At 44.8% G+C, this 71,189-nt stretch overlaps 3 protein-coding genes across 4 annotated transcripts in view; 1 reads left to right on the plus strand and 2 right to left on the minus strand.

Moving 5' to 3' along the window:
• The first annotated feature begins 24,035 nt into the window (after positions 1 to 24,035).
• On the plus strand, positions 24,036 to 26,905 carry LOC136158012 (antileukoproteinase-like). Of its 2 annotated transcripts, none has more exons than XR_010661301.1 (4): positions 24,036 to 24,197; positions 25,304 to 25,465; positions 25,881 to 26,030; positions 26,787 to 26,905. XR_010661301.1 is itself a non-coding variant. In XM_065919797.1 (4 exons), the coding sequence occupies exons 1-4, from the start codon at positions 24,273 to 24,275 to the stop codon at positions 26,813 to 26,815; spliced, it is 426 nt and encodes a 141-aa protein (XP_065775869.1). In that variant the 5' UTR covers positions 24,036 to 24,272; the 3' UTR covers positions 26,816 to 26,905. The 2 variants fall into 2 exon arrangements, 1 of the variants encoding a protein (XP_065775869.1); XM_065919797.1 differs by having other exon boundaries at positions 24,036 to 24,357.
• Positions 26,906 to 43,705: 16,800 nt separating this feature from the next.
• LOC136158013 (antileukoproteinase) lies at positions 43,706 to 45,927 on the minus strand. The gene is made up of 4 exons (XM_065919798.1): positions 45,845 to 45,927; positions 45,044 to 45,202; positions 44,416 to 44,565; positions 43,706 to 43,838 (listed from the first exon to the last, which is right to left on the minus strand). Exons 1-4 carry the CDS (start codon positions 45,924 to 45,926, stop codon positions 43,834 to 43,836), a joined length of 396 nt encoding a protein of 131 aa, XP_065775870.1. The 5' UTR covers position 45,927; the 3' UTR covers positions 43,706 to 43,833.
• Positions 45,928 to 65,918: 19,991 nt separating this feature from the next.
• Positions 65,919 to 71,189, minus strand: part of MATN4 (matrilin 4) — a 14,607-nt gene continuing 9,336 nt past the window's right edge. The window contains exons 7-10 of the mRNA XM_065919799.1: positions 69,870 to 70,283; positions 69,616 to 69,768; positions 66,255 to 66,362; positions 65,919 to 66,172 (exon numbers count right to left, since the gene is read on the minus strand). Of these exons, the coding sequence (XP_065775871.1) occupies positions 66,114 to 66,172; positions 66,255 to 66,362; positions 69,616 to 69,768; positions 69,870 to 70,283 (734 nt within the window). The 3' untranslated portion in view covers positions 65,919 to 66,113. The remainder of the gene's footprint in view (positions 66,173 to 66,254; positions 66,363 to 69,615; positions 69,769 to 69,869; positions 70,284 to 71,189) is intronic.

Consider the following 71,189-nt stretch of genomic DNA (forward strand, 5'->3'; position numbering starts at 1 on the left):
TCATCAAGAGGCTCTTTAGTTCTTCTTCACTTTCTGCCATAGGGTGGTGTCATCTGTATATATGAGGTTATTGATATTTCTCCCAGCAATCTTGATTCCAGCTTGTGATTCATCCAGTCCAGCATTTCTCATGATGTACTCTGCATATAAGTTAAATAAGCAGGGTGACAATATACAGCCTTGACGTACTCCTTTTCCTATTTGGAACCAGTCTGTTGTTCCATGTCCAGTTCTAACTGTTGCTTCCTGACCTGCATACAGGTTTCTCAAGAGGCAGGCCAGGTGTTCTGCTATTTCCACCTCTTTCAGAGTTTTCTACGGTTTATTGTGATTCACACAGTCAAAGGCTTTGGCATAGTTAATAAAACAAAAATAGATGGTTTTCTGGAACTCTCTTGCTTTTTTGATGATTCAGTGGATGTTGGCAATTTGATCTCTGGTTCCTCTGCCTTTTCTAAAACCAGCTTGAACATCTGGAATTTCACGGTTCACATATTGCTGAAGCCTGGCTTGGAGAATTTTGAGCATTGTTTTACTAGCGTGTGAGATGAGTGCAATTGTGAAGTAGACATGAAGAGATACCCCATGTTCAAGGTAAGAGAAACCCCAGTAAGACAGTAGACACTGAGAGAGGGCATCAGAGGGCAGACAGACTGAAACCACAATCACAGAAAACTAACAAAGCTAATCACATGAACCACAGCCTTGTCTAACTCAATGACACTAAGCCATGCCATGTAGGGCCACCCAAGACAGACGGGTCTTGGTGGAGAGGTCTGACAAAATGTTGTCTACTAGAGAAGGGAATGGCAAACCACTTCAGTATTCTTGCCTTGAGAACCCCATGAACAGTATGAAAAGGCAGAAAGATAGGACACTGAAAGATGAACTCCCCAGGTTGGTAGGTGCCCAATATGCTACTGGAGATCAGCGGAGAAATAACTCCAGAAAGAATGAAGAGATGGAGCCAAGGCAAAAACGACACCCAGTTGTGAATGGGACTGGTGATGGAAGCAGGGCTCGGTGCTGTAAACAGCAATATTGCACAGGAACCTGGAATGTTAGGTCCATGAATCAAGGCAAATTGGAAGTTGTCAGACAGGAGATGGCAAGAGTGAATGTCAACATTTTAGGAATCAGAGAACTCAAATGGACTGGAATGCGGGAATTTAACTCAGATGACCATTATATCTACTACTGTGGGCAAGAATCCCTTAGAAGAAATGGAGTAGCCATCATAGTCAACAAAAGAGTCTGAAATGCAGTACATGGATGCAATTTCAAAAATGACAGAATGATCTCTGTTCGTTTCCAAGGCAAACCATTAAATATCACAGTAATCCAAGTCTATGCCCCGAACAGTAATGCTAAAGAAATTGAAGAAAGTAGGGAAAACCATTAGACTGTTCAGGTATGACCTAAATCAAATCCCTTATGATGATACAGTGGAAGTGAGAAATAGATTTAAGGGACTAGATCTGATAGACAGAGTGCCTGATCAACTATGGACGGAGGTTCGTGACATTGCACAGGAGACAGGAATCATGACTATCCCCAAGGAAAAGAAATGCAAAAAGTAAAATGACTGTCTGAGGAGGCCTTACAAATAGCTGTAAAAAGAAGAGAAGTGAAAAGAAAAGGAGAAAAGGAAAGATATACCCATTTGAATGCAGAGCTTCCAAGAATAGCAAGGAGAGGTAAGAAAGCCTTCCTCAGTGATCAGTGCAAAGAAATAGAGGAAAACAATAGAATGGGAAAGACTAGAGATCTCTTCAAGAAAATCAGAGATACCAAGGGAACATTTCATGCAAAGATGGGCTCAATAAAGGACAGGAATGGTATAGACCTAACAGAAGCAGAAGATATTAAGAAGACGTGGCAAAAATACACAGAAGAACTGTACAAAAAAGATCTTCATGACCCAGATAACCATGATAGTGTGATCACTCACCTAGAGCCAGACATCCTGGAATGTGAAGTCAAGTGGGCCTTAGGAAGCATCACTACAGACAAAGCTAGTGGAGGTGATGGAATTCTAGTTGAGTTAATTCCAATCCTAAAAGATGATGCTGTGAAAGTGCTGCACTCAATATGCCAGCAAATTTGGAAAACTCAGCAGTGGCCACAGGACTGGAAAAGGTCAGTTTTTATTCCAATCCCCAAGAAAGGCAAAGCCAAAGAATGCTCAAGCTTCAAACTACCAATGCATGCAAATTTATCCATAAATCTCCATATTAAGGGACTTCCCTGTGGTCCAGTGGTTAAGAGTCTGCCTGCTGATGGAGGGATACTGATTCAGTCCTTGGTTTGGGAGGATTCCACATGCCACTGGGCACCTAAACCCATGGCCACAACTACTGAAGCCCGCACGTCTTAGAGCCCGTGAGCCACAGCAAGAAAAGCCATCACAATGAGAAGCTCAAACACCGCAACTAGAGAGTAGCCCCCATTTGCTGCAACTAGAGAAAGCCCAGGCACGGCCAAAACAAATAAATGAATAATTTTTTAAATGAGAGAGTTGGTTTGGTTTTTTTTTTTTAGGAAAAAAACCCATTTTATTTTGCCAATAGCTTATTATTGTGCCTTGTCTTTGTACCCGTGTGTGTTTCAAAGGTTAATTTGTTCAAAGGAAAGTCTTCGAATGTGCCCATTTCTGACACCTGTGGGGAGGGCTGGGGTTAGATTGTCCTGGGTACATAGTGAGAAGGGGAGAGAGTTTGTCAGACCAGACCAAGTACCCTGGGAAAGACCATTCCCTTCCATTTGCCTCCAAATTCACTGCATAAAGCAAGAAAGATTACGGGCCGGGCCGGCCCTGACACTCCCTGAAGAAGGGGGAGAACTTGTGGGCTCTCAGAGGTTATGCCTCAGAGCTTATTACAGTTCCTTTTTCAAGGATGGGAGACTTGATAACTTCCTGGTCAAATGCAGGCACTTTGACCTTGGACCTTGGGAACTACAGCTCCCCCTGCTGGCCGCTGCCTGCCAGCGTCGATATAAACAGGACACCCAGCCTCCACGTTCACCCACACTCTGCTTCCGTTATGAAGATGAGCAGCGTCTCTGCGCTCCCTGTGATCTTCCTCCTGCTCTTCTTCCACGCGGCACAGCCGGGACCCCACAAGGGTGCGTGGAGGGCGGCGGGCCTCGGGGTGGGGGCACGCTTTCTCCGAGAAGCCGATGGGACACGCTGGCGCAGATGCCCTTGGGGGCCCCACCTCACCCTGTGGCATTTCCCCCCAGGCATCCAGAAACCTGGACATTGCCCAGAATTTTTTCTTTCCTGCCCATTCGTCCTGTTACCTACGTGCCGGCGCGACAGAGGGTGCAAGGGGCCCAAGAAGTGCTGTTTCTATAACTGTCGGCGGCAGTGTATGGAGCCCTGGATGTCGTTGGAGTGAGGTGAGGAGCCCTACGCCTGCCCCCCGCCCCGCCCCCTCCACTTTGCCCCTGGAACTTTCCAGAAGGACCAGGTCTCCCAGAGGGAGTGGAGGACTGTCAGTGACCTTAGATTTCATGGAGATAAGAGCTTTTACATTGCGATCTGATCCGGGACTTCCCTGGCGGTTCCGTGGTTGAGACACAGCGTTTCCACTGTAGGGGTCCCTGGTTGGGTCCCTGACTGGGGATTAAGGTCCGGTCTGTCTGCCCCAAAACTCGCCTCAAAGACAGTGAAGAGAGAGGCCCTTCAAACCTTCTTCAGAAAATGCACCACTTGTGTTTTAGGCATCATTGTTTGGTGAAATGACAAGGAGGTTAGGATGAGATTATCTCTAAGCGTCTGAACTGTTACTGAATTTTTATCATAACTGTTTTCCAGGGCCGTTTTTTTTTTTTTAAAGTATTTGTTTATTTGGCTGCACTGGGCCTTAGTTGCAGCACTCAGGATCTCTGATCTTCGCTGAAGCTTGTGGGATCCAGTTCCCTGACCAGGGATGGAACCCCGGCCCCTCGCATTGGGAGTGTAGCGTCTTAGCCACTGGACCCCCAGGGAAGCCCCTGGCCGTTATTTTTTCTGATAGCTCATAATAAGGAAGCACTTTCCTCTTTACATTTAAACAGTAAGGTAAGGGGTTCTGAGATTATAATTCTTTAGAATGGCTCGCCTAGAATTCCTGAACCCTGATTTCTTGGAAGGGTATCTCGGCATCCTCGGGAGGAGTATGCAGGGTGCAGACCACGGTGGTCGTGGGATCCAGTCCGTGTTCTCCGCAGGGTTTGCATCATCCCATGTCTCTGCTTCTTTCTCTTCTCTCCCCAGGTAGAAACCTCTCTTTAGAGGTTTCTTGAGAAGGCGTAGGGGAGTCCAGGCTCAGACTTGGTTAACTCATCTCCAGTGCTTCCCTGCATGCCTCATTCCACAAGACTTCTTTTTATCAAGAGTTGAGTGCCTCTCGATGTGAAAATGCCACAGAGAAATAAAGTGTTATCTATTTAAAACTACAGGAGAATCTATGGCTACTGAGTCTCTCTCTCTCTCCCCTGCCCCCTTCTCTGTCTTCAACCTTCTGTGGGGGATCCTTCAGTGATTGTGTAAAAGGATGGGATTACTGTTTCACGTTTAGTCCTGGCAAGTGCCTGCACTTCTGTTTTTCTGATAAGTCTTTTTTTAATGCCTCCTGACACTCAGGCTCTCTGTTCGTTACATTCCCAGGGTATTTTTGGGTCAGAGTTCCTGTGTTTGGATGCTATGAAAGATGTACATTCTTATCCTGAGGTGGGGGGGCAAGTCTCTTCGCTGCATTGTCTCTGGTCCGGCTACTGGTGGCCTTTCCACTTGGGGGAGTTGTATGAGGGAGGACTAGACTTGGGACTTCAGGGTCGGAAATGGAGTGGAACGTGGCCTTGGTTCTAAGCTACTTTAGGGTCTAAAATCTAGGCCTTCATAAATTTAAAAAAGGAAATTCTGCTTAGCAACCTTGAATCTTAATTTAAGGGGTCTAAGACCCTAATCTACCTAATAATGAAGTGTTATTTAGCCATTCGTTTCCTCTCTTTCTGCTTTGTGATTCTGTCTTGATTTGGGATCACAGAGGGATTTCAGGTCTTAGAGAGTGTTCTTCAAAAAATGTGTTGTTCTTTTCTGTCTTCATGAACTGTAAAAATTCCCTTGATAAATAGACAATATCAATTTTCAAATTTATGAAAATTTGAAATATATATATAATATAGTCTTATACTATATATAGTATAGTCTTAATTATCCATCTAGTTATAACCTTTAATCACAACAATAACTTTCTGTTCTCTCACAGAAAGCTAGAAGGCAGGTGACTTAAGCGCTAATGTACGAAGTACTTCAGTAAACACTATTGTCACCAAGAGCATAGGAACATTCTACTAAACATGTTAATTGATGCTCAATCTACAATATATAAATATACTTAAAAGTATATTTTATTGGTGACTAATGTTTCGTATTCTCTGTCTTACTTAGAAATTGTCCAGGTGTCCAAGGATGATGTTCTAGTTAAAGAATAGGAGAGAGAAAAAGAAAAAATGCATGGTAAATTGCTGAAAATAAATGGTAAAAATGTTTTAAAAATATGTTTATCTTTGACATGTACATCTTAAATTTTAAGAACTGCTTATTTTCTAGAATGTTTTAAGTTGATATGTATTTTTTCATCATAATTTATATCATAGCAAGTGATACATTTTTTGGTACATGATGAATATTGTCATTTAAATAAAATGAGCACCTCACTCTTTTTCATGGTTTCTAAGAGGGTGGAATTTAACCACCCTCTTCATTTGAGAGTAATGTCTATGAGGGGAAAAAAAATTCTTTCTTTTTCTAATCTTCTTCTGCCTCCTCGCTTCCTTTCCCTTCATTGCTTGAACAATTCAAACCAAAAACAAACAGGTGAGTGACTGAGCTTAAGGTCCCCTGGACGGCAGATGTCAGGGTAAGATTAGATCACCAAGGGTTTCCTGGGGAAAAGGCTTGTCGGGGTAAATGGGTGACGAGGGATGAGGGCCGCCATCAGACTAGATGCAGGGTTGACTCCTGGCGAGGGAGGGAAAGATGGAAGGCTGAGGAGGAAGAGTCTTAGAATAGAGTGTAACAGTAAAGAAGTGTTGGCCTGGCTGAAGGGGAGGGTTTGAATCACAGTCACCTACTGGGGGTATCTCAGAATGGGCAGGGGTGGAGGGGTGCCTGGCTAGCTCGGGGTGGGGGGAGCTCCTCTTTCTTTCCTAGGGCAGGGGTTCAACCCAGTCCTTCCACTGGGCGTCCCCGGAAAGGGAAGCCTGACAAACAGAGGCCAAGTTCTCGCGAGGACTTCATCTGGGAGTGTGCCTGGACCACCGGAAATGATCCCTTGTGCAGACAGCGCTGTCGGCCACATCCTCTGTGTGTGTCTCTCAGCCGCTTCCTCCCTCCCTCCCTGTCCTCCTCTCATTCTCTGCATCTCCTTTGTTCTCTTGCTCTTCATCTTCTGTCTGTTCCGTATCCTTCTTTTCATTTCCGGTTCATCTTATTTCTGTCTTTCTCTCCTTCCCCGTCTTGCTCGTCCTTCCGTCTCAGTTTTCATCCAGCATGTTCATGTGTGTGCTTTATTTTCTCCTCTCTCTTTCTGTCCCGCTTTGTTCTGTGTGCCTGTTATCTTTCCCTGGGCCAGGGACACCTGTGTGGGAAGCCGGCGCATTCCCTCAGGAGTCAGCGACATGTCACGGTCCCTTGTCAGGCTGTCCTTAGCACCCTCCCCTTGCCCACCTCTGGGTCATGTCCACTCCCCCACTGCCTTCCTTCTGGTTTCTGGGGAATCCTTTCATCTTCCTGGGAAGATGGTCTCGGAGCCCTTAAATCCACCTTCCTTCTTTGTCTATGTTGTATCTCTTGAGGAAGAGAAAGTTGAAGACTCTCCCCTGCCCAAATCTCCCTATTGGGGTGGGGCTTCCAGCCAGCCCCTGCCCCTGCCACCGCTCCCGATGGGTGCTAGGACGGCCAGCCGTGTTCAGAGAAGAAGCAATGCTGGCCTCGTACTGGTTGCATGAAAGGCAGGGATCCTCCAGCTGCTCTGAACCCATGAGAGGGGCAAAGATTGAGACGGAGGGCAGAGCGTCTGGGGATGCTGGTGTTCAGTTCTTTTTATTTGCTCAGTCATGTCTGACGCTTTGCAACCCCATGGACTGCAGCACGCCAGGCCTCCCTGTCCATCACCAACTCCCGGAACCTACTCAAACTCATGTCCATCACGTTGGTGATGACATTCAACCATCTCATCCTCTGTCACCCCCTTCTCCTCCCGCCTTCCATCTTTCCCAGCATCAGGGTCTTTTACAATGAGTCGGTTTTTCACATCAGGTGGCCAAAGTATTGGAGTTTCAGTTTCAACATCGGTCCTTCCAATGAATATTCAGGACTGATCTCCTTTAGGACTGACTCGTTGGATCTCCTTGCAGTCCAAGGGTCTTCTCCAACACCACAGTTCAAAAGCATCAGTTCTTTGGTGCTCAGCTTTTTTATAGTCCAACTCTCACATCCATACATGACTACTGGAAAAACCATAGCTTTGACTGGATGGACCTTTTTTGGTAAAGTAATGTCTCTGCTTTTTATTATGCTGTCTAGGTTGGTCATGGCTTTTCTTCCAAGGAACTTTGTCTTAATTTCATGGCTGCAGTCACCATCTGCAGTGATTTTGGAGCCCACCAAAATAAAGTCTCTCACTGTTTCCATTGTGTCCCCATCCATCTGCTGAAGGTGGCTGGGGACAAGGGCTAGTCCAGTCTTTGCCATTGCCCACTTTGTGAATCTTCCTGATGGCTTGATCAGTTAGTGAAACCTACCTTCAGCCTGACTTGAGGTCAGCCACCAGTCAGTCCAGCAGGGGGCGCCCTGGGTTAAAGGAATCAGGTCTGCTGTCATGAGGCCTCAGTTTGGGGACTGGAGCAGTTAGCTTCCATGGAGGAGAGTAGGACTGGTCTGTAGTCTTGGGCAGTGGGAGGGTTTCAGGCTCTGGACCTGCTCTCTCCAATTCAGCTGAAGCCTGGGAAGTGTTCAGTGGAGAGAGACACTTGGAAGCTGCTCGGCGTTGACATGGGGGCAAGTGTAGAAAGTGGTGCATCGTCCCTGAGGAACTAAGAAGTCGGTCCAGGCTCAGATCTCTGACTCAGCTGCCATCAGTCTCCCTCAGCCTGACCTAAGTCCCCTGGAGGTCTGTGCTCTCTGACGGGGGGCTGCCTCAGCAGATTGGCCCTTCCACAACATCTCCTGCTGTCTTCTGGACACAAAACCGCAGAGGATCTCATTGCAGGGCCTCTCTGCCTGACCTCTCACCTGGGCCCCGGGTGGGAGATGGTCTGGAGAAGCTTGGAGAAGCAGCCCTGACTTAGGGTTCGTGAGACTGAGGTCTGAATGTCAGCTTTGCCTGACCGACTTATTGCCTTGGGCAGCTGACAGGGCCTCTCTGACACAGTTGAATGACAGCCCAGAAATGGACCTTAAACATGATATGGTCCCTAATGTTGGACCTGGGAGCCAGGTATGCCCAGTGGGAAGAGGAGAGTCTTTGCAATAAATGGTGCTGGGAAAACTGGATCCTCCTGCAAAAGAAAGGCACAGGACCCCATCTACACCAGTTACAGAAATTAGTTTGGAATAGAGTAAGGACTTACACATAAGACCTGAAATCATTAAATTACGAGGAGACGACAGAGGATGAAATGGCTGGATGGCATCACCGACTCGATGGACCTGAGTTTGAGTAGGCTCCGGGAGTCGGTGACGGACAGGGAAGCCTGATGTGCTGCAGTCCATGGGGTCACAAGGAGTTGGACAGGATGAGCAACTGAACTGACTGAACTGAACAAAGGGAAAACCCTCTTTGACATCAGTCTTGGCATGATTTTTTGGCTACAACATCAAAACCACAAGCAACAAAAGCAAAAATCAGAACTACATCAAGCTAAAAAGCTGCACAGCAATATCAACAATTGGCAAAATGAAAAAGTAACCTAAGGGATGGAAGAAAATATTTTCAAATCATATATCTGATAAGGAGGTTAATATCCAAAATCCAAAATAAATAATTCATATAATCAATAGCAGAAATAAAAACAGATCTCCCAGTGAAAAAAAAATGGTCAGAGGACTTGAATAGACTTTTTCCCAAAGAAGATGTACAAATGACTGACAAGTACATGAAGAGGAACTCAGCATTACTAATCATCATGGAAATAGCAAATCAAAACCACAATGAGATATTGCCCCACATCTATTAGAATGGCTATCATCAGAAAGAAAAGAAATAAAGTGTTGTTGAGGATGTGGAGAAAAGAGAACCTTCATGTACTGTTGGCTGGTACACAAATTGGTAGAAACAATTTGATATGAACAAATTGGTATGAAAAATAATATGAGTAAGAATGCAAGCTAGTACAGCCACTATGGAGAACAGTGTGGAGATTCCTTAAAAAACTGGAAATAGAACTGCCATATGACCCAGCAATCCCACTCCTGGGCATACACACCAAGGAAACCAGATCTGAAAGAGACACGTGTACCCCAATGTTCATCGCAGCACTGTTTATATTAGCCAGGACATGGAAGCAACCTAGATGCCCATGAGCAGACGAATGGATAAGGAAGCTGTAGTACATATACACAATGAAATATTACTCAGCCATTAAAAACAATACATTTGAATCAGTTCTAATGAGATGGATGAAACTGGAGCCCATTATACAGAGTGAAGTAAGCCAGAAAGATAAAGACCAATACAGTATACTAACGCATATATATGGAATTTAAAAAGATGGTAATGATAAGCCTATATGCAGGACAGAAAAAGAGACACAGATGTATAGAATAGACTTTTGGACTCTGTGGGAGAAGGCGAGGGTGGGATGAGCTGAAAGAATAGCATTGAAACATGTATATTATCAAATGTGAAACAGATCACCAGCCCAGGTTGGATGCATGAGACAAGTGCTCAGGGCTGGTGCACTGGGAAGACCCAGAAGGATGGGATGGGGAGGGAGGAGGGAGGGGGGATCGGGATGGGGAACACATGTAAATCCATGGCTCATTCATGTCAATGTATGGCAAAAACCACTACAGTATTGTAAAGTAAAGTAATTAACCTCCAACTAATAAAAATAAATGAAAAAAAAAAAACCCAATATGGTGGTTCTTCAAAAAATTAAAAATAGAGCTACCATATAATCCAGCAATCTCACTTCTGGGTATATATACAAAGGAGATAAAACCACTATCTAGAACATCTAAAAAATCACTATTTATTTGCATTTATTTCTAACATGAAGGATAGTTTACTTTTTACACTGTTTTTGTTAAACAATATAACTGACAACTCCCCATCTCAGCTCATAAAGACCTTCCTCATTCTATTTTTTAAAATACTGTCCAAATATTTTATTGTGTTGATATATCACAGTTTATTCATCCCATTTTTCTCGTCCTGCACAGATAAGCAGTCCTTTGCTATTAGAAATGACGTTACAAATTATGCTAACATGGTTGTTGACACATGTCTTCAGAGTAGATTCCTAGAAGTTAGACTGTTGACAGGCTAAAAACATGTCATTTTGTTAAACATTGCTCGATTCCTATCCCCAGGAACTGCATTATTTTGGATTCCTACCAGCTATGTCTGAGAAAGACTGGTTCTTCATAGTCTTATTAACGGAGTTTGCTGTCAAGCTTTTGAATTTCTGCCAGTTTGGCAGACAGGAAACAGTCTAGTTTCAATGTGTAGTTTTCTATTCACATACCTAAACCACAATGCTTTAACTATAGGGGCATTATAGTGTATTTTAACATACGGTAAGGCTAGCATTTTTTGATGCTTTTCTCTTTTAGGGGCTTCTTAGTGTTCTTGCCTGTTTACTTTTTATATGAAGTTTAGAATCAACTTCTTAAAATTTATTGGTACTTTATTGAAATTATACTAATGAAGAAATTTGACATTTTTATTATGTTGTAATCATTCCATCCAAGGACAAGGGATGTTCCTATTTAAGCATACTTTTGAATCTTTGACAAATGTTTTAAAATTTTTATAATTTCCTAAGGCATTTATTTCTGGTGTTTAAATGTTTTGTTGCATTAAATGCATAATCTTACATTAATCTTTATACTTTTTCAATGTAGCAATATCAATGATTTTTGATGCTAATATAAATATTATTGAATGCTTTCATCATTTATACACTTTAGATTTAACATGGGATTTTCTGGCTTCTACAGATACACAATCATGTTATCTACAATGGTATTTTTATTTCTAATTTTTGTGGATCTAATTTTTAAAATCCTGTGCAATACCTTAGCTATTTCTTCCAATACAATATGAAATAGTATTGAACTTAGTGTACATGCTCACCTTCTTAATCTTAATGGAAAAGTCTTTGTGTTTCTCTGTTAAAGAGGTATTAGTCCACTTTTTAGTTTATATGCATATAGCTTTTAAAAATAGTAAATGAGTGTTTATTTTTCTGAAGTTCTTTTCAACATTTATGAGAATCAGTTCAGTTCAGTCTCTCAGTCGTGTCTGACTCTTTGCGACCCCATGAACCGCAGCACGCCAGGCCTCCCTGTCCATCCCAACTCCCGGAGTCATCCTCTGTCGTCCCCTTCTCCTCCTGCCCTCAATCTTTCCCAGCATCAGGGTCTTTCAAATGAGTCAGCTCTTCGCATCAGGTCATCAAAGTATTGAAGTTTCAGCTTCAGCGTCAGTCCTTCCAATGAACACCCAGGACTGATCTCCTTTAGGATGGACTGGTTGGGTCTCCTTGCAGTCCAAGGGGGACTCTCAAGAGTCTTCTCCAACACCACAGTTCAAAAGCATCAGTTCTTCGGTGTTCAGCTTTCTTTATAGTCCAACTCTCACAACCATACATGACCACTGGAAAAATCATAGCCTTGACTAGATGGGCCTTTGTTGGCAAAGTAATGTCTCTGCTTTTTAATATGCTGTCTAGGTTGGTCATCACTTTCCTTCCAAGGAGTAAGCATCTTTTAATTTCATGGCTGCAATCACCATCCACAGTGATTTTGGAGCCCAGAAAAATAAAGTCTCTCACTGTTTCCCCATCTATTTGCCATGAAATGGTGGGACCAGATGCCATGATCTTAGTTTTCTGAATGTTGAGCTTTAAGCCAACTTTTTCACTCTCCTCTTTCACTTTGATCAAGGGGGTCTTTAGTTCTTCTTCACTTTCTGCCATAAGGGTGGTGTCATCTGCGTATCTGAGGTTATTGATATTTCTCCTGGCAATCTTGATTCCAGCTTGTGCTTCATCCAGCCCAGCATTTCTCATGATGTACTCTGCATATAAGTTAAATAAGCAGGGTGACAATATACAGCCTTGACGTACTCCTTTTCCTATTTGGAACCAGTCTGTTGCTCCATGTCCAGTTCTAACTGTTGCTTCTTGACCTGCATACAGGTTTCTCAAGATGCAGGTCAGGTGGTCTGGTATTCCCAACTCTTTCAGAATTTTCCACAGTTTATTGTTATCCACACAGTCAAAAGCTTTGACATAGTCAATAAAGCAGAAATAGATGTTTTTTTAGAACTCTCTTGCTTTTTCGATGATCCAGTGTATGTTGGGAATTTGATCTCTGATTCCCCTGCCTTTTCTAAAACCAGCTTGAACATTTGGAAGTTCACCGTTCACATATCGCTGAAGCCTGGCTTGGAGAATTTTGAGCATTACTTTACTAGCGTGTGAGATGAGTGCATTTGTGTGGTAGCTTGAGCATTCTTTGGCATTGCCTTTCTTTGGGATTGTAATGAAAAGTGACCTTTTCCAGTCCTGTGATCACTGCTGAGTTTTCCAAATTTGTTGACATGTCATTTTTTCTCCTTAGATATGTTTATATAATAAATTTTATTAAAGATTTCCTATACTTAACCATCTTGTATTTGAGCATAATGAATTATTTTTTAAAATATACTTTGTGTTCTCCTTGCTAAATTTTATTTTGGATTTTGGAATTAATATTCATTAGTAAAATTGATCAATGGTTTTCTTTTTTATGTAGTTTTGCCAAGTTTGGATGTCAATTTTGTATCTACTTCAGAAACAGAGTTAGAAAATTATCTTTTTTACACTTTGGAATCATTTAAGCAGTATTGGAATTTTGTGTCTTGGAAGAAATAAGCATAGCAGGGAATTGTCCTCCCCAAAACATCTGAGGAGAGCATGGCCCTGCTGACTCTTTGGTTTCAGGCCAGTGAAACTGCTTTGGACTTTCAGCCTCCAGAACTTTTATGTAAAAGCATAAATGTGTGCTGTTTTAAATCAATAAGTTGATGCCAATTTGTTAAAGCAGTCATAAGAATCTAACACAATAGATTGACTGATAGTTTTGGCCACATAAAAATTTGGTACAGAGGCATTTTACAGAACTGTTGGGGAATTATGGAGGACTTAACTAGTTTCTTTTTCTTTAAGGGAAGAAAATTGAAAGAATAAGGCAATTCATTACAGGAAAGACCTAAATTGTACAGGCATACCTTGAAGATAATGTGGGGTCAGTTCCAGACCACCCCAATAAAGCAAGTTCACACAAACTTTTTGGTTGCCTAATGCATCTAATGACAGAATGATCTCTGTTCGTTTCCAAGGCAAACCATTTCAATATCACAGTAATCCAAGTCTATGCCCCAACCACTAATGCTGAAGAAGCTGAATGGCTCTATGAAGACCTAAAAGACCGTCTAGAACTAACAACAACAACAAAAAGATGTTCTTTTCATCATAGGGGACTGGAATGCAAAAGTAGGAAGTCAAAAGGTATCTGGAGTAACAAGTAAGTTTGGCCTTGGAATGAAGCAGTGCAAAAGCCAGGAGTTTTGCCAAAAGAATGCATTGGTGATAGCAAACAACCTCTTCCAACAGCACAAGAGATGACTCTACACATGGACATCACCAGATGGTCAATACCAAAATTAGATTGATGATATTCTTTGCAGCCGGAGATGGAGAAGCTCTATACAGTCAGCAAAAACAAGACCAGGAGCTGACTGTGGCTCAGATTATGAACTCCTTATTGCAAAATTCAGACTTAAATTGAAGAAAGTAGGGAAAACCACTAGACCATTCAGGTATGACCTAAATTAAATCCCTTAGGATTATATACTGGAAGTGACAAATAGATTCATGGGATTAGATCTGATAGACAAGAGTGCCTGAAGAACTATGGACAGAGGTTCTTGACATTGTACAGGAGGCAGTGATCAAGACCATGCCCAAGAGAAAGAAATGCAAAAAGGCTAAATGGTTGCCTGAGGAGGCTTTACAAATAGCTGAGAAGAGAAGAAAAGCTAAAGGCAAAGGAAAAATATCCAAAGTAATGCTCAAAATTCTCCAAGCCAGACTTCAACAGCACGTGAACCATGAACTTCTAGATGTTCAAGCTGGATTTAGAAAAAACAGAGGAACCGGAGATCAAATTCCCAACATCCATTGGATCATTGAAAAAGCATGAGAGTTCCAGAAAAACATCTCCTTCTGCTTTATTGACTATGCCAAAGCCGTTGACTATGTGGATCACAACAAACTGGAAAATTCTGAAAGAGATGAAATACCAGACCACCTGATCTGCCTCCTGAGAAATCTGTATGCAGGTCAAGAAGCAACAGTTAGAACTGGACATGGAACAGCAGACTGGTTCCAAGTTAGGAAAGGAGTATGTCAAGGCTGTATATTGTCACCCTGCTTATTTAATTTATATGCAGAGTACATCATGGGAAATGCTGGGCTGATTAAGCCCAAGCTGGAATCAAGATCATTGGGAGAAATATCAGTAACCTCAGATATGCAGATGACACCACCCTTAAGGCAGAAAGGGAAGAAGAACTAAAGAGCCTCTTGATGAAAGTGAAAGAGGAGAGTGAAAAAGTTGGCTTAAAGCTCAACATTCAGAAAACTAAGACCATGGTATCTGCTCCCATCCTTTCATGGCAAATAGATGGGGAAATAATGGAAACAGTAAAAGACTTTATTTTGGGGGGCTCCAAAATCCCTGCAGATGGTGCCTGCAGCCATGAAATTAAAAGACGCTTGCTCCTTGGAAGGAAAGCTATGACCAACCTAGACAGCATAATAAAAAGCTGAGACATTACTTTGCCAACAAAGGTCCATCCGGTCAAGGCTATGGTTTTTCCAGTGGTTATGTAGTGATGTGAGAGTTGGACTATAAAGAAAACTGAGTACCAAGGAATTGATGCTTTTCAACTGTGGTATTGGGGAAGACTCTTGAGGGTCCCTTGGACTGCAAGGAGATCCAGCCAGTCAATCCTAAAGGAAATCAGTCCTGAATATTCTTTGGAAGGACTGATGTTGAAGCTGAAACTCCAATACTTTGGCCAACTGATGCAAAGAACCAACTCATTGGAAAAGACCCTGATGCTGGGAAAGACTGAAGGTGGGAGTAGAAGGGGACGCCAGAGGATGAGATGGTTGGATGGCATCACCGACACAATGGGCATGAGTTTGAGTAATCTCCGGGAGTTGGTGATGGGCAGGGAAGCCTGGAGTGCTGCAATCCACGGGGTCGCAAAGAGTCAGACACGACTGATCGACTGAATTGAACTGATACCCATGTGCATGCAGAGTTCCAAAGAACTGGATGAAGCACAAGATGGAATCAAAATCACTGGGAGAAATATCAATAACCTCAGATACGCATATTGCACTACCCTTACGGCAGAAAGCAAAAAGGAACTAAAGAGCCTAAAGTAAAAGACTTTATTTTGGGGGGCTCCAAAATCCCTGCAGATGGTGACTGCAGCCATGAAATTAAAAGACGCTTGCTCCTTGGAAGAAAAGCTATGACTAACCTCAGTCAGTCAGTCAGTTCAGTTGCTCAGTCGTGTCCGACTCTTTGCGACTAACCTAGGCAGCATATTAAAAAGCAGAGACATTACTTTGCTGGCAAAAGTCCACGTAGTCAAAGCTTTGGTTTTTCCAGTCATCACATGTTTATGTGAGAGCTGGACCGTAAAGAATGCTGAGTGTTGAAGAATTGATGCTTTCGAACTGTGGTGTTGGAGAAGACTCTTGAGAGTCCCTTGGACTGCAAGATCAAACTAGTCAATCCTAAAGGAAATCAACCATGAAGATTCAGGGGAAGGACTGATGCTGAAGCTGAAATTCCAATACTTTGGCCACCTAATGGGAAAAACTGACTCATTTGAAAAGACCCTGATGCTGGGAAAGACTGAAGGCGGGAGGAGAAGGGGATGACAGAGGATGAGATGCTTGGATGGCATCACTGGCTCGATGGGCATGAGTTTGAGCAGATTCCGGGAGATGGTGATGGACAGGAAGCCTGGCATGCTACAGTCCATGGGGTCACGAAGAGTCGGACCCAACTGAGTGACTGAACTGAACTGAACTGAGTGCATCTGAAAGTTATGTTTGTACTACAATGTATGTGTGTATACTATATACATTTACTGAATATATATGTCTACACTATACCGTAATCTATTGTGGGCAAGAGAATTAGGTCTAAAAAATGTGCATACCTTAATTTAAAAATACTTTATTGCTAAAAAATTCTGATCATCGTCTGAACCTTCAGTGAATTGTGGCGGTAACATCAAAAGTCACAGATCATAAGTCCCTATAACAAATGTGATCACAGTGAAAAAGTTTAGAATATTGCAAGAATTACCAAAACATGACACAGAGACACAAAGTAAGCATATGCTGTTGGAGAAATGGCACCCACAGACTTGCTCACACAGGATGGCCACAAACCTTCAGTCTGTAAAAACTGCAACATCTGTGAAGTACAATAAAACAAAGTACAGCAAAGTTAGATGTGGTTGTATAAAGAGTGAACTGCGATCATGGTGCACAACTCGACTCAGTGGTGACATTTTTACTGAGTTGCAAAGCGTCATCCTTGAATACAGATTTTACCAAAATTGTGATATACTTGGATGGGAAGAGTATAGAGGTTGTTAACCTCTATTAGAGTTGGGAGGCCAGAAGGGGGCGCTCTCACACCCTCTGACCATAGCAGAGCCCAGCAGGAGGAAGACTTTTCTTCCCTAGCAAAGACTCAGGCAATGAAAAGCCACAGATCTTTTGTTTCCTAGAGTCCTCCCGACTTCCGTGCTTGTGTGAGTGCATGCTAAGTTGTTCAGTTGTGTCCGACTCTTTGTGAGTCTATCCTCTGCCCATGGGATTTTCCAGGTAAGAGGATTGGAGTGAGTTGCCGTTTCCTTCTCCAGGGATCTTCCCGACCCAGGGATGGAACCTGCGTTTCTTACATCTACTGAACGGGCAGGTGGGTTCTTTACCATTAGCGCCACTTGGGAAGACCCCCCACCACTTCCTTTTCCTCTCTATAAAGGCATTCTTTTTCCCTTGCTGGGCAGGGACTTTCACTTGGTCCACCATGGTTGCAAACCCCAAATTGCAATTCTTTGCTGATCGTTAACGCTTTTTGCTGGAGAAATAACTGGCTGTTTTTGTTTTTGTTTTTAAGGTCAACACGATCTTCTTTGCCTAGACATCTCTGTCTCTTTCTCTTATTTTCATTCTGTTCCTTATTCTCTATACCTCCTCACTGTCTTTCTCTTTATGCCTCTATTTCTGTCTCTGTCTGGATTCCTTTTAATCTGATTTACCTTCTTTGTCTTTTACTCTTTGTGTGTGTTCCTTACTCTCTCCTCTGTCTGCCTGTCTCTGCCTCTATCTCTCAAGTCTCCATCAAGTTGCTTCCATCTGTTTGCCTTTAATCTCCGCCCCACCCCCATTTCTGACATTCTTTCTCTCTGGGTGTCTTTGTCTTTCCCTGAAAGAAGTACCTGATCATGAGGTCTACAACTTTCCTCCTAAGCCAGTGACCTTTTCTTGATGGGATAACCCAACTACTACCCCCTCAACTCCCCCTCCCATCACAACTTCTCCCCCACAGGTTGAATTCTTTCACCTCCTTATTGCATTGGGGAACCCATCCCCTTCGCACAGCATGTGGGAAGGATGAGAAAGCTGGATTCTTCCCCTCAAAACCACTCTTTCATGCTAGGGGACTCAGCCCCCATGATGCCATGTGATGGCAGTGCCCAGGCAGAAAAAAACACACCCTAGCCTCTGTTGCATCACATATGGGAATTCCACAGGCATCTCAGACTTCAAAGCGAAGGTCCTGCCCAGAAAAAGTAGTTCCCACTGTATGTAGGTGTCCATTTCCTTTGGGGTTAGTCAGTCGGTGACCCAGTCAGTTAGCCTGTCAGTGCTACATGCCACGAGCTAGAGGCACTGCCAGAGGGCTCCCTGGAGGAATCAATCGCTCTTTCAGGAGGTGTTTGGATCTCAGATATGGGAGATATGGGAGAGGTTGATTTCTTTACTAACGCTCAGACCTGGGCTGGGATTTGCACCATGCAGGAGGCATCCAGAGGTACCCTGTAACCTGCACCTTTGTCTTGTCCAGTTAAAGCAAAGCCTGGGAGATGCCAAGGAGATTCTGGCAAGGATGGGAGTCTCTACCTGCTGCATCAATGTAAGCAGGATGGCTAGGATAATAACCTCAAGGGCCACGAGGGCAGGTGTGGGCACATGTGTGCCCCTTCATGAAAGCTAAAGAGGAGGTCCAGGCTTATTTCAGTGTCCCAATCCATCTTCCACTTGGTCCAGACCCACAGAAAGGGGCTCTCTGCCTTGTTCCCTCTGCCAGGCTTCCTGTCCTTCAGTATCATCCCCACTCCCAGTCCTTCAACAAGAGTCCCATGGAGTCACCATCTCAGGGGGTTCTCCCCCTTACCCATTTCTCCAGTGCCAAGGGCTCAAGGGCACCCAGGAGAAACTGGTGAGGAGTTGAGGGAAAGAAGCCTAGCGGTGGTGCCATTTCAGAGGATGTCCCAGACGCAGCCTGATCCCAGAGAGATCTTTGAACCATTAAAAAGAGGGATTTGGGGGACTTCCCTAAAGGTTCAGTGGTTAAGATTCTGCCCTTCCAAAGCAGGGGGCATGAGTTCGATCCTTGATTGGGGAACTAAGATTCCACATGCTGCGCAGCACAGCCAAAAAAAAAAATTATTTTTTAATTAAAAAAAAAGCACACCAATAGAGGGATTTTGTACTCCCATAGTGGTCAAAGATTGCCTAGGAGCTGAAGGGAGATCAGGGGATGTCTCAGGCATTTCTGGTTCTTCCTCTGGACAAAGGGACTGCAATAGCTCCAAGATGTGCCTCAGAGTAAGATATTAGCATAAAACACTAATTGGGGTCCTAGCCATACAGAGACAATCAAAGGTATTGAAGGCACCTGGGCATGGAAGCAACCGTGTTCAATGTAACCAGTTACCCACAGCAGTGCTCCCATCACAGACGTCTTCGGTATGAGCCCTGGAAGAGAGTAGCTTTGATGGGTCAGGAGGTAGTGCCCAGACTATAACATGCAGCCCTGCTCTAGCTGGGAAGGTTGGGAGGCTTCTGGTGGTACAAAACCATAGCAGAAGGTCCTCCTACAGTGATAAATGTCAACAACAGCCAGTGCAGAAGTGTGTCTAAACATCGTGAGGTCCTGTGTAGGAAAGCAATGCATTTACCTCGCAGAAGGGAAAGAGGATGTCCAAACTCGGATCAAAGTTCTTCCATCCAGTTGGCCTCAGTACCCCAGACCCATGGGGAGGGGCTGCCTGCTTAGTTATTTCTGGCAAAGCTTGTGCAAGGCCTCCCTGAAATTAACACCACTCTTGCCCCAGGCAAGGATTCCCAACCAGTTACCTGGGACAATGCTTTCTCCCAGACGCCTCCGAAGGCCCTGGGCTCATTGTGGGGATGTTTGCGAGGACATTCCAACCTTACATAAATTTCAAAAGATCCACGTGGAAAGAGCTGGAGCCGGAAAACCCCTGCAGAAAGGATTCAACCGTGAAGCGCGTTTATGATGGGAGGAGATCTGACGGCCACAGTTGTCATCCCTTAAATGACTGGAGAGAGGGAGTGTGCTTGGAGTGACCTTCCCTTGTTTTCACCAGCTTTCCCAATATCTATCTTTCGGTCAAATTCAGCAGGTTTCTACCCTGCCGGTCACCACCAACTTGTTGGCACAAGACCACGATCTCAGGCAGCCTGCCTCATGGTGAAGGGGCCCTCCAATCCCCTTAGAGATTACTGGAATTTTTCAGAGAAACTTTTCCAGATGTGAAAATAATACTGTACATACCAGGACATGGATGAGTGTCTCCCAGAACTAGGGAGGGAGAGATGGGAGTGTGGCTGAGAGCCCTTCCTGGCTTCCTTCACTGGTTCCCTCAAGGAATCATTCATTCAACACATTCTATGTGTCTGTGCCAAACTACACAGATGCCATCCTCCTGACGACAATCGGGTCTACACGTGTCAGTTACTGAGCTAGATGCTGGGATGTATTTTTGGTTGAGTTCTCCTGGAAGCAGACCCTAAGGCAGTAGTTTGAGGACAAATAATTTACGTGGGAAGTGATCCAGGAAGCATTTTTCAGAGAATGGGCTTGTGAGGCGGGGAGTGGAAGGAAGCCATAAAGGGGGCAGGGCTGAGGGGTTTACTGCTGTGGGCACCGGGGGTGTGTCCCGCTGGGAAACTCCGGGAGATTTTATAGAGCCTGCCTTGAAATTTCCCGCTCTGGATGAGAAAGAGGAGGTATTTATCCTCCAACTCCTATCTGGCATTGGCTAAGGGCTGCTCCCTGAAACCCCTCAGGCAGAGACTCATAGGCTTATAGTAGATGCCACTGGCATGCAAGGAGTGGAGCGTGCCCTGGGACTTTGGACAGAAGGGGTCGCTGAAAATTTTGGCTGAAATGAACACTTATTATAAAACTACATGCCTTTTAAATTTCATTTAATTTATATATTTGGCCACGCCCACAGCATGTGGGATCTTAGTTTCCCAACCAGGTGTCAAACTCAGGCCACCTGCACTGGAAGCTTGGGGTCTTAACAACTGGCCGCCAGGGAAGTCCCACAGAGCTACATGTCTTAATCTACTCAGACTGCTATAACAAAATACCATGAACTTCGTGAATTAAACTACAGAAATTTTTCTCTCACTGTTCTGAAGCCTGTGAAGTTCAAATTCAAGGCTCTGGAACATTTCGTGTCTGGTGAGGTCCCCCTTCCTGGTTTGTAGATACACCACTTTCTTGTTGTATCCTGCGAGAGAGAGAAAGATCATTTCTCTCATTCCTCTTCTTATAAAGACACTAATCCCGTTATTGAAGGCTCCACCCTCAGGACCTAATCACCTCCCAAAAGCCCCAGTTCCTAATATTACCACATTGGGTGTTGGGGCTTCAACATAGGAATTTTGAGGGAACACAAAATGTTTGTGGTCTGACTGTTTTCAGACACAACGCTATAGTAATAAAGGCATCGTGGTATTGACAAAAGGATACACACACAGATCAATGGACAGTGCAGAAGTGAATTCACATGCAAGTAGTCAATTGATGGTTGACAAAAGTGCAAAGGGAATTCATCAGAAAAAGAATAGTCTTTTCAACAAATGATGCCAGAACAGTTGGACATCCATATACAAAAATATGAACCTTGAGCCATACTTCATATCATTTGCAAGAACTCACTCAAAACGGATCATAGACATAAATGCAAAAGTTAAAACTATGGAACCTATAGCAGAAAACATAAGGAGAAAATCTCTGTGACCTTAGGTCATGCAATGATTTCTCATGTACAAAATCAAAAGCATGATGAAGAAAATACTAATGAATGCAATGTCATCAAAATTAAAAACTTCTGCTCTTTGAAAAATCACTCTTAAGAAAATGAAAAGACAGGCCACCAAGGACTCCCAATTCAGAAAGAAAGTCTTACGTTTTAAAGAACCCTATCGTGGGACTTCTCTGGTGATGGAGTGGTTAAGATTCTGCCTTCCAATGGAGGGGACGTGGGTTCAGTCCCTGGTTGGAGAACTAAGCTCCCACATACCTCGGGGGCAACTAAGCTCCCACACCATACCTACAGAGAGGACTGTGTGCCACAACTAAGACCCAACGCAGCTAAGTCAGTATTAAAAAAAGAGAGAGACCCATATATTGAGACGAATAATGCTGGGTGATTGTACATGGGGATCTGTGTGAGAAAATAGGCTTTCTTTTAAAAATAATTTTCTTTATTTTTGTTGAAGTTATGCATGTAGGTAAGACCTTCCCTCATGGTTCAGATGGTAAAGAATCTGCCTGAAATGTGGGAGACCCGGGTTTGATCCCTGGGTTGGGAGGATCCCCTGGAGAAGGGAATGGCAACCCACTCCAGTATTCTTGCCTGGAAAATCCCGTGGACGGAGGAGCCTGGAGGCTACAGATCGCAAAGAGTCAGACAGGACTGAGTGACTATCACTCACTCATACATGAAGATAGACTAAGAAGTCACATGCTTTTACAAAGTATGTTGTGAAGAGTATCGGTTGCTTACCATCGGCCTCCCCCAAGAGGGGGAGTTTATTTCTAGTTTCTAGAATTAGAAACTATTTCTAGTTTATCCTCTTGGCATTTGTATCTCCATTTCTAAGTAATATTTGTATTACACCTTGACAAAATAATGCTGCATCTCGACTTTTCAGTTTTAGATCTAGTCCATTGACTTCCCATGACTGAAAAGGAGATTTTCGTCCACCTGCTTGCTCCCTACACTTCTGGCATCTAGGCTTACCCTCCCACCCCCCCTCCCTCCCATCAACACTATATGCTCCTTGTGATTTGATCCTCACTATTGTTTATATTATCATGTTTATGTTAACATGTTATAGTTGAACTCTGTTGTAAACCAAACACCTTTTCCCTTCTGACGGGGCTTTTTTATTTTCTCTGAGGTGAAAAAATTGTCTGATTTTGTGTTTGCTACATTTCCTATGTACATTGGGCTTTCCAGGTGGCTCAGTGGTAAAGAATCTGGCTACCAAGCAGGAGACACAGGACATGAGGGTTCGACCCTGGGATCGGGAAGATTCTCTGGAGGAGGAAATGGCAACCCCTTTCAGTAATCTTGCCTGGAAAATTCCATGGGCTGAAATGAAGAGCCTGGTGGGCTACAGGCCATGGGGCCACAAGAGTTGAACACAACTGAGCACATATGAGTTGAGAGAGCATCTCTTCAACCACATCCTCTTCACCAGTTGCCCAATCTCCTCTCCATGTGTTCATCAGTGCCAGATGTTCTCTATTAATTTCAGCTTCCAGAAGATGAATTTTCTAGGACCCTCTGGCACTCAGCTCTCCCTCTGGGATCTTCTGTCACCATCTTCATGGGGACTGTCTTCGTTTCCTCTCCTACATTCTATTTTCTGTATTTCATGCATTTTTCCCCCTTGGTTTCACCTTAAGTGGCTTTCTTTTGCTAATTAGGATTGTTTAAACTTCTCATCATGTAGCCAGTGTACAATAAATGTCCATTATGATCATGCAAGAGCAGTGAGGATGGCTCTGGGGTGTGAGAGGGTTTTTTGAGCATATGAAATGACACACCTGTTTCTACTGGCTCTTCAGCTGACTGCTAAGAAGAACTCCATCGGTTCATCTCAGGAAACAGGGCTCCAACATGATTGACTTTGCATCAGTCTCACTTCCATCCTGCTAAGAGGTAGTGTGTTCACCCTTCGACTTCCTTCCACCCTTTTCAACTCAAGTTCCCTCTCTGTGATCTAGTCCATTACTATTAACCCCACTTCACAACTGGGAGAGCTGAAGCCCCGAAAAGGTTTCCTTGATGCCCCCCCTCCACCTGTCATTCAGCAAATATTCTCTGTGTGACTTGGACTGCAATATTACATGGAAATAAGTCAGGAGAGAAAGAGAGAAAATGTCACCTGCCCTTTAGGGAAGGGAGTGACCCTGGGTAATGTGGTAACAAATGTGGCAATCCTCCAGAGCCCCAGAGTGTGGGAAAGTCACGGCACTTTGAGAGGCCCCAGCTCGCTGACGGTTCCGGATTTCTAACAAGTTCCTTTGTAATGTCCTGTTTGGCCCTCTTTGCCCCTCCCCTACTCCTCCCCAAAGGAGGGTGATTCAGGGTCCCCTAACGTGTTCCCGAGTGCCTTTCTGACACCACCCCCTCCAAGTCCTTCATTCCCCTTTCTTGTCCTCATGCTCTTGCCCAAGGGCAGGAAGGAGCCAGCAAAACTCTGGATGGCGTGGTCACTGTCCTCACCTGAATTTCCTGCTTAGGAAATAGCAGCTGAGAGAACTCAGGGCAGTTCTGGTGAGAGCACACCCATCGGGGCGGGTATAAAGGTTGAGGCTGACACTGGTCACCACCGCCCCACCTGCCCTCAAGATGAAGTCCAGCGGCCGTATCGTCTTCCTGGTGATATTTGCCTTTGGATTCCTGATGCCCTGGGCTGTGGAAGGGGCTCCCAAAAGTGAGTTGGACTCTCTCAGGCCATACCCAGGTGCCAGAGTCAGTGATGGCTCAGCATGGGAATAACCTCTTCTTTTTAGCCCGGGAGCTGACCCTGAAGCCCTCTTTCCAATGGCCTATGGCCCTTAATTTCAAGAACGTCACTGAGGACTTCAACTCAGAGAGTTTCTGTGCATCCGGAAATAAGCCCCTGTATTTCTTATTTCTTATTTTTCTTTCTCTATAGCTCCTTCTTTACGGTTTTTTTTTTTTTTTTTTCTCTGTCACATTATTTTGGTCACTATCTGTTTTAATTTTCCAAATTGTTCTCTGTTTCTCTTAATGTTTTTGTTTGTTTGTTTGTTTTTTGTTTTTTTTTTGTTTTGTTTGTTTGCTTTCTTTTGTTTTTTTGTTTGTTTAAGGTCACTCTATCTTTCTATTTGCTTCTCAGTTGATCTGTTCTCTTTTGTTTAATCTCAAATGAGTGGCATCTCTTGCTGTCACTCTCTTTCTGCCTCCCTCCCAGCCAGCCCTGGGCCAGAGATACCTGACCATAAACTCTGTTCAGCACTCCCTAGAGCTGACTTATACAGACATGCAATAGCTGACTGTGAAATCTTCAAGACTTCTGTGAGGTAGTTGATGTCACATTGGTAGCTTGAAATAAGGAATAGTGGGAATATTGACACCAGGGAAATTGGCAAACTCCACAAAGTCTCCCTCTTGAAAGATCTAGCGGCACCCCACCATCTATACCTCCTTTCTCATTGACTCCCTTCTGGTTGAGGGTTTGGCTGAGCTTGGCGCTGTCCCATGCCTGCCTTGAAACTGGAGTCCTGATGGCTCCCTTCATTCCTTTGGGGTCAGCTACTTGGGTTAGGTTTGCTCTCCTCACCTGGTTCCTTCTGCAGGATTGTGATCATGACTCAGCGCCAGCTTCTTCTTCCTCCTTTGTTCTTACCCTTCAGAGAAAGGTAAACCTGGAGCCTGTCCTTTTGTACGCCCTGCGATGTGCCTTGTATATGAACCCCCTGAATGCCAGAGTGACTGGCAGTGTCCAAAGAAGCAGAAATGCTGCCAGGGTATTTGTGGCATCAAATGCACGGATCCTGTAGACACGTCAAAGCCAGGTGAGGAAGTCCAGTCCTGGAAAGGGGGATCAGGGAGGTCTGAGCTTGAGGACATGCTTCTTGGGCAAGTGGAAGGGGCTCGTCTGAACTGGGCTGGAGGATGGGATAGAGTCAGGGCTCCTCCACCCCCTGTACCAGCTCTGTTTCTCAGGTAGACTGTAGGACAGTTGGTGAGCCCGTCAGCCAGCAGGCCAGTCAGTTCATGAATCAGTCTGTCCATCAGATACACATATGTCAGACACTGGTTGGGGTCCTGCTGGTGGGAGGGAGTCTCCTTTAGGATATGCACCAGCCTCAGATTGGATCCTGAAGTTGGGGAAGAGCCAATTTCCATGTATGGTGTGAAGGTGGAGTTGGGAATTTGGGTGATGTCCCAAGGTGTGAAACCTCTGAATTGTGACTCTGTTTTCATCAGTTAAAGTCACTCCCGGGAAGTGTCCAGTGGTCACCGGCCGCTGTGAGAGGCCCAACCCTGTAAACGACTGCCAGAACGACAGCCACTGCCTGAATGGTTTCAAGTGCTGCAGGGGTCTGTGTGGGAATTCATGCGTCCTGCCGGTGAAAGGTGAGGAGAAGATCTAGCAAGCTCCACGTCCCCCTGAACCCTAGCATGCTCTCAGCCTAATGGTACCTTTGTAGGTGAAAGAAGTTGCTTGACATCTGCCAGTACGTTCCCATTCCCCAAGCAGATCCTCTGCCCTTCAGTGAACTTCACCCCTTAGAGTTCTCTAGCCAAGTCCCAGGAGGGACCTATGACAGGCTGTGCTGGGTCCTGGGAAGGAAAGCTTCTTGGAATAAGGCAGGAGGAAGGAGTGTGATACAAGCGGCAAAAGTTCTATCTTTTAATATCATCTCTGCCTCTGACTGACTTTGTGACTATGAGCAACTGACTATATCATCCTTGACCTCAGTGTTCCCATCTGTAAAATGGATGCAATTATATCCATGGTGATACTAAATGTAAAAGTGCTTTTTAAGACTTGAAGTACTGTTTGTATTCAGAGAATGTTGCTATGGTTATGGCTCTGATTAACTGAGTTATCTGGAACCACAGGAAACTCTAGTAAGATGCATAGATGTCAATCTGGCCCAATGCTCTGATTTTACCAGAGGGCAGCAGAGAAGAGTCTGTGAAAAGTCTGGATTTTGTCTTGATTCCTACATCAAAGGCCAGCACTGTTTCAACTATTCCAGCATCATGCTCTCTACTTATCCCAAGGGACCTAGGACTTGGTGGTGGAAGGACCATCTTGGTGGGAAGGATATAGGGGTCACTTAAATAATTCTTGTGCTGAGGCTCCATTTTATTTTCTTTCTACAGATTCATCCTTTCCAGGTCAAAAACATTAGGACTTCCTGGTCTGTGTGCTCTGGGGATTTCCCCCCCTCCCCCGCCCTGCAAGTCTGGAAAACAATGAAAGAACCTTGGTCAGGATGTGGTTTTGTGACCAATACTCCTCTGGAGACAAGATCTGACCTGTTTTATCTATGTATCCCCAGCATCCAATGTGAAGCTTGGCACACGACAGGAAATGCCTATTGATCAGTGAATAAATAAATGTACCAGGTTTTCTCTGCATTTCCATCTTCCTTGACTCTTTTGAGTGTGGTCTAGGGTATGAAGAGTGAGATGAAGAATAAAATGTCTGAATGTGCGGGGTTTCTCCAAAAACCCATAAAATATCAATCGAAAGGAGAGAGTGTTTCAGTTCCAAGCAGATACAGGTTTAAATCTTACATTCATAGGTTACAGGTTCTGTAGATTTGGGCAATGACTTTGTCCCATGGAGCCTTAGTCTTGTCATCTATAACATGGAAACGATAACAGCAATGACAATTTCATTATCAGGGTTAGAGGTGATAACATGCGAAAGGACTAGCTCACTGACTGTCACATGTAGATGCTCAACAAACATTAGACTTCCCTCAGGGTAAGCAAGGTGCAAAGAGTTTAAAAAAAGTGATCACGTGTGATGACATCAGGAGCAAAACTGACAAACACAAAATGTTGAAAGACAAATGAGAGCTTAGAAGTAAATACTTGGAATGGTTATCACAGACAAAGAAATAGAAAAATACGTGAAGAATTTCTACAAATCAGTAAGAAAAACAGCCAACCTCTTAGAAAAAATGAACTACGAATAGAATAGACAATCAAATAAGAGATTATTACAGCAGATTGTATATAGATACATAACAGTTTCAATGTCACTAGTTACAAGAAAAAACCAATTAAAACAACCAGACACCATTTTTTATTTATCAGAATGGCAAAAATGAAAACTCTACAATGTAGGTCTTCCCTGGTGATCCACTGGTTAAGAACCCACCTGCCAATGCAGGGTTTGATCTCTGGTGCAAGAATATCCCACGTGCTGTGGAGCAACCACTGAAGCCAGTGTGCTTAGAGCTTGTGCTCTGCAACAAGAGAAGCCACTGCAATGAAAACTCACGCACCACGGGGAGTAGACTTCACTTGCTGCAACTAGAGAAAGTCCACACAGCAACAAAGACCCAGTACAGCCAAAAAAATAAAATAAACAGATAAATAATCTTAAAAAAAAAGGCTACAATACAAACACTCAGAGACTCTTAATAGTTTGCTGATGGAAATGTAAATTGGTACAACCACTTGGAAGAGTGATCTGGCTATGCCTAATAAAACTGAGAAGTTACATATATCATTTAGCAACTTTCCTTTCAGAAACACAGGAAAGACAAAATATTTGCCAACAGGAACCTAATACATGTATTAGGATGTTTATTATAAGATTGTTCCAAAGAGTCAGAAACTGATACCAGTCAAGATGGCCTGCATTTGTGAAATAGTTAAATTTCATGCTTTGATATGCTTGCTATGCTATAGAAAAATAAAAATAAATTTATATGAATCAAAATGGAGATGTATCTCAAAAAACTGATCAGGAAAATAAGATTGGTGATACAATGTATAGAATGAAATAGTCATATGTATTTTAAAATTACACATAAAGGGACTTCCCTGTGGTTGCCTCCATGCTCCCAATGCATGGGGCTGGGTTTGATCCCTGGTCAGGAAACTAGATCCCACACGCCACAACTAAGAGTTTGCATGTCTCAGTTAAAGCTCCCAGGACAAAAAAAAAAAAAAAGATCCCAGGACTGCAGCTGAAACCTGGCATAACCAAATAAACAAATAAATGTTTTTTAAAAGTTGCACATAAAATATCAAGCTGGTTATGAGTATATACCAAAGAATATACAACAAATGCAGGAAGATGCCGTCTTTTGTAGAAGAAGAATTAAAAATGAGGCTGGTAGTGCTGACTATGGAAACTGGTTATCTTCAAGATTTAATACTTCAATGAAATAATGCCATTTGTAGCAACATGGATGGACCTAGAGACTGTCATACTGAGTGAAGTAAGTCAGACAGAGAAAGACAAATATCATATGACATCACTTACATGTGGAATCTAAAAAAATAGTACAAATGAACCTATGTGCAAAACAGAAATTGGATCACAGATGTAGAAAACAAACATGGTTCTCTCTCAAGGGAGAAAGCGGGGGAGGGATAAATTGGGAGGCTGAGGTGGACATGTCACACTACTGGGCATAAAATAGATAGCTAATAGGAAACTACTGCATAGCACAAAGAACCCGACTCAATACTCTAGTCACCTGTGTGGAAATAGAAGCTAAAACGAGTGGGTACGTGTGTGTGCTTAACTGGCTCACTTTAATGTACGGCACAAACTAACACAACATTGTAGATCAACCATTCTCCAATTCAAAAATTAACTAAAAAGATTTACTGCTTGGAAATAAAATGAATATATATTGCCACCACTCTAGGTACTTCTAGGATCCAATGTTAGGACAAAACAAATCTTTCTCAAAAACAAAAAAATCTCTCTTTTTCTTCCTTCCAAAAGACACCTAACACCTAACATGGGGAGTAAGAGACAGAAACTCGCAAACCATCTTGTGTGAAACTAGAAATCATTTCTATCCAGTGGCTACAATATGGAACTGGAAATAAAAATTTCAAATCGGAGAAAGGTGAAAGCTAAGGGTTTGCAGTAGGAGATATTTATGAGAAGCCCTGTAGAATGCTTTAAAGGCTCTGAAATTAAGAGTAGGAAAGAGAGGGAGATTTTTTTCAATAGTGGAGAGGGTGCTGTTCAATACCTGTACAAATTGTAAAGTAATTATCCTTGAGTTAAAAATAAATAAAATTTAAAATGAAACTATAAACTTCTTAGGATAAAACATAGAGGTAAATTTTGGCAAATAATTCTTAAATAAGACCTCCAAAGCATAAACACTGAAAGAAAAAAAGAGATAAATTTAACTTCATTAAAATTTAAAACGTTGGTGCTTCAAAAGACAGCATCAATAAAGTGAAAGATACGCCACACAGAATGGGAGAAAATGTTTACAAATTATCTGATAATAATTCTTATAACTTAACAATTAAAAAAACTTAAAAGAAAAAATATCTGTACAAAGAACAATTAGATTCCCAGGTCTAGGTCTAATTATCCTGTAACTCAGGCATCTCCTAAAGAAGTTGGAGGCTCTTGTTTCTGCAGAAATTGAAAGGTAGGAACCCTGGGCTCAGCCATTCCTGGCATGGGGAAGAAAGTGAGACATGGCTCTGGAAAAGGGAGGACTCAAAAAGCTTTTGCGAATAGTGAGGTCTCCCAGTGGCCTTCTACTCTGGCTAGAACTGTCAACAAGCTTATCTAAAATCAAATATTTGGACCACAAGGCTAATTTTTTCTGCCTTGCTGTTTTAAAAGAATGTCCGCCCTTCCAATCCTCTTGGTCAGTTTTGAATCTGCCCTTCACGGACTGACAGAATTTTGTGCTCAAATCACTAATCCCTTGGTTTCTTCCTTTTTCAAGAAGCCTGGAGGGTGGGCAGATTTTCTTTCATCCCAACTCTTTTCACATAGCTCTCCTTTCAGGGAAGTTAGCTCAAGGGATATCTCTTTCTTTGAACCAAAACAAGCTTTGACTCAGTCTCTCAAGGAAAAGGTAATGAGATGTTAAGAAACCAGTGAATAAATAAATGTACCAATAAATGTACCAGGTTTCGGGAACAGAGGTTGATTCCCAGCTTGCTGCTGACTCAGTCTGTGACACTGGCCATGTTCCTCGACTCCTTGTATAAAAAAGGGATGAGCCACTTGACCTTTAAGGCTCCACTTTGTTCTGCTATTTTACGAACTAATGATTCATAGACGCACCTTGGAGGGAAAGTCCCAGAGGGATGGGCCCCCTCATCAGGTCTGATGAACTCCCTGTGATGACAGGCTCCCTTCTTCACCTCTCAGCCTCATCTCCGGCCCATCTTCTCCAGCTCCTGTAGTCAGCTTCCAGGGCACCTGCTCGCTGGTGCTTGTGACTTCGGAGTGTCCCAGTGAATCCACTAACCCTGCCTCGGTATAGAGATGGGAAAACCTAGACCCAAAGAAAAGATATGTCCAAGATCACAGAGTAAGTCACTGGTGGATCTCAGTATCTTTATCTCCAAGCCTCCTATTCTTTTTCTTTATTTTGAGTTTATTTTTTTTTTTTTCAGATTATATAGTGGATACTGTAGTGGGCTGTCAGATCCCCTTGGGATGAAGACATTCATTCTCTCTGTTGCTGGGGTGTTGCTGATGCTCACAGCTGAGTCCCTCCTTGGGAATTTCCCTGGGCCACACTGAGCTGTTTCATCCAAAGTTACACCCCATTCCCAGGGATAATCTGAATCCACTGACTGGTTGGTGTTGGGGTACAAAGGTCTAGCTCCACAGTTTGATTCGGGGCACCTCTGAAGGACCCTCCCCTCCAACCCACTCAGCGCTCTCCAGGGGATTGGCCGAGCCTTTGTTGCCATGCATCACAATTCCGCTTCTCCCCGACCCTGCTTCTCTTACTTCTCACAGATGCTGCTGCTCAGAATACTCCCAGCAAACCTCCTGCACATAAGCATCTGCCCCTGAGACCGTTTTCCAGGAAACCTGACCTAAAGGAGGTTAGGCAAAATGATCATTGTGACATTTTGGAAAAGGCAAAACTATGGAGACAGTAAAAAGATCAGTGGTTGTCAGAGATTGGGAAAGGGGAGATAACTAGGCAGACCACAGAGGATGTTTAGGGCACGGAGAATACTCTGTATGATATTATAGTGACTGATATATGTCATTATACATTTGTGCAAACCCACAGAATGGGTAACACCAAGAGAGAGCCTTACTGTAAATGATGGACTTTGGGTGATGGTGACGTGTCGATGTAGGTCCACTGATCGTAACAAACGCACCACTCTGATGAGGGATGTTGATAATAACGGAGGCTATACATGTATATAGGGGCATGGGGTATATGGGAAATCACTGTATCTTCTTTTTAATATTTGCTTGTTTGTTTTTGACTGCACTGGGTCTTTGTTGCTGCCCGCGGGCTTTCTCTAGTTGCAGCAAGCGGGTGCTACTCTCCAGCTGCGACTTCTCTTGTTGTGGAGCAGGGACTCTAGGCACTCGGGCTTCAGTAGCTGTGGTGCACGGACTTAGTTGCTGCAAAGCAAGTGAGGTCTTCCCAGACCAGGGATCAAACCTGTGTCCCCTGCATTACAAGGCCGACCCCTAACCACTGGATCACCAGGGAAACCTGGTACCTTCTGAATTTTGCTATGAACCTGAAAGTACTCTAAAAATGTTAAGTCTTTAAAAAAAAAAGAATTAGGGAAGCAGAAGGAATTTCTAGACACAAATATTTTTAAATTCATTGATGAGAGTTTCATTTTAAAAAAGTGATCATTGTCAAAAAACTGGAGAAGTACCACTGCTTCTTCAGTGTGTGTGTAACCCAGGAGTTTATTTCCTTTCAGGGCTTGACCTCTTCCCCCTGCTGCAAGATGATACATGGGCGGGACTGTATTTCCCTGAGCCTGAGGTCCTCAGTCTGGAATAACCCTCGCTGGAGATAAGGGAAGGGTGCAGCAGGATGGTCTGGCGAGGTCTTTGGCATTCCATGTTTCCCAAAATTATCCAGAGTGGGCACTGACCCAACACAGTTCACCTGCTGTCAATTACAGATGATCTTTATTTGTACACATGTCCAATGAATACTGGGTGGATGAGATGACAGGCTGAAGAATAAACATTTGTCAGATTGTGTAGTCTAAATCTACACAAAGAGAAACATTTTCCTAAACCTGCCTGTAATTTGCAAAGCCATCAAGCCACCCCACCAAGCATTGATCTTATTTCACAAAACAGCCCCTTTGTTCCTTTGGAATTGTGACTCTCGCAATCTATGGGGAATAAGAAACAGTTTATAAAGAAGACAAGTCAAAGCTTTTACAGGACCACGTGCGTGCCCAGGCTTCCTGTCCGAGGTCTCAGGCAGGTCTCTTGCCTCCTCCCCACCCTTCATCTAGAAGGAAGGTGTGACTTGCTCTTTCTGTTTCTAGCGCATTTTTTCCCTTGACGGTGATTACACTGCATATTTCATGTCCTCGTCTCTGGTCTATGTTACAACACAATTTCCCGATGTCATACAAACTTCATCAATATCTTGACCTTCATCAGAGTGGAGCCACGTCCGTCAGCTCTCAGGTACAACATGCACTTGGCTTGGAAAGTCCACTCAGGAAACAATTATTTAGCTGACCTCAGTTAATGACCACATTGTTTTCCTCTTCAAGGCTTTGTGGTCATTTCTGTAACTCCACTGGACAAACCAGTTGTGTCCGGTTCTTGGTTTCTATTAAAGATTATGTGTAGGTGTAAATCCTTCTGCATGAATCATGTTTTCTTTAATTCCGATTTCTCTGAGGTCAGATACCTAGAGGTGGAATGTACCAAGTCAAAGCGTTTGGATATTTTGTAAGGCTTTCAACACCAATCATCCCTACTCTCTGCTTTCCCCAAGGCCTTCAAGAAGCTCAAACGAGGCAGAGGATACCAATGATGGTGTTAAGAATTTTACAGTGTGGGCGGGCACTTCCCTGGTGGTCCAGTGGTTGAGACTACATGTTTCCACTTCAGGGGATGCTGGTTCGATCCCTGATCAGGGAACTAAGATTCCGCATGCCTTGCAGTGTGGCCAAAATAAATAATAAATTAAAGCCCTGTGAACCTATATACAGCTACTCTACAGTTTAAAAAAAGAAGAATTTACAGGGTGCCTGGAATATAATCAGCCCTCAGGAAGCGCTCTTCTCTTTTGAAAAAGATACACAGCACACATATAGACAGACACACGAGTGTGCCCGTAAACATGCAGATGTAATCCAATGCATCCAGCCTCTGAATACTGACCTTTTCTCCTAAATAAAGTATAAGCTCTCCTGGGCAGCTGCAAACAGGTATGCCAGGCTTATCAAACTTGAATGTGTGTAAGAACCGTAAAACACATATCCTGATGCAATAAATCTAGGATGGGGCCAGAGATGCTATACTTCTCCAGCTCCCAAATAAGTACACTGCTGGTCTATGGACCACACTTTGAGTCACAAGCAGATATACCAAAGACACAACAGGCTTGTAGAAACACACATGCAGGCTTAACTGAAAACCTTCATGAATTTCATGTGCACATGAATTTGTGATTTCTCAAAAATCACTAGGTAATAGGAGATGGATCTCTAGGGGCATGGACTTATGCTTCATGGGAAAATTTGATCTGTTAGCAGATCCTTAGAAAAGGGATCTTAGGTTCTTGCAGTCTGTGGGGCCCAGAACCTAAGAAAAGTTATGATCTGGGAGCGTGAGGGTAGGGTTAGGCTGGGGTGGAACAGAAAAGGACAGGACAGGACAGCCTGGACATTCTCTCTCTGAAATAAGTGCTGCTCCCATGAAATGGGGCTTGGGTCCTCAACTGTCCAATCTAGACCTTTAAGGTACCTGGAAGCCTTCACTTTCCCAAGACCATGCCTCTAAATAGCAGCAACCTCCCTCATCTGCCCCCAGCTTCCTAGAGGCCCCGGGGTCAGAAAAGCAGGGAGCAATCGGTGAACCTGTCGTTCACCTTGTCCTTTTCCTAACAGTATCTTTTGTTAAACAGAATTTTAAATGTTATTGTAGTCAAACTTACCAATGTCTTTATGATTAGTACTTTTGTGTCCTCTTTAAAGAATCTTTCTCTGACCTTTTCATGAGGTCATGAAAACATTATACTGTGTCACATTCTAAAAGTTTTACAGTTTTGCCTGTTGTATTGTCTACTTGGAACTGTTTGCATGCTATGAAAGGTTGTGATCAAGTTTCTCTTCTTTCTCCTTCTTTTCTGAAAATATGCATAGGGAGGTGGCCATTTATCCCAGTGCCATTTATTAAAAACACTCTCTTTTGCCTACTGGTTTGCCAGTCAACTTGTGACATAAATCAAATTCCTGCATGTGAAGGAGATTGTTTGGGGGCTCTTTATTCTAATTAGTTTGTGTGAGCTTCAAATTTATTGCCTCTCAGCTCCAAATCCATCCTTCATTGCTGGCTTGTAATATGGGAACATTGTCCCTTGTTAGCCAACATGAGGGCTTCCCCCGTAGCTCAGTTGGTAAAGAATCCCCCTGCAATACAGGAAACCCTGGTTTGATTCCTGGGGCAGGAAGATCCCCTGGAGAAGGGCTAGGCTATCCACTCCAGTATTCTTGGACTTCCCTTGTGGCTCAGACAGTAAAGAAACTGCCTTCAACTAGGGAGATCTGGGTTCAATCCCTGGGTTGGGAAGATCCCCTGGAGGAGGGCATGGCAACCCTCTCCAGTATTCTGGTCTGGAAAATCCCCATGGACAGAGGAGCCTGATGGGCTACAGTCCATGGGGTCGCAGAGAGTTGGACACGACTGAGCAACTCAGCACAGCACAGGTGACTTGATGTTAATCTTTATCAGTAGTGATGGACACAGGAGGGAGGAGAAAGGGGCTCCTTTTCCGGATTCTGATGTGCACTCCTTTTCCTTTTTCTGGTGCCACTACCCTGGTGTGTGCACCAGGGAGCTCACCCAGCAGGTGTGTTCAGTGGAGCCCCGCCTAGCCAGCTGCCAGAAGAGATCCCAGGACAATCCAGCAGGCTGCTGCTTCCAGGTCACGGTTTCCCAGTTAGTTCAATAGCACCCCCAGCAGGCAGCTTCCCAGAGCATCCCTCCAGCACCCCCAGCTGGCCTCTGCCCTTGGACTGTGGACCAGCTCTGGTTTGGGAAAACTCAGCCAACCAACGGACTGCCACCACATCCTCTCTCATAAGTCTGAATCTTAACCTTGGAGAGAATTCACTCTCCGGCAAGTTTGTTCTTTCCTTGACTACTTACTCTCCCGCAGTCCCAGAGCTTTCTTTTTTCCCTTTTTAGTTATAACTTTCACATTAAACCTGCCCGGCTCACATTGCTGAGTTTTTTTTCAGTCTTCTCATTCAATGTTTGTATACTATTGGTCTGTGAGTCTATCCTTTGCCAATATCACAATATTTCATTTTCTTTAATTTATGATAAATCCTAATAATTTGTAGAATAAGTTTTCCTGCTTTCTTCCTGTTTTTATGGCCACACTGCATGGCATGTGGGATCTTTGTTCCCTGAACAGGGATCAAGCTGGAGTCCCCTGGTTTGGAAGGCAAAGTCTTAACCACTGGACCACCAGGGACATCCCTGTCTTGTTCTTATATTCTTCATTTATGTTTTTTGCTATTCTTGTCTCTTTGCTTTTCCAAATACATTTCTTCAATAGCTTCTGCAAGATACATACACATGCGAACAAACAAAGCAACAATAACCTAAAGGAATTTTTATCCAGGATGGTACTGAATCTATAAATATATTGGGGAAAGTACAGCTTTATGATATTAAGGTTTGTAACTTATGAATATAGTATCTCTTTCTTTCTATTTAGGTATTCTTTAACTTCTCTTGAAAAAATGTTATCATTTTCTCCATAAAAATTTTGCACATCTTTTCTTAATCTTATTTGATTTTTTATGCAACTGTAAAAAGTCCATCTTTGTTTCTGGGATATAGAAATATAATTAGTTGTTTACTGCTGAGTGCGGATCTGCCAGAATCAGAGACCAACATCCATGCCCAGTACAGAACCATTCCCTGGGGTGATCAGCCAGCTACCCGGTGGAAGGTTGATTACATCGGGCCACTTGCATCTTGGAAGGGACATCAGGGAATAGACACTTTGGATTTGAATTTGCCTTCCCTGTATGCAATGTTTCCCTGTATGCAAAACTACCAGACATGTACTTACGGAAAGCCTTATCCACCTTGCCTTACAATAATGCTCTGATCAACGAACTCAGTTCACAGCAAAAGAAGTGTGGCAGTGGGCCCATGCTCATGGAATTCACTATCATTCTAAAACAGCTGACTTGATAGAAGAGTGAAACAGCCTTTTGCAAACTCATCTGGAGTACCAGCCAGATGACAATACGCTGCAGGGCTGGGCAAGGTTCTCTAGAAGGCTGTCCATGCTCTAAATCAGTGTCTAACACATCTTGCTGTTTCTCCCGTAATCAGGATTCATGGGTTCAGAAATCAAGAGGTAGAGATGGAGGGGCATGTCCCACTGTGACTCCTAGGGAGCCACTAGCAAGAGTTACCTTCTCGTCCCCTTGGCTTTGTGCACTGTTGGCCTAGAGGTGTTAGTTCTGGAGGGAGGAACGTTTCCGCTAGGTGACACAGCAGTGATCCCACTGAACTGAAAATTGAAACTACCATCTGGGTGTGGCCTAAATAAATAAATAAAATAGGGCTTCCCTGGTGGCGCAGTGGTTAAGAATCCTCCTGCCAGTGTGGAGGATATGGGTTCGATCCCTGGTCTGGGAGGATTCCACATGCTGCAGAACAACTAAGCCCGTGTACCGGCAACTACTGAGTCCACACTCCAGAGAGTGAGACGCAGCTACTGAAGCCCCTGGGCCCAGCGCCTGTGCTCTGCAACAAGAGAAGCACGGCAGTGAGAAGCCCATGTCCCACAGTGAAGGGTAGCCCCAGCTCGCTGCACCTGGAGAAAGGCCTGACAGCAATGAAGACCCAGGGCAACCAACAATTTAAAAAATCATAATAAATAAAGTAAAACTACCATCTGACTACTTTGGGTTCCTCATGTCTACAACAGGTAGAGAAGAGAGGTATGGTGTTGGCTGGAGTGGTTGATCATGACTACCAGGGAAAATTAGACTACTGCTCCACACGGAAGGTGTGGAAGTGTGTGTCTGGAATATAGGCGATCCCACAGAGACTTGGTAATATTTTATATTTTACTCTGCAATTAAGTCATTGATTGATGAAGACAAAGGACTATAGAAGGACAGTGGGAGAAAGTTACTGTAAATACCGGCTCCAACTATGTGACCAGTTACAGGTGTGAGGCCTGTAATAGTCTTGACATTTCCTCCTTATTTTGCTATGAACCCATGTGTGCATATTGTCTTTCTTTTCTTTCTTTCCCTCTCGTTACCTTATCATGTAACATAAGATGACTTGACTGTAGTATTTATGTATTGTTAATTTTAACATCATAGTGCTTAAGTTACTGGATATGAAGGAGGAAAGTAAATATCACTCAAGGGCTCTACTTCCTCTTCTGGGGAAGGAGTTAGTGTGTTTTGGGTCCTATACAGGATAATTGTATCCTGTCTGGCAGGATTATGAACCTGTCATTATCATTACTTGAAGATTAAGTACGATTTAAGGAGATCTGTATGGATGCTCAGTCGACTTGTAATGGTTAATTTTATGTGTCAGCTTGACTGACCATGAAATGCACAGGTGAAGCATTGTTTCTAGGCGTGTCTGTGGCAAGGTATCCAGATTAGATTAACATTTGAATCTGTGCACTCAGTAAAGTGAATTGCTCTCCTCAGTGTGTGTGGGCATCATCCAAACTGTTGAGGGCCCAGTAGGACAAAAGGTGAAGGGAGGAGGAATTTATACCTTTTTCCTGCCTCTCTGCATGAGATGGGAGAAGGCAAGGGCACCCCACTCCAGTATTCTTGCCTGGAAAATTCCATGGACAGAGAAGCCTGGTAGGTTGCAGTCCATGGTATCACTAAGAGTCAGACATGACTGAGCGACTTCACTTTCACGCATTGGAGAAGGAAATGGCAACCCACTCCAGTGTTCTTGCTTGGAGAATCCCAGGGATGGGGGAGCCTGGTGGGCTGTCGTCTATGGGGTCGCACAGAGTTTGACATGACTGAAGCAACTTAGCAGCAGCAGCAGCTGCATGAGATGGGACATCTCACCTCTATGTCTCCTGCCCTTGAGTAAAATTTACACCATCAACTCTTAGGTCTTCAGACCTAAACTGCATTATACCACTGATTTTCTTGGGTCTTCATTTTACAGATGGCAGATTATAGGACTTAACCTCCATAACTGCATGAGCTAATTTGTCATAACAATAAATAAATACACACACATATATGTATTGCTATGAATATCATGGCATCCAGTCCCATCACTTCATGGCAAATAGATGGGGAAACAGTTGCTGACTTTATTTTTCTGGGCTCTAAAATCACTGCAGATGGTGATTGCAGCCATGAAATTAAAAAACACTTACTCCTTGGAAGGAAAGTTATGACCAACCTAGACAGCATATTAAAAAGCAGAGACATTACTTTGCCAACAAAGTTCCATCTAGTCAAGGCTATGGTTTTTCAAGTGGTCATGTATGGATGTGAGAGTTGGATTATAAAGAAAGCTGAGCACTGAAGAATTGATGCTTTTGAACTGTGGTGTTGGAGAAGACTCTTGAGAGTCCCTTGGACTGCAAAGAGATCCAACTAGTCCATCCTAAAAGAGATCAGTCCTGGGTGTTCATTGGAGGGACTGATGTTGAAGCTGAAACGCCAATCCTTTGGCCATCTGATGCAAAGAGCTGACTCACTGGAAAAGACCTGATGCTGGGAAAGATTGAGGGCAGGGGGAGAAGGAGACGACAGAGGATGAGATGGTTGGATGGCATCACTGACTCAATGGGCATGGGTTTGGGTGGACTCTGGGAGTTGGTGATGGACAGGGAGGCCTGGCGTGCTGTAGTCCATGGGGTCACAAAGAGTCGGACACGACTGAGCGACTGAACTGAACTAATACATATATATATCTCCTATTGGTCCTACCGGTTCTATTTCCCTCAGGGTAGAACCCTAATGTCGTTCAGTTTCGCAGTCATGTCCGACTCTTTTGCAACCCCACGTACTGTAACCCTCCTGGACTGAATCCTTTGTCCAGGTGGATTCTTTACCACTGAGCCACCTGGGAAGCTAGAAGCCTAGTACTCTATGTTAAAAATTACTATTAAACTCAGTGAAAGTTGTCAGTGTGGACTTAAAAACAAAAATTGCTACTGATGAATCTACTTGCAGGACAGCAATGGAGACACAGGCATAAACAACAGGCTATGGACACAGTGAGGGAAAGAGAAGGAGGGAGGAATTGAGAGAGTAACATTGAAACGTATACATTACGTGTGTAAAACAAATAGCCAGTGCGAATTTGCTATTCGAGGTGGGGAACTCAAACATGGTGGTCTGTGACAACCTAGAGGGGTGAGGTGGGGTGGGAGGTGGGAGGGAGATTCACGAGGGAAGGGTAATAATATTTTGATATGTGGTCTGGCTAGCCTCCATTCTTACACTTTTTAAAAATGTTACCTTTATACTAATATATGAGCTGTAGGATAACTTTGCCAAGTTGTTTTTAAAGACCATATTGGGGGTTTTATTGCAGTTTTATTGAATTTATAAATGCGTTTTTAAAGAGTTGCAATCTTTACCTTATTGAGTCTTTCCAAACACAAACATTAATTCTCCATTTATTCAGTTCTTATTTTAAACCTTCAATAAAATTCTTTTTTTTTTCTTTTTAATCCATGATGTTCTGACGTAATTTTTAGATTTGTTCCTAGGAATATTGTAGGGTTTGCTTCTTGGGATTATTTATGTCTACTTTTATTACTTCTACTGATTTTGGGTAATGTAGAGAAATGCCATAGAATTTTGTATTGACTTTATACTGCACAATTCCAATGAAACGAAATGTCATCCATTATATTGAAAGCCTTAAATTGTTATGTAGGAAATGATATTGTCTGCCAATATTAACAATAAGCTTTCTCTCATCATTCTTACACATTTTATTCCTTTATCTCATTGCATAGTTTTGTATATCTCATACACTGTTAAAAAATAGTGGTGACTCATTCTATTTATGACTTTAATGACAATACATCTGAAAATTCAACTTAATGTAAGTTTTGCTACAAAGTTTGTCTTTTTTTTTCCTTTTTTGGATTAATTTCTATCCTTTCATTTCCTTTTTTTAAAAAAATATTTTGACTGTGCTGTGCAGCACGTGGCATCTTAGTTACTCAACCAGGAATGGAGCCTACGCCCCTTGCACTGGAAGCTCAGAGTCTTAACCACTTGACCACCAAGGGGAACCCCCACTTCCATTCCTAATTTTATCGAAGAATTCACATTTCAGTTTTAGGAGAGCTGTTTAAAATTTACTGAATTCCGTTGAGCATTTTGTTTAAGATGTTTCCATCTTTGTTCAGAGCAGACAAAATTGGCACATAATTATTTTTTCTTCTCCAGGTCAGAGTATTTGGTTGTAGTATCAAATTTTTACTAACCTCAGCAAATTTGTCGTTTATGACTACATAACAAATTGTCCCAAAACAGCATCTTAAAACCATTAACATCATCTCGCAGTCTGAGAATTAAGGTTTACTGAAATCCTCTGGGAGTTTGTGATGGACAGGGAGGCCTGGCGTGCTGCGATTCATGGGCTCGCAATGAGTCGGACGCAACTGAGCGACTGAACTGAACTGAACTGAACTGAAATCCTCATGTGTCTTCTTGAAAGCAATAGATAAAAGTCATGAATATATGCTGACATGGTTGAAATAAAGAAATCTTCATAGATACCCAAGGAAAGTATGTGTAACCCTTCCCTGAAACGTCATATAATTAAGGTATATCCATCCATTTTGTAGACCATAAATAATTACTGTTTTGTAAACTATAAAAATCACATTTCTCAGATCATATTATCAAAAGAACAAGAAAGTCTGAATGCTTGTAATTCGTAGTTTGACCAATACAATTTTGACCAAGGATTATACAGTGGATTTTTGGAAGACTTTATATTTAGACTTTGTGCAAACTTATTATATGTTAATTAATAAAACTGAGTGGTTTTGAGTATGTAAAACGATGTGTAAGTGATGAAGTGTTAACCCACCACCAACATTAACATTAACCAGCATTGTCATCTCCCACCTTGTTTAATGTGAATAATCGATGATAACAATAAAATATTTGGTAACAGAAAAAAGCATCCAGGATCATCTTGGCCGGATGGTTCTGGCCTGGGGTCTCTCACAGGTTATAATCAAACTGTTTGCCAGTTTGAAACAAGACTAGATGGAGACTAAAAAATCTACTTCTAAGTTGCTCACATGACGGCGGACCTTGTTTCCACAGAGGCTGTTGACCAGAGGCATTAGTTCCTTTGGGACCACTCCACAGATGGCTGAATGCCCTCATGGTGTGCCAGCCGAGTTCTGCCTTAGTAGATGATTGAGAAGAGCACAGCCTCCCAAAATGGAAACTAATCTCTTTTAATGATCTAATCTCATAAAGACATAATGATCTATCACTCTGCAACGCTTTATTTGTCACACAAACCAACTGTGCAAAAATGTGGGAGGGGACCACACTAGGGTGTGAATACCAAGAGGTGAGGATCATTGGAAGTCAACTTGGAGGGTGGCTAAAATGAATAAAATAAAATATATGAAATTAACACGAAATGAATGGCTCATTAAATGAATTCAGTGGCTCTTCTCCTTTTCCCTCATCTCTGAAACGGTGAATTTAATACATGCAGTTGTTGCTCTTAGCATATTGGTTCAAATAGTATGGACTATTTTTTTCGACCTGTGACATTTTTCAGGAGAGGATTGACTTACAATTTGGCTTTATCTTTGTAAGAAAATCATTATCTAATTAAGTTCTCTGTTTACTTTAGAATCCATAGAGCACAGAAAAATGTGTAGCAAAGTTCCCTGCTTGGCCCTAGCTCTAGGAATTCCAGCTGTTATTACTTTCCGCTCCACTGAGTCGAGAACAATATCACCCTCCTGTGTTTCTGGCCAAGAATGTATCCTCCACGTGACCTACCATGACAATATTCCTATTGTTGGGGAAGGCAGTCTCAAGCATGCATCCCCCACTGCAGAAGAAGGGGCCTTGGACCTGAAATATGATACTTGCTTACCAAGAGATAAACAGTCCACATAGCCTGTGCCAGACTTCCTGCCATGTGTAGAAATATCTTCCCTTGTTTCAGCCTCAACACATGCTCCTTCATTTTGTGTCAGTGTGTGCCCTTGGGCATCTGGTCAACCCCACAGCTGTATCTGTCCTCAACAGGGAAAGAACGGGGTGGAGTCCCTTTACTGTGACATGAGAGGAGTGCATGTAGGTAAATTGACCAGTGTCAGCTGCCAGGAGAAACTCCCTGGCCATGGGAGATCAAACTCCACTGTGGAAGTGTCTTATGGGGTTGAAGCATTGTTTCACCCAATGCTTGATTATGTTTTTGCTTTCCTTGGAGACTCTGATACCAATATATTGGGTTGGCAAAAAAAATCGGGTGTTTTTTTTGCAGGATGTTATGGAAAAATGTGAATAAAATGTTTTGGTCAACCCAATACAATGAACAGACAGAAGTGTTTGGAGTCCTCCCGCAGGACTGATAATCAGTTCATGTAGTTCTGCTCAACACTTATTTTAAGACAGAAGAAGCCATGTCTTGGGGGAGAGAAGAAATGAAAGAGGCTCAAGATCACTGCAGAAGGCAAGTATCCACCATTTTTTGAGAGCCTGCACTGGCCCTGTAACATTGCTATTCATTTTGCATTGCACATCCCAAAGCTCTATACACTGTGAGAAACTGATTTTTAACACCACTTTGCAAGTTAAGAGATTAAGATGTTAGAGATAAAGTTGTTTGTCCCAAATCACAGAGTTGAGTCCTTTCAGAACTATGATGTGAAATCATGACTGTCTAGCTCTTAAGCCTCTTTCTTCCACTCCATATCTGTAGGAGGGAGGCCTCTCATCCAGATATTTCCTCATCAGCACCCACCCAACTCATCCTCCCCAATGTACCACAGAAGCAGGATATACAGAGAGAAACATACTCATTTTATTTATTGACAAGTCAACAAGCATTTGTTGGCTTCTTCTGCAAAGAAGATATTGGTGTTAGAACCAAGTCTTCACCACAGAGTGATCCAAGCCTGGGCGTAGAAATGGAATTCCCACACCATACAGAGTAGGAATCCAGAGACTCTCCAAATGGCAGGAATCAGGCTGGGAGAGAAAATGAGATCAGGGCTTCAATATCGGAACCAGCTGAGTCATCTTCACATTCTGCCCCCCAAGAAATCCCTTGAGATAGAGAAAATAGCAAGGTACTGATAGAGTTGAATGAGTCTTGGTATCAGGAGGCTGAGTACAAGCCTCTATTTTACTAGAAAACTCTATAAAGTCAGAGCCTTGAGCTGGATTATCCTCAAAATCCACTGGTCCCTTGGGCTTTTACCCTAAACAACATCCTGGAAATAACCTTAATAACACATACTGAGTGCATAGTACTTTTGGCAATGCACTTTCAAGTGCAGTATATCCATTTTACATATAAGGAAGCTGAGACTCAGTTACTTGCCCGGGGCCCTTACTCAGAAGGGCTGCGATAGAATCAAAGCCAAGAGCTATCCTGTGGAAATTCTTGCCCCTGGGAGAAAGGGCTCTTGAAGACCACAGAGTCTGGCAGAAACTCTGCTTGGGCTTGGGATCAGGAGTCCCCTGTTCATATGCTGGGAACTTCAGAGGGTTGAGACAGAGAAAGTTGGAGGGAGGGAGGTCAGCCTGCCCCACCCCTCCTTACCTTTCACAGGGAAAAGGCAGACTTTCCCACACATGGCCCTGCAGCACTTTAAAGGACCTACACACTGGTCGTCTGTCTCACAGTGATTGAGGGGGATTAACATCAGACATTGGCCATGGACCATTGGACACGTCCCAGGCTTCTTCTTAACTGGAGAGAGTAGAGTCATGGATTAGAAGGCTTAGGCCTTCCACATCACCCCCGGTACTTCTGGGCCCCAGCCCCTGCCCTAGCCTGAGCAGAGAGAATCCCCCCCCCCCCTCTCCATGACCTCCATGTCCTTTCTGAGGCCAGGAAATACCTCCTGAACACAGGATCTGGTTCTCCTCTGACATTAAACCCTCAGTCAACGCAGGTGGCCAGTTGTCCAGTGCTGAGTGGTTGGGTGGCTGCCCACTGCCTGGTTATCTGAATGACCAGATGACTCTTACCTGCAAAACTGACCTCTTGGCAGACTGGCTGCTTTACCAGCCAAGTGGGTAACCTCCTGTCTGGGGCTGGATGACTTCCTGACAAACTTGGCTCAACAATTCTTGGCAAGGAGGAGGCCTGGCAGGATCCACCCCCCATCTCCCCAAGGCTGTGTCCTTCGTTCCACTCCTCCCTACCAGCTCCTCCACCTTCTCACCTGGGTGTGTGACATTGACAGGGTCCAGACATTTGGTTCCGCAAGTGTCGAGGCAGCATTTCTTCTTGTGTGGACACTGCCAGTCACTACTGCACTTGGGTTTCTCATCTCCAAGGCACTGCGCAGGTTTTCTAGGAGGGCAGGCCCCAGCTTTCAAAGCTTTTGAAGAGAAGAAGTTCAAGAGTTTGGGAGGAGGCTGGGTGTTGCGTAGGCCCTCACAGCTCCTGGACAAAGCACGGCTCTCCAGCAGTGACCCTCACCCAGGTGACTGTCCACAAAGTCCGAAGGGAAGTCCCCGTCTGGACAAGTTTGATGAAATCACACACATGGTCAGGAGAAAGGCATAGGGCTCCCAGCCAAGGTTTCTGGCTTCAGACAAAAGCAAAGGCTACACATGGAGCAAGCAAGGCTGAGGGGAATGGAGATGGAGGGAACTAAACAGAGATAAACGGAACTGACAGGGGAGGAGAGCTAGAGCCAGAGGCATGAAAACAGATTAATGGAAAGAATCAGCAAGAGTCAGACTGATTACTGGAGAACCAGAAACTAGGAAATAAGGGGGAGAGAGAGAGAGGAATAAGAACAGGAACGGAGTGAGACCTGGGCTGACAGATGGCAAAGTAAAAGAAGAATTTTCAGATGCTCAGAAGCCCGCACAGAGACCCTGGAGCCCAGGTGGACATGAACACACTCCCAGGGACATCTGAAGCTAAGCTCAGAGTTCACAGTCTAGAGAAGCGGACATCCCCACACCACCTCTGACGTTGCAGCCAAGATGGTACCAGGGTATCTCCAACTCACCATTTTCAGCACCTTCCACAGCCCAAAGAGCCAGGGTTCCCAGGGCAAGAAGCACGAAGGGGAAGAGGCCGCTGAGCTTCATGGTGAGGGCAGGGGCGATGCTGAGGCCAGACCTCCCAATTTATACCTTCACTAGTGGGTGTGGCCTCACCAGCATTTCCTTGGCCCCTCCCAGCTTCCATGGCATAAACAGGAAGCTTGATACCAGAGAGACAGTGGCTCATTCCTGTCCCCGGCAAGACTTCAAGGCCACCGGAATAACTGCCAGGGAAGAAACAGAGTAGAGGCTGGCCTGGGAGATGTCGGCAGGCTTATGAGGAAACTCAGGTGTCCATGTGAACCCTGAACATTGCGGGGGCCCCAGGTCCCTGAGCCTTGTTAGTGGAGATGTGGTTAAAAGGTCAACTGCAAGGATGCTATTTAGTCCTGGATTCTCAGCTAAGATGTTGGGAAATGCACCCCTAGTTCTCCCACTCCTGGACTCCCAGGGAATTGTGAAACTCTCTACTGATGGCTCAATGCAGTTTCTTTCTCATATTTCAGATAACATTGAGACAAGCTGGGATCTGGGAACTGGGACCCGTTTCTCAGTGCTTGCACCTGGACTAACGGCTCCTGAGCAACAGAATACAAAGAATCTCTAAGGGACTAAAAATAACTGCACGCATGGGCAGTTGGGGCAAATTATGAACAACAAGATACAAAAAGTTCAAAAACCCAACTGCCACTTCTGAGATGTGGGAGCAAAAACAGGGTACTACACATGCAGTCTGCACACAGCACTGCCAAGGCCGCGGGCAGACCACTCAAGCCACCCCTCCAGCCCCCTGGACTCATCCCCACCCTCACTCCACATAAAGGGCCAGCTGGCCAGCCCCCCAAGCAAGTGAGCAAGGGAAACTGTTACTTGTTTTTGCTCCCTGGTGTCCCAGTAATGCCTTACCTCAATTAAGAAATCTTGTCTGACCTCTTATCGATTTCCATCGATTAAAAGATTCCAAGAACCCAGGTGGGTCACAACAAATCCTTCAGCTAAGAGATATTGATCTCCACGCCATCCCCCCCTACCCTAGCCCAATATTCATACCATTATGTCTTCAGTGCCTATTCCATGTCTGGACATGGAAGGTGCTCATAAACAGTTGTCACATAAAAGATACAGAAGAAAGAGCTCTGCTTCCAACAAATCTCTTTGGAGCTCAGTTTTCCTGACTGTGAAATGGGATGATTCTAACAAATCAGGCTTCTCAGAGAGTTGTGAGGTTATGGGTGTGGAAGGACTCTGAAAAGAATAAGTGAGTGGTTTCCCTTACGACTGAACAGAAATCAATCTGAGCTAAGGGCCGAAGCAGCTCACCAGTCACTATAATCAACACTTAGTTATAGTGTGTAATTTGAGATGTTAGAGGAATGCTTCCTACCCCCAAATCCCCTACAAATTTCATGCCACAACAAAAAATGATGGCTTCCAACTGGCAAAGCCTATTTTGTGTGCTACCCTTTCTGAATAGATTGCTTCTTTAAAAAAACTTTTTTAGACATGTTTATTTATTCATTTTTGGTTGTGCTGGGTCTTCACTGCTGCATGGGCTTTTCTGTAGTTGCAGCAAGCGGGTGCTACTGTCTGTGGTGCATGGGCTTCTCATTGCAGTGACTTCTCTTGTTGTGGAGCACCAGCTCTGGGGTGGACGGCCTTCATGGGCTAGCAGTTGTGGCTCCTGGGCTCTGGAGCACAGGCTCGGTAGCTGTGGTGTGTGGGCTTAGTTGCTCTGTTGTATGTGTGATCTTCCCAGATCAGGGATTGAACCCATGTCTCCTGCATTTTAGGCGGATTCTTTAGCATGGAGCCACCAGGGAAGCCCTGAATAGATGACTTCTAATTATCAAGGGTGTGATCATTCTGTCTAGAACCCGAGCCAAATTTGTCTCACTGCAAAACCCAAACCCTTGCCTCATTATCATGTAACCTCTTGATGCTTGGAAGTTCCCCATTCACTCCTCAAAGTAACAGTTTGTGGAAATTCAAATAGACACAGGAGTCTTGCATTGCCAAGCTCCATGTGAACTAATTTGTAAAATATCCTCTGACTAGACAGGCAGTTGATCCCTCTATGCAGAAGTCACTCGATGATTTAAATTTTGGTGGGGGACTTCCCTGGTGGTCCAGTGGTTAAAAATCCACCTTCTAATGCAGGGGATGAAGACCCAGTGCACTTTAAAGAAAAATGGTGGGAAAAGAAAGAAGAAAATAAAAATGCACCAGAGAGCTACGATGTGGGGGCTTTCACTCCTGGCTGGCGCACTCAGTATGGCAAGTGAGAGATGGAGCATCTGACTTCCACCGGTGGGTAACACCACAGTTGGGTCAAAGAGCCTGGCTTAGGTTCAGGACTCAAGTTCTCACTTAAACCACCCTGGGGACTATTTGAGTCTTCTTACTCCGGGACAAGAGTGACAGAATTGGCCAGACTTCCCTCTCTCTGTTTCTTCCTTTTTACCTCAGTGTCACACTCAAGAGAGTATCTGCAGTTTTCTAAATATTTGCCTCATAAAGCGTGAAAGAGAGGCACTTCCCTGGTGGTCCAGGGGTTAAGAAACTGAGCTTCTACTGCAGTGGGCAAGGGTTCCATTCCTGGTCAGGGAATTAAGACTCAGGCTGCACAGCATGGCCAGAAGGAGAGAGAAAGAGTGAAAGGGGGAATGCTCCAGCTAGAGTTCTCTGTGATTGATTATAAAAAGCCAACTCCTTTCTCATCAGAAGAGTTCTGTGATCAATTAGCAATGTCTGCCACGGACGCTATGTGAGGGTTATGACATTGTCTGATCATTTCTGTCCTTTGTACGTGTGGTTCTAAGTGTTTAAATCATAGACTGTTGGGAATTCCCTGGTGGTTTGGTGGTTAGGACTCTGTGCTCTCACTGCAGGGACTGAGGATTTGATTACAGTTTGGGGAAATAAGATTCTGGAAACCATACAGAGTGGCATATATATATTATATATGATATATATATATATATCAATCATGGACTGTTAAGATTAAAAGGGATTCAAAGGTCATACAGACCAGTGCTCAGCAAGCTGTAGCCTAGAGACTAAATCCAGACAGCTGTTATTTTTCTAAATGACTTTTTATTGGAACACAGACACACACTCATCTGTGTATTGTCTGAGGCTACTTTCTGAGGTTGTATAGTTGTGGCAGAGACTCAAATTAGTCTTTAGACAAAGCCAATGTTTACTCTCAGTCCTTCACAGAATATGTTTGCTGCCTCCTGATCCAGACCCAATCTCCCCCTGGGAGCAGGAGACTGAGGCCCTCAAGAGAAGGTACAAGCCTGAAGCTGCATAATGAGTGAATTACACGACACCAGATTGAGTCTTTCTAAAACTGGTTACTCCCATGCTGATCCCCGGAACGTATTTGGTAATGATAATGGGTGGACACTCATCCATCCAAGCCCGATCTCAACCCAAGATTGATTCCCTGAGCCTACCTCTCACACCCTCTATAAGCGAAGTGAAATCACTCAGTCGTGTCTGACTCTTTGCAACCCTGTGGACTGTAGCCCACCAGGCTCCTTTGTCCATGGGATTCTCCAGGCAAGAATACTGGAGTGGGTTGCCATTTCCTTCTCTAGGGGATCTTCCCGACCGAGGGATTGAACCCAGGTCTCCCATATTGCAGGCAGACGCTTTAACCTCTGAGCCACCAGGGAAGCCCACACCCTCTATAGTCTTCTATAAATACTATAGACTCATTCATTCATTCAGTTCATTCACACAAAAATCATTTAACGAATTCTTACTGCGAGCTGGGCTCTCAGGCTGCAATCAAGAAGATACACACAGTCAATACCATGTGGTTGCTAAGAACTTAGACTTCACAACATTATAAATCAATTATACTTCAATAAAATAAATATTTAAAAGTGTAAATCAACTATACTTCAATAGATAAATAAATTAAAAAATTACAGATCAACTATACTTCAATAAAATATAAATTTTTTAAAAAAGAACCTTGGGACTTCCTTGGTGGTCTAGTGGTAAAGACTCCACTCTTCCACTGCAGGGGGCACAGGTTCAATCCCTGGTTGGGGAACTAAGACCCCACATGCCACAGATCACAAAAATTAAGTTAAAAAAAAAGAACTTAAGCTTAAGGTCTGAGACATCTAGTTTGGAAGAAAATCACTGACCCTTTCTGAGGCTGTTTCCTCAGTTCTAAGATGGGAGTGTTGCTCTCTCCTGTCATGTGATTGTGGTAAGGAGTACTTGACAAGCACTCAGCACAGTGTCCAGTCCACTCAGCATGGTGGGCATATTTCTTATGACAGTCAGGTACACTAGACGTTAGGTACACAGGGCTGTCAGGTCCTTGGGTCCTTGGGTCTGGATCCTTCTCGCTCAGCCCCATTAAATGCCTGACTAAGCCTTTGAAACAGAGTTGTTCTTAGGTCATGTGTGCGGGCGGGGCGTGCCCTCTATCTATATAAACAATTTGATTTTAAAATATATTACAAAATTCACAGGTCCATGTGAAGTATCATGGTTTATCCACGAAGGTTTGAAATAATTGTAGAGAGGGACTTCCTTGGTGGCCCAGTGGTTAAGACTCCATGCTTCCAATGCAAGGGGCGCAGGTTCGATCCCTGGTCAGGGAACTAAGATCCCACAAGCCGTACAGTATGGCCTAAATAAATAAATAAAAATACTTAACAAAACAGAGGTTTCTTGAAGGAGAAGGATGAAATTTAGAAACTCTGCCTGACTTTCCAACCTGCAGCATTCTTACCCAAATGTTCAGCCTGCCCTATGAATTTCATATTTACCAAATGCCGGGAATGCAAGAGCCAATATTAAAAAAAGATACTGTCTTTGGTTTTCTCTCACTCTTTAATCCTCTCACTGTTTATCCATCTAGGTATCTATCATCTAGGTATCATGTATATACATGTGTATGAAATTGTCAGTCGCTCAGTCATGTCAGACCCTGCAACCCCATGGACTGTAGCCCCCCAGACTCCTCCGTCCTTGAAATTCTCCAGGCAAGAATACTGGAGTGGGTAGCCATTTCCTTTTCCAGGGTATCTTCCTGATCCAGGGATAGAACGCAGGCCTCCTGTATTGCAGGCGGACTCTACTGCCTGAGCTACCAGGGAAGCCCATATATAATATGTATATATATATATGGAAGCCCATATATAGATATAGATATAGATACCCGGTGGCTCAGATGGTAAAGAATCTATCTGCTATGTGGGAGACCTGGGTTCGATCCCTGAGGTGGGACAGTCACCCACAGGAGGGCATGACAATCCACCCCAGTATTCTTGCCTGGAGAACCCCCATGGACAGAGGAGCCTGGCAGGCTACAGTCCAAGGGGTCCCAGAGAGTCGGGCACGACCGAGCGACTAACCACAGCACATAGGCATAGATACTGATATATAGATATGTAGGTATCATATAGAAAGTTCTCTTCGTCTCGAGAACCTTAATCAATACACCTGTCCATCCTCTGCAGTTTCCAATACTATTCATTTACGTCTTGCCCACAAGGCTGTATCATCCACTACGCCAGCCCTCAACACGAGCGTCCAATGGCTGTCTCAGAAGTTGTTCCTGTTTAATCACAAATGCAGCTAGCAGGAAGGTGGTCTGGCAGCCGGTGGCTACTGTCCATGCTAAGTAGTGGGACGGGACCCAGAGCACCCATGGGACTCTGCACTCTCCCTGTGAGTAGCCCCACGCCTGTGGGCAGCAAAGTCAAATGACAAGTTAAAAATACCAAGGGAATTCCCTGGTGATCCAGTGGTTAGGACTCCGTGCTTTCCCCGCTGGGACCCAGGGTTCAAACCCTGATCGGAGAACTACAATCTCGTAGGGCGCATAGTGAGGCCAAAAAAGAAAACCTCCCAAACCTTGACAGATTGCAAAAGAAGGGGAAGAAGTTTGCTTGGGTTTTTGTTTTTTAGTGTCTTTAACAGCACTTTTTTCCTGACTTTTCTTTTCTTTTTTTTTTTTTTGCCACACAGCACGTGAGATCTTAGTTCCTTGACCAGGGATCGAACATCACCCTGAAGCTGAGTCTTAACTGCTGAACCACCAGGGAAGTCCTACTTCTTTCCTGGTTTTGAAGAGAGGCCCCCACACTTCCACTTTGCCCGGAGCCCTCTGACACTGTGTGACCTTGGTTAGGACGCTGCAGCTCTGTGGGCCTCGGTCTCCCCATCTGTATAATGAGAAGGTTGAACTAGGAGGTGAAGGGCTTGTCTAGAACTGAGGTTGCCATGGCTCAACACCCCAACGCAGACTGAGGACATAGCTGGTGGACTCTCCTGTTCTTGGAGGCACTCTCAGCCACGCTCACAGGCTGGCCTCTAAAGACCTAGGGTAGGGAGAGGCGCCAGGACTGTTCCTTCTTAAGACTGTGAGACTCACGGCCATGCCTGTCTGACTGTCTGTCTTTCCCTCTTTCTCTCAAATACCATCTGCCCTGCCATTCACTGGTATTGGGGGAGAGGAGAGCAGTGGGTCTCTGACATCCTTTATGTTAGATGCTCTTCTCTGTGCCTCAGTTTACCCGCCTCTTTGCCAATTGACTTGTTTGTCTCCACACGACACTATGTCTTCCCTGGTGGTTCAGCTGGTAAAGAATCTGCCTGCAATTCGGGAGCCCTGGGTTCAATCCCTGGGATGGGAAGATCCCCTTGAGAAGGGAATGGCTACTCACTCCAGTATTCTTGCCTGGAGAATTCCATGGATAGAGCCTGGCAGGCTATAGTCCTTGGGGTCGCAAAGAGTCAGACATCACTGAGAGAGTAACACACACGACACTAGGGTTTCTTTGAGAGAGAAAACGTGTCAGTAAAAGATCACAGACTTTGGAATTACACGGAGCTGGTTTCAAATCCTGACTCTCCCACTTAATAAATGTCCCTTTACGTAATTCGAATTAATCAGGACTGAGCATTTGCTATGTTCCAGGCTCAGTGCTGAGTCCATTGCATGATTTATCACTTTTAAACATCACGACAATATGTTAAGTAGGTGTGACAATTATCCAATTTTCTAAATAGCAAAACTAAGGCTCAGAGTCTGCCTTGCATACAAGGCGCGGGAAGAGGGAGTCCTCCAGATACAGGTCACTGGGGACTGCCTGACCGGATGCTGCTTACCCAGACCTGAAAGCACCCAAGTGGTACCCTGAGCCCAAGGCTGGGGTCAGAGGAGAGAACCCCTGTGAGGATCACCTCTATAGCTTGTGCAATTCGTGTGCCCGATGTACAGACTGCAAACGAGCCCCAGAGAGAAATATCATTTAGCACGAGCTTTTTGTTAAAAGGTGATGTCATCTTTTAAAAAGAATAGGCAAATCCCTGGCAGTCCCAGCGGTTAGTACTCAGCACTTTCACAGCTGTGGCCCAGGTTCAATTCAGAACTAAGGTGTTAAGACCCTGCAATCCACGAATGTGGCCAAAAAAAGAGGAAATAATATATATATTTTACTTGTGACACAGTCAGTTTTACCCATCTCTCCCTCTATGGATTGTACCGTTTATGTCTAATTCTCCTTACACAATCCCTTCCATTTTCTTTAAATCTTTTTATGAATTTTGTCATCCACATTTAAGTCATTAATTCATTTGGAATTTATTTTTCATGAAAAGTTTGAAGTAGGGATCTTAGTTCCATTTTTTCCTATTATGGAGTGCCTGTCATTGATCCCCTATTAATTTATAAACTACATCTATTTTGTCCCAAGTTTTCATATATAGATGGATGTATTTCTGGGCTCTGGTCTTACTCAATTTGTCTATTATCAAATCAGTCTTCCTTGATGCTCTTTAAAAAAAAAAAATTTATTTCTTTGGTTGTTTCAGGTCTTACTCGAGGCACGCAGCATCTTTGATCTTCCTTGAGGGATGTAGGTTCTTATTAGCTGCAGCATGTGTGATCTAGTTCCCAGGCCAGAGACCCAACCCAGGGCACCTGCATTGGGAGTGCCGAGCTTTAGCCACTGGACCACCGGGGAAGTCCCTGGTGCTCTGTTAATGAACATCTATGTTTTAAAAATCTTGGTGCTTTACAGCACAAGTCTTTTCTGTTTTACTTACTCAGAATTGTTTTGGCTATTGTTGCCTTTTTACTCTACCATATACATTTTAGGGTCAATTTCTTAAGATCCTTAAAAAATTGCATCAGAGCTATATACTACTGAGAGAAGTCAAAATATTTACCATGTTAAGTCTTCATATAAAGATATATATATAGATACCTATATAACATGAGCATCACTCTATTCAAGTCCTCTTCAAATCATTTAATAAAGTTTTTTTCATAAAGCTTGCAAACTTTTCCTTGATTTATTTTTAGCAATAAATTTCATGACTACTGTGAATAGGAATTTTCCTTCCTTAATTTATTTGATAGTTTTTGGTGTGTAAGCATGCAATTAGCCTTTTGTATATTGACTTCCATCATTGCAAATTCAATATGTTTTCTCATGAATTTTAATAGTTTACTCATGACTCTCTTGGATTTCATCTGAAGACATTCATATCATCTGTAAACACTGATCATTCTATCTTTTCTTTTCCCACTCCTGTACCTCTTTATTTTTATGTCCAATTCTACTGCATTGGCCTACAATCAGTAATTTGATATTGAATCAGAGTAATGATTGAGGGAAAGTGAGCGAAAATCGCTTTACTCTTGCAACTCTAGGCCAGAATACTGGAGTGGGTAGCCTTTCCCTTCTCCAGGAGATCTTCCCAACCCAGGGATTGAACCCAGCCCAGGTCCAGAAAGAGGGAACCAGGGTTTGATCCCTGCGTTGGGAAGATCCTCTGAAGAAGGGAATGGCAATCCACTCCAGTATTCTTGCCTGGAGAATTCCATGGACAGAGGAGCCTGGTGGGCTACAGTTCGTGCGGTCGCAAGAGTCTGACACAACTGAGTGACTAACACACATAGTGATAGAGGGAATCCTGGCCTTTACTGTCTTTAAGGGTGCTGCTCTTAGAGTTTCATCATTGAGTATAATACGTGTTGTAAGTATTTGTAATAATCTTTATCAGGTGAAGAATGTTCACTTTGGTTGCTAGTATACTGTGTGTTTTTTTAATCATGAATGATCATAGAAAAATATGGAATAATTTTTATGAATATTTAAAGATTTATGAAATTTAAAGATTCATTTGGACGTTTTTCTGTGAACTTTTAATTTATTTAATCACACTGATAATTTCCTGTTCTTGAACTAACCTTAAACTCCTGGGATGTATCCTAATTATTTGCAATTTTAGCATACTGAGAAATTATATATCCTAACATGTATTATACTTGTCACTTTGAAATAATGTCAGGTGTATAGAAAAAAAATTGGAAGAATAGTACAAAGAGCTATCGTTTTTCTTTCACTCAGATCCATTAAATATTAACCTTTGGCCACATTTATCATTCTCTTTTTTCCGTGTGTGTGAGAGAAATAATAGTTTATTCTGACCATTGAGAGTAAGTTGTATACATCACGCTCCTTTATACATGAGTATTTCATTTATATTTCCTATAAATAGCTTGATTACATTTTATAGCAGCCTTAATGGAGCATTTAAATATTGGGGTACATACTATTTTGCTATAAATTTTACTTTGCTGTTACTTAACTTCTATAATATATATAGTTAGGATGCGATGTTGTTTATTTCATATGTGTAGCAAAGTTATCAGTTCAGTTCAGTGCAGTCGCTTAGTCGTGTCCGACTCTTTGCGACCCCATGAATCGCAGCATGCCAGGCCCCCCTGTCCATCACCAACTCCCGGAGCCCACCCAAACGCATGTTCATTGAGTCGGTGATGCCATCTAGCTATCTCATCCTCTGTCATCTCCTTCTCCTCCTGCCCCCGATCCCTCCCAGCATCAGGGTCTTTTCAAATGAGTCAGCTCTTCCCATCAGGTGACCAAAGTATTGAAGTTTCCACTTTAGCATCAGTCCTTCCAGTGAACACCCAGGACTGATCTCCTTTAGGATGGACCAGTTGGATCTCCTTGCAGTCCAAGGGACTTTCAAGAGTCTTCTCCAACACCACAGTTCAAAAGCATCAATTCTTCGGTGCTCAGCTTTCTTCACCGTCCAACTCTCACATCCATAGGACCACTGGAGAAACCATAGCTTTGATAGACGGACCTTTGTTGGCAAAGTAATGTCTCTGCTTTTTAATATGCTATCTAGGTTGGTCATAACTTTCCTTCCAAGGAGTAAGCATCTTTTAATTTCATGGCTGCAGTCACCATCTGCAGTGATTTTGGAGCCCCCGCCCCCCAAAAAATAAAGTCTGACACTGTTTCCCGTTTCCCCATCTATTTCCCATGAAGTGATGGGACCAGATGCCATGATCTTAGTTTTCTGGATGTTGAGCTTTAAGCCAACTTTTTCACTCTCCTCTTTCACTTTCATCAAGAGGCTTTTTGGTTCCTCTTCACTTTCTGCCATAAGGGTGGTGTCATCTGCATATCTGAGGTTATTGATATTTCTCCTGGCAATCTTGATTCCAGCTTGTGCTTCTTCCAGCCCAGTGTTTCTCAGCAAAGTTGTATTAGATGTTAATTTCATTTCAGATTAGTAAAGGGGATATACAAAAGATTTGTTACAAAAAAAAGAAGACATCAGAATCTATAGGGTTGAAAATCATGTATCTAGATAATCTCCACAGGGCCTCTGACTGTGATGCAAATTTGGACTTGACTTTAGGCAACAGTACGCCCATTTCTAGCCCACGCAGAGACCCAGCAAACTGGGAGAATCCCAGCAAACCATTTCAGAGATGGCAAGCAGAGGCTAGAGCGGAACCTATGGACTGACTCCCTCCACATCTGTTTCCACCTTGTTCCTGTATCTCTCTATTGCCAAGAGGCCGGAAGGTTAAAAGGTACATTTCTTTTTTTTTTTTTTTTAAGATTTTTTGATGTGAACCATTTAAAAAGTTTTTATTGAATCTGTACAATGTTGCTTCTGCTTTTTCATGTTTTTGGTTTTATGTCCACTTGGTGTGTGGGATCTTATTCCCCAACAAGGGATCAAACCCACAACCCCTGAATTGGAAAGTGAGGTCAACCATGGGCCACCAGGGAAGTCCCAGAAGTTGCATTTCTGAGGCCAGCCCTCCACCCCCAGAGCTGGGGTTCTGGGCGCGATTTGAGTTTCACCAATCCGATGCACCATCTAAAGTTTCCAACCAGGACTTAGTCTGGAGGGAAGCAAAACACAGGGCACAGATCATGGCAGAACTGTGGCCAAGGCAACATGACTCGAGGGAGAAAATTTATCCAGAAACTCAGTTGACAGCCTCCTTCTCCAGACTGTCAAGGGCTTCCCTGGTGGCTCAGATGGTGAAGAGTCTGCTCGCAATGTGGGAGACGAGGGTTCGATCCCTGGGTGAGGAAGACCCCCTGGAGAAGGAAATAGGTACCCACTCCAGTACTCTTGCCTGGTGAATTCCATGAACAGAGGACCCTGGTGGGCTACAGTCCCCAGGGTCGCACAGAACTGGACGTGATTGAGCAACTAGCATTTTCCTTTTCACTTTTCTGTAACTAGAAGACCTTACCAATGTCAGCAGAGTGGAGAGGGGACCCTGAGGTTAGGACCTTCCTGGTCTCCTCCTACCTTACCATATGTCAAGGCATCACACTGGCTTAATTTGAAATCTTGCAGCACAGTTGCCTTGTAAAAATTGTTAAAGTGATGGAAGAAAGTGTTGAAGTTGCAAATGCCAGGTAGATGTTCCCCCTAAGGGGTGGATGGGCAGGTCATCTCTTATCCATGAACCAGGGCACCAGAGGTTGTGTTCACAGCGGGTTTTGCATGAGTTCAGCCTCCTCTGATCTTCTGCAATGGGGTTATATGGGAAATGCACACCTTTGCAATTATGCGGAAGTTTGAGCATCACATACTGGCCTCCAGTTACTTCTAAGCTTTCATCACAACAGGGAAGCACAAGGCCATAGGTCACCTTCATCATTATGCTTCCCCCCCAGCTACTCCTGGAGGTACAATAGAACCCGAGGATTGCCTTCAGGCATGAGCAACCCAGCTGTTGGCCAGTATTGGACTTCCCCTGTCAATACAGCCTGTAACTTAGCTTCTGGTCTGTTGTTGTTCAATCGCTCAGTCATGTTTGACTGTTTGCAGCCCCATGGACTGTAGCACGCCAGGCTTCCCTGTCCTTCACCATCTCCCAGAACTTGCTCAAACTCATGTCCATTGAGTTGGTGATGCCATCCAAACATCTCATCCTCTGTCATACCCTTCTCCTCCTGCCTTCAATCTTTCCCAGCATCAGGGTCTTTTCTAACATTTTCAGTAAATGCTGTAGACTTGTAACCTTCTGGAAGGCAGCTGAATTGCCAGGGAAAGGGCTCCCCAGCACTCTCCCCAACACTTCCCGAATTCCCTCTTTCCTCCCCTCTGCTTTTGGGCAGCTGGTACTAAGTCAAGGGATAGCCTCCCAAACTTTCTCCTCATTACTGATAGAGTGAAAAGAGCCCCGGACATAGACAGGCTCCTGGAATGGTTTTGGGAACATCTCTTCCCCTCTCCGGCCTCAGTTGCCTCATCTGTGAAATGGAACTGGTGATACCAGCCTCAGAGTGTTGCCACAGAATTACAAGGGGTCATGTAAGATAAAGAGCCCATCTTCATCCCTGGAACACAGGATGGTCTCTGTACAGATGTGTGACTTTGGCTGTCTGAAATCCCACCACGAATGGCGTTCCCTTTGGGTCAACCATGCTCCCTTCCTTCCAGGCTTCTTTTGAAGTGCAGGCACCTCTGGGAGGGGGTCATACAAGGCACTGGTTCCACAAAGCATCAGAGGCTGTGCAGGTATTTCCTCCCATATAGAACTGAGATGACACAGTCCAACACTGGGAGAGGAGGGATCTGGGCATGAGGGGCCCTGGCTGGCTGCCCAAACAGACCCCCTTTCCCAGAATCATCTGCCATTTCCTCTCTGGCCCACTGAGCTCTTTCTCTGTTATCCTCAATGTTTGGCCAGTCCGCCCTGGATCAAGGTGGCTCGGTGGTAAAAAATCTGCCAGCCGATGCAAGAGACTTAAGAGACGGGAGTTTAATCCCTGGGCTGGGAAGGTCTCCTGGAGAAGGAAATGGCAACCCACTCCAGTATTCTTGCCTAGAGAACCCCATGGACAGAGGAGCCTGTTCGGTTACAGTTCATGGGGTCAAAAAGTGTCAGACACAGCTGAGCGACTGAGCACCCACGCACACACATCCTTGATCAAGCAGGCAGAGGATCACACCTGCCACAGTGTGGGACTGTGGATAAGGCCACTCTCTACCCAACTATGTGCCTATGGGGGTGGGGAGAGTCAGAGATGAGGTTATAAGGACTGGAAAACAGGTTCTAAGAAGCATGTTATTGTGTCTATCTGTGGAATGTAAAATAGCTGTAAATTACCCAGGTAACATCCACTAAGGGGTGCTGAGATGAAACATGAGACATACATAGAGTGGAATACTATGCAGCCCTTACAAAGAATGAACCAGGGCATGGACAAAGGTCTTGTATGCAAGCAACAGACACACCAATTCTGGATCACTAAGCAGGAAGAACTTTATTGGAAGGATTTTGAGAAGACCATTTCACAACGCTAGCGGGGGCACTATTCACACTGCGTTCCCTGTATATGCCTCCCTCCCACCAAGACTTTTGAAATTGTGCAACTTGGAAGCCTTGCCAGGATATCAAGTAGGTCACTGAAATGAAAATCAGAAACCAAGAAAGTCAGCCAAGGGATTTCCGTGGTGGTCCAGTGGCTAAGACCCTGTGCTCCCAATGCAGGGAGCCCAGATTCCATCCCTGACCAGGGAACTAAGATCCCCCATGCTGCAGCTAAAACCCAGCACAGCCAAATCAATCAATCAATAAAAATATATTTTTTTAAATTTCAACCAAATTCACCAGCAAGAATCACCTGGTTAGGATTCCTCCTGCGGGTTCTCAGTACTGTCACTGCACTGTCACGAATGACTTCCCAACTGTCCCTGAACCTTTGTCTTATCTCCTCAAGATTCATAGCCCAAGGAGGAAGTATATAATTTATTAAACCTCAGCCAAGCATCTTGTGGGGTTTTTTTGCATTTGTACATCCTGTGTACCAGGGAGAATTCTAAGAATATGAAATGGCTTGTCTCATTCAATCCTCACAATAACCCAGTAGCATAAAGTATAGTATCATTTCCATTTTACAGATGAGAAAACTGGGCCCCCTTGGACAGAAGCACAGAGAAGTTCAGAAACTTGCCTAAGGTCACACAGCTCATGGCAGAGCTGGGATTCGAATGGGCAGTCTGGCTCCCATGTCTGCGCTCTTAACCGCTGCGCACTGTGCCATCAGGCCCACATTGCAGCTTCCAAAGAGTGGAAAGGAGTGCTGGCTCCTGTGGTCTCCCCAAAAGAGAATCCCCAAAAGGGAACTAGTCCTTGTCAACACCTGCACACGGTAAGTAGCAGGGCTGGTCTTCAAATCCAGGAGTGGGTGGTTATCCTCAAAGGGAATGAAGCAGCTTCTAGCTGGGATGGTAGGGTCCGCCAGAGAGGGCGAGGGGCGTGAGACAGAGGAGGGTCTTTCTGAAATGGGCCGGCCTGGCGCAGTCCAAGTGCCAGGTGCTAAAGCCTATTGAGTCTCCCGGCGTGTGTGCTCAGTCGCTAAGTCATGTCCAGCTCTTTGTGACCCCATGGACTGTGGCCTGCCAGGCCCCTCTGTCCCTGGGATTCTCCAGACAAGAATACTGGAGAGGGTTGCCATTTCTTTCTCCAGGGGATCTTCCTGACCCAGAGCTCCAACCCTCGTCTCCCGCATTGGCAGGCAGATTTCCACTGAGCCAGCTGGGAAGCCCAAGGGCTCTGGCGTCCAATTCAGAATCAGAGCTCCAGGCGCCATCTAGTGGCCGCTGCAGAGATTGCATGAGAAGTACAGGCGAGAAGAAAAAACAACCCTCAGAAGGCGGTCCCGGCCAGGGCCAGGGAGGGGGCTGAGGCTTTGCCTCATTGCCACCTCCATCCTTGAGGTCCCCGTTCCGATTAGGAACGTCGCCCAGGTTACTGCCTGGCTCAGCTGCGGTTCTCTCACTGTGATCTTGGACAGACAGACAACTCGGCCCTCTAGGCCCGGATTCAGTTCAGTTCAGTTGCTCAGTCGTTTCCGACTCTGCAACCCCACTGACTGCAGCACGCCAGGCTTCCCTGTCCATCACCAACTCCCAGAGCCTACTCAAACTCCTGTCTGTCGCATCGGTGAGGCCATCCAACCATTTCATCCTCTGTTGTCCCCTTCCCCTCCTGCCTTCAATCTTTCCCCGCATCAGGGTCTTTTCCAATGAGTCAGTTATTCTCATCAGGTGGCCAAAGTACTGGAGTTTCAGCTTCAGCATCAGTCCTTCCAATGAATGTTCAGGACTGATTTCCTTTAGGATGGACTGGTTGGATCTCCCTGCAGTCCAAGGGACTCTCAAGAGTCCTCTCCAACACCACAGTTCAAAAGCATCAATTGTTTGGTGCTCAGCTTTCTTTATAGTCCAACTCTCACATCCATACATGACTATTGGAAAAATCATAGCCTTGACTAGATGGACCTTTGTTGGTAAAGTAATGTCTCTGCTTTTTAATATGCTGTCTAGGTTGGTCATAGCTTTTCTTCCAAGGAGCAAGTGTCTTTTAATTTCATGGCTGCAGTCACCATCTGCAGTGATTTTGGAGTCCAAAAAAATAAAGTCTCTCACTGTTTCCATTATTTCCCCACCTATTTGTCGTGAAGTGATGGGACCAGATACCATGATCTTAGTTTTCTCAGTGTTGAGTTTTAAGCCAACTTTTTCACTCTCCTCTTTCACTTTCATCAAGAGGCTCTTTAGTTCCTTTTTGCTTTCTGCCATAAGGGTGGTGTCATCTGCATATCTGAGGTTATTGATATTTCTCCAGCAATCTTGATTGCAGCTTGTGCTTCATCCAGCATGGCATTTCACATGATGTAGTCTGCATGTAAATTAAATAAGCAGGGTGACAATATATAGCCTTGACATACTCCTTTTCCTATTTGGAACCAGTCTGTTGTTCCATGTCCAGTTCTAACTGTTGCTTCTTGACCTGCGTACAGATTTCTCAGGAGGCAGGTAATTCCCATCTCTTGAGAATTTTCCACAGTTTGTTGTGATTCACACCGCCAAAGGTTTTGGCATAGTCAATAAAGTAGAAGTAGATATTTTTCTGGAACTCTTGCTTTTTTGATGATCCAGCAGATGTTGGCAATTTGATTTCGGGTTCCTCTGCCTTTTCTAAATCCAACTTGAACATCTGGAAGTTCACAGTTCATGTACTGTTGAAGTCTGGCTTGGAGAATTTTGAGCATTATTCTGCTAGCGAGTGGGATGAGTGCAACTGTGCAGTAGTTTGAACATCCTTTGGCATTGCCTTTCTTTGGGATTGGAATGAAAGCTGACCTTTTCCAGTCCTGTGGCCACTGCTGAGTTTTCCAAATTTGCTGGCATATTGAGTACAGCACTTTCACAGCATTGTCTTTTAGGATTTGAAATAGCTCAGCTGGAATTCCATCACCTCCACTAGCTTTTTTCGTAGTGATGCTTCCTAAGGCCCACTTGACTTTGCCCTCCAGGATGTCTGGCTCTAGGTGAGTGATCACACCATCGTGATTATCTGGGTCATGAAGATCTTTTTTGTATAGTTCTTCTGTGTATTCTTACCACCTCTTCTTAATATCTTCTGCTTCTGTAAGGTCCATACCATTCCCGTCCTTTATTGAGCCCATCTTTGCATGAAATGTTCCCTTGGTATCTCTGATTTTCTTGAAGAGATCTCTAGTCTTTCCCATTTTATTGTTTCCCTCTATTTCTTTGCATTGATCACTGAGGAAGGCTTTCTTATCTCTCCTTGCTATTCTTTGGAACTCTGCATTCAAATGAGTATATCTTTCCTTTTCTCCTTTTCTTTTCACTTCTCTTCTTTTCACAGCTATTTGTAAGGCCTCCTCAGACAGCCATTTTGGTTTTTGGATTTCTTTTTCTTGGGGATGGTCTTGATCCCTGTCTCCTGTACAATGTCATGAACCTCCGTCCATAGTTCTTCAGACACTCTATCAGATCTAATCCCTTGAATCTATTTGTCACTTCCACTGTATAACATAAGGGATTTGATTTAGGTCATACCTGAATGATCCAGTGGGTTTCCCTGCTTTCTTCAATTTAAGTCTGAATTTGGCAATAAGGAGTTCATGGTCTGAGCCACAGTCAGCTCCCAGTCTTGTTTTTGCTGACTGTATAGAGCTTCTCCATCTTTGGCTGCAAAGAATATAATCAATCTGATTTCGATGTCGACCATCTGGTGATGTCCACATATAGAGTCTTCTCTTGTGTTGTTGGAAGAGCGTGTTTGCTATGACCAGTGCGTTCTCTTGGCAAAACTCTGTTAGTCTTTGACCTGCTTTGTTTTGTACTCCCAGGTCAAATTTGCCTGTTACTCCAGGTAGCTCTTCACTTCCTACTTTTGCATTCCAGTCCCCTATAATGAAGAAGATATCCTTTTTGGATGTTAGCTCTAGAAGGTCTTGTAGGTCTTCATAGACCCGTTCAACTTCAGCTTCTTCAGCATTACTGGTCGAGGCATAAACTTGGATTACCGTGATATTGAATGATTTGCCTTGGAAATGAACAGAGATCATTCTGTCATTGTTTAGAGGGCATCCAAGTACTGCATTTTGGACTCTTTTGTGCTATGATGGCTACTCCATTTCTTCTAAGGGATTCTTGCCCACAGTAGTAGATATGGCCATCTGAGTTAAATTCACCCATTCCAGTCCATTTTAGCTCACTGATTCCTAAAATGTCAATGTTCACTCTTGCCATCTCCTGTTTGACCACTTCCCCTGCCATAAAACACAGAGGTTGGGCAGGGCACAGTCTAGGCACTGTACTTAGCACTCTTGCTCATCTGACCCTCATGACCAGGTAAGATCGCAATCATCTTGTCGCCCCTCACTCCAGTCACTCCTGACCACCTGTATCTGTGGCTTCATTCACCTGTGAGATTCCCATGGACACCTGCGGAAATTCCAGCTGTAGGTCAAGGCTTAGCTGAGAGTCACCTCCTCCAGGATTTCTCCCTGCTTACCTGCCCTTTGCTCCATCCCTTCATCTGAAGGGTCCTCTTTCTGCCACAGGAATAGTTAGGTGAACCTCACCCACTCCAGCCTGAGGCTCCCCCAACCTGGGCGCTTTTCTCAACCATCTTTCTCCCTCCTCACCAGGCCCAGTGAGGGGCCAGAGATAGGTGTGATTCACAATGCCTGCTCTGAATTTGGTCCTCCTGACTTCAAGCCCTGTGTTGTAGACAGAATAATGCCCCCACCCCAAAGATGTCCACGTCCTAATCTCTGGAACCTGAGAATATGTTACTTTACATGACAAAGAGAGCTTGCAGGGACTTCCCTGGGGGTCCAGTGGCTGAGACTCCGTGCTTCCAATGCAGGGGACCCGGGTTCGATTGCTGGTCAGGAAACTAGATCCCACATGCTGCAAGTAAAACTGGGAGCAGCCAAATAAATAATTTTTTAAAAAAATTTTAAGAAGAGAGTTTGCACATGATAAAGAACTTCAGATGGGGAGGTTATCATGGGTTATCTGGGTCATCACAAGTGTCCTTATACAGTGGAGGCAGGAAGGTCAAAGTTAGAGAAGGAGGTATGATACCAGAAGCAGATATTGAGGTGATGAAGGAATTCAGGTAGCTTCTAGAAGCTGGAAAGGGCAAGGAACCAAGTCTCCAGCCCTGCCAACCCTTTTGAGACTTCTGACCCCAAGAAGGTCTGTGATGATTAAGCCACTGAATTTATGGTGATGCTACAGCAGCCACAGGAAATGAAAATACACTGGTTCAGCTTCTCACTCGTCATGTGACTCTGGGCGACTTAACCTCTCTGACTCAGTTTTCTCGTGATAGTGATAAAGGCAAAAATTCCTACTTCATAAGGTTGTTGTGACGATAAAATGAAAATACTTGCAAGTCACTTTGAATAGTGCCAGAGACTAAGCATGTTAGCTATTCATTGCTGCCTAATAGGTACCAGGCACAGGGTCAGATGCCTTAGAATAATTTCCTCCATTCTCACTACCACCCTTGGGAGTGACTATTTCAATCCCCATTTTACACATAAGGAAACAAACCCAGAGTAATTTGCCTGTCATCACTCTAGGACTGGAAGCATTTTCGTCCTCGCAGTTTCTCACATGCACTTGGGAGACTGTACCGGTTTGTGTTACCTACAGAGGATTGGTTTTTATTTTTATTATTATTATTTATTTTTGGAGGTGAGCAGAGGGTGAAGCAGAGGCTGTGCAGGCCACTCTGGGCCAGAGGTCCTGGCTGCCTGCCCCCCCAAAAAAACCCACACACCTCTTCCTACCTGGTGCAGGGAGATAAAATCCGAGTGAAACTCACCAATGCGCCCTCCTCCCCCCCAACCCGTCCCTTCAAGAGGTCCGGTTACTGCCTCCCGCTTCATCACTCACCCCCCAACTCCGCCCAGTTCTAACAGCCCTTAAGCCAGACTCGGGGGGGGGGGACACCAGGAGACACAGCCAGAGAGCCAGGTGCCTGACCGCTGAGAGATGGAGGGCAGACTTGCACAGACCCCAAGGGTACCCGTGAAGCCCCCTTCCCACCGCCTGCATAAGGAGCCATCTGTTCTCGGCTGAATGAACCAGCGGGGGGAGGCAGCTCGCAGTCCCCTGCCCCGCGGCCGGACCCCCGCACAATGCGCCTTTCTCCGAGGAGACGCCGCCCGGGCGCCGCCGGAGCGCGCTCCGTCTGGCCTCCCCTCCCCCTGGCGGCCCAGCAAGACACACACACCGACCCCGTGGAAACCAGATTTTTTTTTTTCTTTTTTTAAGAAAAAGAAAACAAAAAAAGAAATCCTACAAAGAACTGAGCGCAGCACGCGTCTTCCACATCCCCTCCCCCGACCCCTCCCCGCAGTCCGACTTCTGGTCCCGGCGAGCCCAGCTCGAGCGCAGCGCTGGGAGCCCGCCAGCGCCTCCCCCGCGACAGCCCAAGCCCGGGGGGACCCAGGTTCTGTCCGGGCCCGGCGCCCCGACGGCGCCCCCGGAGCGGGGGTAGAGGGCTGGGGCTGTCCGCGGGGCCGCGTTCCTTGCCCGGGTCCGGGCCACCAGTGGCCCTCACTTCTGGGTAGCCAGCTGGTTCTCCAGATCCTCCAGGCGTGCGGTCAGCTGGGCCAGTGAGAGGTTAAGGAAGACTCCGGGGCTCTCGGGGGTCCCTTCGTCTCCCCGCCGGCCCGCGCCCCGGGACCCAAAGGATATGCTTCTGCGACAGACTCTCGAGCGCCCCCAGCGTGCGGCCCTGGAACTCCACGAGGCTTTCGCATTCGCAGGGGCTCCGAAGCTCTGTCCCCGCGCCGATGCCCTCCTCTGCCAGAGGGGCACAGAGAGTCGGGGGAATGAGAAGCTGCAGGAGGACCAGCCGGCCCTGGCCGAGGCCCCCTGATATCCCTCCACCCCGCCTACGGCTGAGTGCACCGGTTTGAGATCCAGACAGACCTGGGATGAGTCCCAGCTAGATAGCTGTGAGATACTGGAAAACCCATTCAACCTTTCTAAGCCGTGGATTCATTGTCTATCAGAATGGATACAATGAGAAAACCTATTCCTTGGGCGGTGCGGAGGACTCCATGATTTTCATGTGTGTCTTATGTGGGTACCCATCTCAGAAGGTTTCTCAAACTTTGGTGCTCATTGGACTCACTAGGAGATCTTGTTAAAACATAGACTCTTGGACTACCCTGGTGGTACAGTGGATAACAGTCCCCTGCCGATGCAGGGGACTCGGGTCCAATCCCTGGTCCAGGAAGATTCCACATGCCCCGGAACAACTAAGCCTGTGAACACAACTAACGCGTCTCTGTGCCACAACTACTGAAGCCGGTGCAACCTAGAACCAGCAAGCTGCAACTACTGAGCCCATGTGCTGCAAGAGCTACTGAAACCTGAGGCCGAAAACCTGTGCTCTGCAACAGGAGAAACCTCTGCAATGAGAGGCCTGCGCATGGCAACTGGAGAGTAGCCCCTGCTTTCCACAACTGGAGAAAGACTGGATGCAGCAAAAACAAAGCCAGCACAGCCAAAAACAAAATACAGATAGATAAAGAGGTAGAGATATAGATAGATAGATGATAGATAGATAGACTCTTATTCTTAACGGGAAAGGAGCAGAGATGCTGTATTTCTAGTAAACTCCCAAGTGGTACTGATGCTTCTGGTCCCTGGACCACATTTTGAGTAGCAAGAGTCGACAGAAACATGGTCCAAATGAAACTTTATGCGGTGACAGTAGCATCTGTCAGTGTGGTAGCACACAGATGGCCATTTAACACTTGAAATGTGGTTAGTGTGATTGAGGAAGTGAATTATTTAGCTTAAGTTAAATGGGCATATGTTGCTAGTGGCTAGTTTATTGGAGGGTGAAACGCTGGAACTGACACAAGTAAACACTTTATACTGGATTTCAACTAGGCCAATGGTTCCCTAGGTCCGAGAGTCAAGGTAAATTGGAAGTGGTCAAACAGGAGATGGCAAGAGTGAACACTGATGTTTTAGGAATCAGTGGTTCTCAAGTGTGGTCCCTGGAACAACAGCATTAGCATGACCTAGGAAGTTATTAGAAATGCAAATGATCAGATTCCACTGAAGACCTACTGCATATGGGGTTGGAGACAACAATCTGTCTTTTAACAAACCCTCCAGGTGCATCTGATGCACACTAATGTTTAAGAACCACTGATTCAAGTCTATCTCCTCACACATTTCAACATCTCTGAAATCAAAATAGGTGCCTTACAGTTAAATTCAGCATCTTTTTTTTTTCTTAGCAGTATAGAAAATAATAGTGAATCTTACAATGGATGGTGTCTTAGATTCACTAAATTCTGTAAATGTGTGCCATTTTGAATACTACAGCACAATGCCTGGCACTTGGCTTTCAATACAGAGTTGCTATTATGATTTAAAAATTACATCTTAGTCTTGTATGTACCCTCAGCAAACTGCTGTATGTCATGTCATCAGTGGTATTGATAACAGCCCCAGAATGGCTCTTAACTTTGCAGGTGGGGAAACCAAGGGCCAGAGAGAGAGGAGGATCTACCCAAGGTCATCCTTCATTGGTTGGTGAAGATCCTCAATCACAGAGACCAGATTTCTGTTAGAATTCTAGAACTAGAGGCAACCTGGGGCAGCTAGCACCCTGCCCTATCACGGAAGAGGAAAGGTAAGGGAGAGGTGGGGGTTAAGTGACTTGCCCAACGTCACACTGCAAGGGACATAAGAGTTAGGGACTTCCCTGGTGGTCCAGTTGCGAAGGCTCCATGCTCCCAATGCAGGGGACCTGGGTTTGATCCCTGGTCAGGGAATTAGATCCCACATGCAACAACTAAGAGTTCCCATGCTGCAATTAAAGATCCTGCGTGCTGCAACTAAGACCTGGCACAGCTAAATAAATAAATGAATAAAAGAGGACAGGAAGGGCCCTGAAGGAGAAGTTAATCCAGTGTTTCCATAATAGCTTCGCTAATTATTAGAATTAGCCTGGAGAGAGGGAGAGGAAGAAATGTGTGTGTGTGTGTGTGTATGCATATACATACATATATATGTATATATACATATATAGAGATAGATTTTAAACATATATTCTCCAGGCCCAGCATAGCCCTACTGAACCTAGCTCTGGAGTGGGGCCTGTTTATCTGAAATAAGTGTCACACTGTAGGCCTGGCTTACAGTCTAAAGACTCTATGGTTAAAAAAACAAAACAAAACCCTGAGAAATTCCCTATATTATCTATAAAGGTACTTGTATACAAAGTTCAAGCCCATCCTCCCTCCACAAAAAGAATTGGTCCCCTTTTCCTTAGCTGAGCATCACATGAAGCAGATGGATTGAATTTATGGGATATATACATTTAATATGGGGCCTCCCAGATGGTGCTAGTGGTAAAGAATCTGCCTGCCAATGCAAGAGACAGCAAGAGATGTGGGTTCCATCCCTGGGCCGGCAAGATCCCCTGGAGGAGGAAATGGCAACCCACTCCAGTATTCTTGCCCCGACAATGGCATGGACCGAAGAGCCTGGCAGGTTATAGTGCATAGGGTCACAAAGAGTTGGACACGACTGAGCGACTAAGCACACATATTTAATACACATCTTTGTGTACTTGAGACACGCCCAGTCCTGCCCCTTTCCCAGGTCTGTGAAGCTGAATTCCAGCAAGATAAACGGACTTACGATGTGGTTCCCCTTACGAATGCTGAATTGGGCGTGCCTTTGAAAAACTCCACCCCCCAAATTATTCTGAACTCCCCGCTAATTTGGGCAACAGATCGCTTAGAATTGTGCTTCTTAAACTTAGTACTAATCCCCTGAGGATCTTGTCAGAGTGCAACATTGGATTCAGTAGGTCTGGAGAGCGCTGAAAACGCTGCAGCCTTAACAGATTACCGGGCGACAGCCCTGCCGAAGGTCCAGGGACCACATTTTGAGTAAGGAGGCTCGGTCCAGCGAGCCCATTCCCCGGCTGTCACTCAGCGAAGGGGGCGGGAGCGAATAGGACCCGGAGGGCTCGGAGCGCGCGCGGTGAGAGAAGGGGCGGGGTCCCGAGACGGCCGCTCACCCGGGCAGATGCTGCCTTTGAGGTTCTCCAGCAGGTGCGTCATGGTGCTGAAGTCCGGGGAGTAGGACACGTGCAGCTCGGCTGGCTCCGAGGCGATCTCTCGCAGTTCTTCCTCCACCGCCTTGCCGACGCCCACGGCGTACATGACGATGCCTGCGGGGTCGGGGGAACAGAGGGGGCGCCCTGGGCTTCAGGAAAGCTGCCTCCCCGCGTCAAACCCAACCTCAGGTCAGCCCGGCCCTCGCCACGCCCACCTTCCTCCTTGGCGCGCGCCGCCCACACGGAGATGTTATCCTGGGAGCGGCCGTCGGTGAAGACCAAGCCCACGCGGGGCACGTTGAGCGCCCGGGGCCGCGCGCCCTGCGCCTCGGAGAAGCTGTGCTCCACCATATGGCGCAGGGCCAGCCCGGTCATGGTGCCGCGCTCCATGTACTCCACGGCCAGCACCGCCTGCTTCACCTCGGCCGCGGTGCCGTAGCGGCCCAGCGGGAACTCGGTGCGCACGCGGCTGGAAAACTGCACTAGCCCCACGCGCGTGCCCTCGGGGGACACGTCCAGGAAGTCCACGATCTGGTTCACGAAGCGTTTCACCAGCTCGAAGTTCTGCGGGCGCACGCTCTTGGAGCCGTCAACGAGCAGAACCAGGTCCACGTGGCCTTCCCGGCACCCTACACCTCACCGGAGGAGAAGAACTGGGAGTGAGGGCGGGCAGCCTCATTCATTCATTCATTTGCAAACATTTATTATATAACAGATACTATGTGTGAAGTTCTTCTATGCCAGGCACTGTGCTAACATAATAAAAACTAATCATCACATCATCATCATTGGCATCCTTATTATTATTTTTAGTTCTACCACTTTATTGCTACCAATCCATTTCCCTCCACCCTCGTGCATATATGCTCAGTCATGTAATCCCATGGACTTCAGCCCGCCAGACTCCTCTGTCCATGGACTTTTCCAGGCAAGAATACTGGAGTGGGTTGCCATTTCCTTCTCCCATTGGCATCCTTATTATCTTTACCATTTATTAAGTGCTTAGCACGGGGCTTCCCTAGTAGCTCAGTGGTAAAGAATCTGCCTCCAATACAGGAGCCGAAAGACTCGGGTTTGATCCCTGGGTGGGGAAGATCCCCTGGAGGAGGGCATGGCAACCCACTCCAGTATTCTTGTCTGGAAATTCCACTCCAATATTCTTGCCTGGAAATCCCATGGACAGAGGAGGCTAGTGGGCTACAGTCCACGGGCTCACAAAAAATGGGACACGACTGAAGCAACTTAGCAAGCAAATGTTTAGCACAGCCAGGCAACCTGCTAAAGGCATCTTCTTCATCATCATCATCACAGTAGCTACTGTTTATGATCATCTACTATATTAACCAACAGAATTCTGAGCACTTTGCCCCCCCTGTTCTCAGCCAGAGACCTTGCTAGGCCCAAAGGGAGATTTGACAATAAATGAAACATAATCCTGACCCATAAGGAAACAGGGATGAAGCAGAGAGGTCACATATGCCATCAGTGACCATCAAGGGAAGTGTTTGAATAGAGGGGCAGGCAGGGAGCAAGGT

This window comes from Muntiacus reevesi, chromosome 2 (genome assembly GCF_963930625.1).
Source record: "Muntiacus reevesi chromosome 2, mMunRee1.1, whole genome shotgun sequence".
In the NCBI taxonomy this organism is placed as follows: domain Eukaryota; kingdom Metazoa; phylum Chordata; class Mammalia; order Artiodactyla; family Cervidae; genus Muntiacus; species Muntiacus reevesi.

Excerpts from the sequence above, each read along its gene's own strand:
- LOC136158012 (XM_065919797.1), top strand. The coding sequence starts at position 24,273 with ATGAAGTCCAGCGGCCGTATCGTCTTCCTGGTGATATTTGCCTTTGGA. Across the intron at positions 24,358-25,303 it reads TGTGGAAGGGGCTCCCAAAA|AGAAAGGTAAACCTGGAGCC; the intron begins GTGAGTTGGACT and ends CTTACCCTTCAG. Across the intron at positions 26,031-26,786 it reads ATGCGTCCTGCCGGTGAAAG|ATTCATCCTTTCCAGGTCAA; the intron begins GTGAGGAGAAGA and ends TTCTTTCTACAG.
- LOC136158013 (XM_065919798.1), bottom strand. The coding sequence starts at position 45,926 with ATGAAGCTCAGCGGCCTCTTCCCCTTCGTGCTTCTTGCCCTGGGAACC. Across the intron at positions 45,203-45,844 it reads TGTGGAAGGTGCTGAAAATG|CTTTGAAAGCTGGGGCCTGC; the intron begins GTGAGTTGGAGA and ends TCTCTTCAAAAG. Across the intron at positions 44,566-45,043 it reads TGTCAATGTCACACACCCAG|TTAAGAAGAAGCCTGGGACG; the intron begins GTGAGAAGGTGG and ends TACTCTCTCCAG.